The 72089-nt window shown below is 36.3% G+C and overlaps 1 protein-coding gene across 1 annotated transcript; it reads left to right on the top strand.

Moving 5' to 3' along the window:
- Positions 1 to 37217: 37217 nt before the first annotated feature.
- On the top strand, positions 37218 to 69200 carry LOC129262119 (uncharacterized). Its single transcript, XM_064101988.1, has 3 exons — positions 37218 to 39775; positions 40342 to 42208; positions 65109 to 69200. The coding sequence occupies exons 1-3, from the start codon at positions 39723 to 39725 to the stop codon at positions 65232 to 65234; spliced, it is 2046 nt and encodes a 681-aa protein (XP_063958058.1). The 5' UTR covers positions 37218 to 39722; the 3' UTR covers positions 65235 to 69200.
- Positions 69201 to 72089: the final 2889 nt, after the last annotated feature.

Genomic DNA, 72089 nt, shown 5'->3' with positions numbered 1-72089 from the left:
TGTCACTTGCGTATGCATGACACATTCCACTTGTTGTGCCTCTCAAAAGGGTTGGCACAGGCCGGACGTTGCTGCTAAAAATAATATCAAAAGTAGTGCCATCAGCAATGTTGAACTGCAAGGACTTTTCTTTAAAAGTATTTTATTTCATCAAAGAATAAAAAATTTGTGCATATATATAATGAATTTCAGCTAGAAGTAAAAAAAAAAAAAATGCAGATGGGCTGAATTAAGATTGTGAATTTAATTAGCAACACCACATTAAACCCTGAAAGAGATTCTGAGCTGATTGACATGCTTATGGTAAGTGATCTATACCAAAAAATTCAGGTTAGAATAATTCAAAATAAATTGATTTTTTTTTTTTAATACCATTAACATTATTGCATCATACTTCATAAATTACATCAATAGTCTGCAAACATTACTTCTGTATCAATGTATTGCCAACTGAACTATTTGAAAATCACAAGACACAGGGTGTGCAAGGCCGGTAACCTAGACCAATATCTTCATTCAGTCTCTGTTCAAACCCAGAAATCTGATTTTAAAAAGGCTTTCAGGGGGGGGGGGGGGAGCCGGCCCATGCCCCCCCCCTTTCAAGAGGCACAATCAAAATTTGTAATGTAAAAAATGCCATTAAAATGGAAATGTGCCCCCCCCCCTTTTGAAAGTGAAGACCCTTTTTTTTGCTTGTCAAATTTTTCCTCGGAAGACGGAAAATGTGCCCCCCCCTTTGGAAAATCCTGGATCCGCCCCTGACATCCACATTAATTATAAACTCAGCATCTTCACTTCAGACATATATAAGACCAAGGAGGTTTCAAATGAGATGGAGTAACAGCAAATAAAATCCCTTTGAACAAGGTTAAAAACTGCCAGCATAAAGTATGTCAGGCATGCACTTTGCTCAACATATCTTGCAATTGTGTAGACAAATGATTTCCACATGACTCTGCAGCTATAGGTCATATATAAAGAGAAATATGCTATTGTGATGATAATTACTTTTTCACTGCATCTTGGTCTGGTTATATGTGTAGTACATGTACGTAATTCTGAGGCATGCGAAAATAAACTCTGCAATATGTCCTGAAATATGAATCAAATTTACTGGACTGGGCATGTACGGGCACTCATCTGGCATATACAATAATGAATAACAATATTCCACCGACCACATTTGACATTTTCATTCGCCGCAAACGTTCAGAAAAGTGTTAAGATCTCGTTTTACTTTTAGTAAAGCCAAGGTCAATTCATAGTACTTTTTTTCACTAATTAAACTAGGGTTAATTGATATAATCTGGGCAAATATCTCGGCGTAATAGTGCTCGGTTATTGATGTCTTGTAATGCGTTCAAATTTCAGTTTATTAATATGAAAGATGGAAAATTGATACAAATGGATATTCGTAAAATTTCACTCCTCTGATTTCTTCGCTGAAACTGGCGGCGCGGCTTCAATCAAAGGCAGACTTTCAAAAAAGTCCTGGCTTACTGCCGTTCTTTCTTTTGTGCTTCTTTAGAAATGAACAGCTGCTTGAATAAATTTGTTGCCTGTTGGAACTCCAGTCATACAATCTTCTTGATCAGACCATGTCTGACTTGAGCTTGGCAGGCAGCAGCCGGTACGCAGGCCCAGCCCAGGCCAGATAGCGATGCAGACCGTGGACGTAGGTCCTAGCAGCTAGCTCCATGGCCATGGCCATGCCCTACCGTAGACAACCACCGCCGCCGCCGGTACAGCAGTCAGCAGATCCGTTCACAAGCATTACTTACATCATTTGAACAATTTTATCAATACCGCATGATAATAAAATATATCAACATGAAATAATATATACGCATATCAAAATCATACACCTACCGATGCAATACAAGCTCGTTTTCACCTCCATTTTAAAATTTCCGTCAATTTTGACCCATCAACTGTAGAGTGTAGCGTTATTCACCTGCAACTGCTTATTTACTTTTTTTACAGAAGGATCGATTGGAAAATAGGTGCATTATGTTTTGTTTTGCATATATTTATCACAAAGAATATGTTGAGAATTTTTTAACAAGAGTAACCTTTAAGATGTATTTATATTTGTATGACGTATTCTTCTCTGCATACGCTATATAAAGAACCTTGGAATAAAAATTAAGCATTGCGGAGAAGTGAATACCCCCATTACATATTGGACTCTGCTGTCCCGGGGATGACCCCGAAGTTTTGCGCCTGCGCACTTCATGCCATGCATGTGCGATGTTGATATGTCACAAAATGGTAGCAAGAACACGGAAGGGAGACTTTTCGATGGTATTTTATTTTGAACAGGATTTCCAGGATATTCCCAATACACTGTGTTATCTTTTGGCTTGTTTTGAAGTCTACTCGGACAAATATCTGGAGTTAAACCCAGGGTTCCTGGCTCACATAGCTACTCAATCTCATTCCAAATAAAGGCATATTAATAGGTAAGAAGCAAAGCGCAAAATCACAATAATTGCACACTAGCGCTACAGCTGAATGGCAAGCGAGTGCAGAGGCAGGTACACACACACACACCCCCACATGAGTCGAAGCCATTCATTTGGTGGTGGTGGTGGTGGCTTCAGAATTAGATTGCGATGATGAATGACTTTGCCTTGGCCTTGCCATTGCCATTCATTGGAAGCGAAGTTGGCATAAAAGAATAAATCTAGACCTATGTTGCATGGAATGATAAATGATGGTGTGTAACATTAAAAAGAAAAATGATTATTACTGGGTCTACATTGTATTGTATTTTTAAATTGTAGATTTGTAATGTAAAATCAATCACTCAGACTCGGTGACAGTGTCGGTGGAATGCCACGGCCACTTGACGATTTTTTTACTTCAGCAGTGTGGTGAATACAGTAACAAGGTGAGATAATGTTTAGCATTTGGAGCCTTGGAGGCATGATACATGTAGAGTCTACTCAACTCTGTTACTGAGAATGTCCAGCTCTGGATATATGATGTGGTGACCATAACTTATGCACATAGTTCACAAAAAAATAAACCAAATTCATAAATATAAAATGGACGGCAAGTTCCCAGCTAGAGTTCGTCAATGTTGCTCGACAGAATTATTAAGTAGGTCAAAGGATTTTGAAGGTGTCGCTATATCAAAATTCTAGGCAGACCAAAAGGGTCATAAAGTGTGACCTTATTTCATGCAAGATAGTTTTGAAAAGTTTTTGAAAATAAGTTGAGCAGATGAAGGTAGGATATCAGGTGGGTGTGTCCTAAAGCAGTTTGTAAGTTAAGAGCGAGTTAAAAGGCCAAGTCCATCCCAACAAAAAGTTTATTTGAATAGAAAGAGGAAAATCTAGCAAGTATGACAGTGAAAATTACATTAAAATCGGACCTAAAATAAGAAAGTTATGACATTTCATAGTTTCGTTTAATTTCACCAAATAGTTATTTGCACATCCTGATTGGTATGCAAATGAGGGGACTTATGATGTCCTCCACTCACTATTTCTTTGGTGTTTCATTTATACGAAATATTGCAATTTTCTCATCATTGTCAAGTGAAACAACGATTACTTCTTCCCTGAATATGTGTAATTAGCATTGTTTAATACTATTAATACTATATCAAGTTCTTATTGTCATATCTGTAAAAAATGAACTATCGTATAATTCAAACAATAAAAACCAAAAGAAATAGTGAGTGAAGGACATCGATTGTCTCATGTGCATGTCACTGAGTTGAGCGTATCACTGTTTTGTGAAAAGTAAGCGAAACTTGAAAATGTCATAACTTTGACATTTTCAGCATTATGCTAGTTTGATTTTTCTTTATTTATCCAATTCAACATTTTTTGGGGTGGACTTGACCTTTAAGAACGACTGATGAACCTTTATTACGCTCTCACCAATGAACATTTAATGGTCAACCATCAATATTTACCACAAGTAAGGATCACTAGTCGTACTTAAAGTCACTCTTAACTTACGATCAGCTTCATGAAATGGCCCCAGATGAAGATTAACATGTCATAATCATTTTGCATCACATTTTACCTACAAGTTTGAAGACATCTGCTTGAAAAAAAGGGCTATTTCTTGAGGCTTGTAGAGAACAGATGCAAATGTTGACAAAATTTGCTGATGTCAAATGAATGGATGAATCTTTATTTTGTTTCAATTCCAACAACAATTACTGCAACAGTAAATCATTGTATTACAAGTTAAGGGCAAAGAACATAAGTAAATAATTACAGAATAATATATATAGAGTTACTACATGTAGGCCTATTATGGAACGTTGCAACATGCCATGGATGAGATAAGATGGAAATTAAATGCAGTGACCCACTATTAGAAGCTTAGCTTGTGGGCCATAGGCCACCAGAATGTTATAAACTTTATTAATCACTTAAAACCTATAGAGAATATTTTCACAAATGCACTTCTGGGTAATTTATGCCAATTTTTCTGTGCTTGATATCAGTTTTTCAAGATATATTGATTAAATACATGCAACCCTGCACAAAATATGTTCATGCACAAATTTAATATGGTCATATAATTGAATTCAATGACAATAATGATTCTTTTTAATTAATACTGCATAAAAAGGAAATACATGTATATGAGAAATGGATCATGTAGATTTACATAACTACATTTATGACTTATGTATTGTCTATTTTTTAATGAGGTCAACATAATATTTTTCAAATCATAGAATGTTGTGAAAAGTTTACATGACCTAACAAAAACATTAGTCTTCTTTCAAGTGTATTGATGTCATTCATGAATGTTATAAAAGCACCCAATACAGGAATGTACTTTATAGAAATGAGATGTCCAGGTTACTTTTTGTGAGCAAATGGTAGGAAAATGTTTTTGGAAAGTATATTACTAGTAAATTGTGCACTTTCATCTTCACCATCATCATCGTCCGTGAAAGTACAGTCCACCAGGTTGGTTGTCCTTTTGTTGTCCATTCCCTGACCTTTGACATTGAAAAAAGTCTAAGATTACTACTTGTATACTTGAGTAATGCTGTCTTCGGTATATTACGGTTGCAAAGTTGAATTGGGAATAACCTAGAAAATTCAGGGAATAATTTTCCTGGTCTTGCATCGCAATTTGCTCCACATTTTTGAAAGACATTTTTTTTTAAGTTGAATTTTTTTTTGAAAGACATTTTTTTTAAAGTTGAATAGGGAATAACCTACATACTTGTAGAAAATTCATGGAATAATTTTCCTGGTATTGCATCGCAATTTGCTCCACATTTTTGAAAGACTGCATAGTTGAGAGCTTTTCTCTTTATGACCGAAAATGCTATTCGAACTTATAATGCAAAATTATTCCCTGAAATTTGTGAAATACATTGTAACTTCCCAGTCCATACTGAGGAACTTTAAAAAGAAATCAATGAGCATAATTTATGTGTTCATGCATAATAAGGTAGGACCTATGGGTAGGTCTGAATGATTTGAAAAGTGTATGTAAAGTTGATATGAATAGTGAATACTAACAGCAGGGGATGATGGGAATATTTTATAAAATGGCAGGAGAGGAAAATTTTGACGTAGTTCATGTTGTATGCATGTGTGTAAGAAAGGGAACGATGTTGTGTACTGCCAAGCTTCCATGCCTGCCTCCATGTATGTCATGTTCATGTTTTGTTTTCATCCTCCTGGGAGACTCTGTACAAACAATGCAACAGACGCCATCTATCAGCACGTGGAATTGGCAACGCTTGTATTACACCCCTCTTTTCTTGCCTCTTCTCTTCAACATCCTTTCACAAGTGAAACACTGTATATATGTAGAGTATATGACACCGTTTCAACTTATTCACCAATTAAAAATATTCTTAATACCTAGCTGCAAATGTTGTCAAAAATTTAGTTGAGTTGTGAAATGAAAGAATAGAAAAATACAAATAAATTGTAATGAATTAATTGGTACAGTTATGGGAGATGATTAAGTCAGCGTTCCAAAGAAGTGTGGTTTAAAATTCCAGTTTAGTCTCTGGTTAAACCTACATTAGGTTTAACTAGTATCAGAATACTACTCAACCAGTTTTCCCCCTCGCCAAGCCAAGCATACGTAAAAGGAACCCATTGAAAAGGAATAATGAACTCGTGTTAAGTGCCACACATTTGGCAAATACAGCTTCTTCAAATTGACTGCTTTTTATGGTCCATGAATTTTTATTTTATTCACCTCCTTCATTTGAGTCTGTCTATTCTTGTCTCTTTGTCTTGGTTCATGTTTCCTTTATTATTATTATTATCATATTGTATTCACTGCCCTATTGTGTTCATTGAACTTTAATCATCATTTAGTTTCAATTCACATGATATCATTGTTCAGAGATTAAAATATCAAAATTTAAATATATAATTCAGAGTTTCCAAGGAACCTCCTTGGAGGAAATAAATGTGGTGAATGGCGGCGGTTTGTAGGGAGACATGCAGGATCTCCACCAGGAACTCGACATGAAATTAATCTAATTATCGTCTGCTACTAATAGCCCCATGAATAACTCACACTTGGAAGAGTAAAGGGCTCACACATTGACATTGATGATGAGTAATTAGAAAGGAAGTCATCCAGTGACACCTGATTCTTTTACTGTTCACAGTTACATGTATGTTGATTCTACAATAATCATAGATCCCCTGTCGGTAGTACATTGCCAATTCGTCCACTGCCAACTCGTCCACTCACCACATGGTCTGCATGTACCTTCATTTAGTCTAATGCCATTCCGTCCATCAACATTTGTCTAAAAACCATTTGGTCCATTAACCATTGGTCCAATCATCACTTCGTCCAATCACCGGTTCGTCTATTACCATTTCGTCTAATAACCAGTCGGTCTAATACCCATTTTCTTTTCACTCATTTTGCACAATTAACACTTTTGTTTAATTAGACTCCTTCATACTGATTGCTTCCTCAATGTTTGTTTATCAATTTTCATTTCAAATTTTTATTTCACTCATATGAGATAATTGTTATCATTTTCGAATTTATTCCTGATCACAAATTTGAGGTTAATTGAAATAATCTTCATATCGAGTATTTTTACTGCCCTGATTGACATACTTAAGGCATAGCAACCAAGCTTACATGTAGATAGCAAGACTGAACTGTAGGCCTACGTAATCGCTAAACATTGTTGAGCGGAGCCATAATAAATGTAGTCTGAATAAGCTTTTACATGAATGTGCAAAGCTTTAAAGGGGGGGGGGTAACCTTAAGGTGAATGTAAAAGCTGTGATAGGACACAATTTTGGAAATCACCATTCTTTTCCATGTTTAATCAGTTTCCAAATATCTCATCTGTGTTAATGTATTGTAACATCAACATTCACATGAATTCCATTGTCTGCACAAGCAAATACATATTAAACAAACAGCATGGTTTTTAATTTTATAAATCACGACTCATTACCGTTTACGTTAACCACCAAATGCTCGATTGTGAAACCAGACTTCTATTGAATAAATGACATTCATGGCTGACCGGTTGATAACAAAAGACTCAATACAACTGTATTGACTCTCTATGACCATATAGGTTTGTGTTGCAGAGCTTCATCCAACACTTCTGAATATTTCCTTGATGGCTTGCTCATATTTAAAAGGGAATTGAATAATCTAGTGAATGATATCAAGTATGCATTGGTCAATATTGAGAGAGAGAAAGAGAGAGGGGGGGGGGGTGGAGATTATCAGCCGAACTAAGCTTTCCAAACTTTTTGTTTGAGAAGTTTATCTTTTCCAAACCATGGTTTATAAAAATCATGTACTGTCAGAGCGGCGGCGACTCTTCCGTCATTAGAACCTTTCTTCTATCAAGAATATTTTTAAATTCTTCATCAATGAAGTTATTCCTACGAATATCCATGTTCCAACTGAGGTTTAAGATTAGAGAGCTATAAGGTTAGGAATATTTCCTGGGTGTGGTGAATGCCCTCACCAAATGCTCCAACAAATTTGGCCCACTTTTTGGCAAATGGCTAAAAATAGGTCAGCTTTTCCAAGGTGTGTTCTAGCCTGTAATATCAATTTGGCAACAGACAGTACACTGTACACTTGCCAGGGACAAAGCACCAATTTCCTGGCTTAAATTTTACCAATTCAGTGTTTTTGCTTGTTGAATTATGATAGTGCAGGTCATTATTTGTTAAATCATAAATTTCTGTATGTAGACTCAAAATTACCAGAATTACCAGAATAGTTTCTGTTAAAGGTTAACTGGTTAAGTCAATTATTATAAAGTTTTAATTATTAGGCCTAAAGTTAAACAAATTCCTGGTTATTATGAGGCTTGCCTTCACTAGACTGTTCCTCTTACTGTATCCTACAACAATAAAGAAAACAAAATACAAGTCTTGTGAGAAAAGCTTGATTTATTAGTATAATTTCGGAAAAAAAACTTTTAAGTTTCCAACACATACTTTTTTCACTTTGAAATGAGATCCATACATTAGGCATTTTTTCTAGCTCTACAATACATTTAGTTTCATTCTGTTATGGAAGTACAATTAGCATAACAATAAAGATAGGAATGCATAGCCTTTATAGCCACAATCTTTTAAGCCTTGAGCGTTGTAGGCTCCTACATGTACATGTGTATTGGATAACAATGGTACATTGGTTAAATGAACACCACCTTCAGTAATTAAGTTTGGGGAAGGTATTCATATTTATTCTACATATATTCGTTATTTGTGGTGACGATGATGATGATGATGATGCTTGAAAAATGTAATGTACGTTTGTAATTTGCTCCAAGAGCGTATGGGGGGATTTGTGGAATTCTGATTTTCATACGTATTGTACTGAGTGTTTAGGAGGATAAAAATGAAAATGTTATTCTTACAAAAGAAATGGAATTGTTTACGAGCTCTTGTTGAAGTGCTCACTGCTCAGTGAATAAAGGGTAAAGCCTACTTCACTGTGTGTAGGCAATCCAAAATCTGATGACCTGGGCCCGTCTTACAAAAATTGATCCAATCAATCGCAACAATGGAAAGCCAGCAAATTCAACATACAAAATGCATGTTGTTGTTTTTTTATCTAAATATGAATGTATATCCATAAATTCATTGATTTCTTGACAATTTGGTGTGATCTCCTTTGTTTACAAAGGACATTTTGCAAATTTCCAAAATTATGACACTGATGGATTTCCATAGAGTTACGATTGATTGGATCAATCATAACTCTTTGTAAGATGGGGCCCAGGCCTACATAAGGTTTAAATCATCTTCTGGGGGCCTGTTGCATAAACTTTTGCCTTAAAAAACTGGCAAATTTTTTGCCAGAGTTTTTTATGTGTGATTTTCAATGGCATAATTTTGTTTGCCAGAGTTTTTTTATGGCAAAACTTTTATGATGTTGATGCTGTGCATTAAGTATTACACTGAACATGGACCTATTACGAATGGACATTCAACGAGAGCATTTTATGACCACCACCTGTTTCCAGCTGTCAAAATTGCTGTCTAACCCTTAACTTTCTCTTTACGCGGTTTTTACGACGACCGCCCGGGGCGATTGTTTACACAAGCTCCTTTCGGCCGATGATCGTCACCGATTGATCACTGGCCCTCTTTCGACCAAAGACGGTCATGTTGTAGCCCCGATTGCCAATAGGGAAAGTCCCTACATTACCTAGAATGCAATGCGCAATTCATATCCGGTTTTTCAGTACATTATTTTAGGCTGTCTATAATGTGCGATTGTCGTCTGTCCATCAAAAAAAATCCCGTTAAATTTCATCAATCCTGTGGAATTTTATGCCCAAATGAAAATCAACTTCTGACCGAAGGTAAGCGCTACTATCGACATCAATACTGTCCGAAAAAGATGAAATTTTAACGTTTTTCCGCAGATTTTTTCGTCAAATTTCAACTGCTTTTTTGCCGTAGATATACGGATCTGCAAGGTGATGTCAATGCATTTCATTTCCGGTTGTTAGCGATGTACGTAAAAAATACGTTTATGCACGCCTGTTTTCTTGTTTCTGCTATCATTTTCATAGCGCTAACGTTCGCTGCTGTGCGTTGCTTTTGATAAAGTGAACGAACAACATCGCAATGGGTAGAAGCAGCGTACAATTGATTTCCGCTGTCCATCAGTGAGAGCGAGTTTTACGACCGGCTTGATGGGTGTCAGCTGCCAGCGCTCTGTTTATAAAAGGATTAGCGGCGACGGTCTTTGGGTCAAAGGAGGGGATTCGTTGAATGTCCATTCGTAATAGGTCCATGCACTGAACAATATAAAACTTAAAGTGGAATGTTTAATACCAGAGTTGATAAGTCGAGATAGAAATAAGGTAATTTCTCAATATTGAGATTAAAGCTGTCATGTACATCAATCGTATGCGTCCACATACATACATGTATGCTTTTCTTTGGTTTTTTTCAAATTGAAAATTTGTGTTTAATATATTGAATAAAATAATCATCTTTAAGCAACAAATATAAATAATATGAAATTTATTAGAATAAAACTAAAAACATACAAAATTAGGAATGATCTGATTATGTACTGTTCTATGGCTACGTGTAGGATAGACTTCCATGATGATAATAATACAGTGATGTAGACATACGCCGCCGAGGACCAATGGAGTCAGAAATAATTTCCCCCATAATGGAAATGACTCCAGCATCTGGTCCTACACTCTTGTAATCCATTTAGGAATACTTCAGTCACTTAGGATAATTTCTTTAAAGGCTAAAGTGTATAAGAAGACTGTAAGACGCGGTCATTTTGTATTAGATTATGTCATGTTCTTGTTAATATGCATCGTAATCTATATGTATCATGTCTGGTTCAACTTGAGATACATGTATGTTTTGACATGTATTTATTAAACAATCGAAAATGGGTTAAATTGATTTTTTTCTCTGCTGTTTAAGTTGTGATTAAATATAACATTACTTTATACTTTCTGTGAAAATTTGAACATTTCAAAATGTATAAATTTTCTAATCCGGATCCTGATTAGAAATTCTCATGAAAAAATTAAACAAATTATGATTTATGGGAATGGATGAAGAACTAGAACTAAGAAGTAACTAATAGCCCTATATGCCTTCATGTACCAGCTGTACAAGTTTGGTGACCCTTTTCAAAATAGAAGTTAAAATACTTTTTGTGTTTATGGTTGCATGTACATGTATGTTTACATCATTACATGTATGTACCATAAAATTGAAATTATGTGTTCCCTAACTGCCAGTTGAAGCTCATTTCCTTTCAATAAAATTGAACCAAAAAGGTCTTGTGTACAGCGAAAGTGTTGTTTATTCCATATGAGTTCTGTTGACATTTTAAGAGAGATGGAATGTACACATTCTCGTCACAGTTTGGCCTCGATTATTACCATAGCAACGGCAGCTAGTCACAAGTTGATTTCCTCTTTGTTGGATAAATGTTTGTAGGTACTTGACGCCTTTAACTGCATAGTCTCCATGGCGTGAACTGGAAATGGGTGATTAAATGTGATTAAGAGAATGAATTATGACCTTGTTATTTTTATAACAATAATTAAATCACAGCCAGGCCACACTTTTTCACATAATGTAGTTCTACATGTACATGTATGTGGTTTGCTATTGGATTGCAATGTAATTCATACAGTTTGATTTCCAGTTTATAGTTTTCATACAGTACGTCCCCCACCCCAGCAACAACTTGATTTTGCTTGTCATTCTAGTAAGACTTTTGCGCACCCCAGTAGAAAAATCCTACACTATTTGCCTTTTGTACAACTAGACAGTTTGTTGTATTTTCATAGACTATTTCAATGGGTTTATCACAATTTTTTTGTAAAGGTCAAGTCCAACCCAGAAAATTGTTGATTTGAATCGATAGAGAAAAATCAAACAAACATAACACTGCAAATTTCATCGAAATCGGATGTAAAATAAGAAAGTTATGACTTTTTCAAGTTTCTCTTATTTTTCACAAAATAGTTGAATGCACAACTCAGCGATATGCAAATGAGAGAGTCGATGATGTCCATCACTATTTCTTTTGTTTTTTATTTGAATAATACAATATTTAAATTTTTACAGATTTGACAATAAGGATCAAATTAACTTAACCATAAACTGTTAAAATAATGGTAATTCCACATGTTCAGGGAGAAATAAAACTTTTTTCACTTGACAAGGAGGAGAAAATTAAAATATTTTATATTTCATGTAATAAAATACAAAAGAAATAGTGAGTGAGTGACGTCATCAGTTTGCCAATTTGCATACCGGCCAGGAGTTGCACTACAGTTTTAATCTGTTAGTATTTTTTTTTTCTCTCTTAATGATTTTTGTCACACCTTGTGTTATTACGCCCATTGAATTTGTTTTTCCCATGTAAAAGCAGGCAACACACACAAACCGTGCCTGCTGGGAAAAGTTCTTTACAATATGATGTAAGTACATGTACATACAGTGTACATCTTGTGGAATAAGTGATCACTCGACTTTAGCTCTGGCCATTTCTGTATACATGTACTTAAACCTGTTTAAAAAATTAAGAATAATTTTTTCTTAAATTTATTTGGCAAGTGATTTTGATTTTGAATCCATGACGAAGAACTTCGAAAGATGATGATGAGAATGCTAGCAAAGCGATCTTCTAAACTGATTTCTTATTATTAAAAACTGGTTTATGTGAAAGCAGTTTAAGAGAGTAGATGTATCTGCCTATAGTTAGACACCGTGTGCATGCACTACCTTCCTAAGACTAGTTTACTGAAAACTAGAAACTAGTTTTAACGTGTAGTGAGAACGGTCGAAGCGATCTTCCAAACTGGTTTCCTGAATCGGTTTCCAGTAAACTAGTATAAGAAAGCGTAATGAGAACGGCCTCTTAGTGTTCAGGCTTACAGTGAATCTCCCTTCCATTCCCCTCCCCTTTTATATGACATCATGCATTATGTAGGTTTTCAAAGAGTTTTCCTTTGAACTGTGTGTTCATAAAATACAGGGGGGAAAAAGTAAGAAATTTGTGAAGGACCACATTCCCCTTCACTGCATGATGGAAGGTGTAACTTCCTCTATCTATACCTGTGGGGCTGGTCTGAAAGTGATTCTCGCAAAAGAATGAGAACTGCGGCCAGAAATATGCTGTTCACTTCCTTTTTGAAACTAGAACAAAACTCTGAAGTGGTTGTTGAAAGGGATACTAAGTACTATAAAGAAATATTAAAGGCAGGAATTTTTAGATCGAAGAGATGAGAACTTTTAACTGAAACTATCGCACATCTAAAGAGATACAATGTACATAGGCCTACACACCTTGTGCAGAATTGTCCCCCAGAACAGTGGATCCTGAATTAAAGGAGAATGAAACCCTTGAAACCTGCTGAATCCATATCAAAGAGAAAAATCAAAGAAACATATTGTTGAAAGTTTGAGGAAGATTGAATGAATAATAAGAAAGTTATGAGCATTTGAATATTGAGATCACTAATGCCATGTAGATCCTCCCATTGGCAATGCGACCAAGATCTGTGATGTCACACACGTACAACTCCCTCATTACTTTAGTACTTATTTCACTTATATTCTCACTTTTATAGAGTCTATCACAAGGTGAGGTGTTCTCTTTATGAGAGGACAAGTACAGAGGTTTCACAACATTATATCATTGATGAATCGTTTGTCATATGATTAGAATGAGCAAAAAGAGATGTTTTGGGGTATATTTTCAGTGTCCAAAAGGGGAGAGTTGTTCATCTGTGACATCATAGATCTTGGTCGCATTGCCAAAGGGAGGATCTCCATAGCATTAGTGATCTCTACATTCAAATGCTCATAACTCTTCTATTGCTAGTCCTATTTTACTCAAACTTTTGTTGATCTTATCCTCGATACGGCTATAAGTCTAGTGTACCAAAAATTATTGATGATCTCAACTTGTTCTGATCTTCGGCCAATTTGGTAAAATTGTAAAAATTCTCAAACATGTGCCAAATATTTTCTGTTACTTTTGTGGATATTGAATTATTACATTATGGATTTTAGCACCTCATTCTCTTGAGCACCTGTTCATGTGTAAGAGAAAAACGCGTTTGAGGGAGGCCCATGTATTTTTCATCTATTTTAATATTTTTTATGACCTGCAGTATGTTTGCTTGTCTACTCTTAACTCTACATTATTATTTAATAACTGAAGATATAACTTTTAGAAAATTCTATTGAACTGAGAATGAGTCAATTTAGAATGGAATCACCCTTTCTGCATTTTTTAAACCAACCCTTGTATAACTTGTACCTCAAGTGCCCATGTAGCTTCTGAAGGAAGTATAATATGGGTATAGGAAGACAATGGGAAATTGAACTGGAAGGGGGTACTGTTAAAACTTCCTGTATATCTAGTAAACCCCGTCAAGATAATCCTTGTTGTTCTGAATTACATTCTATTGCATGGTTATTTTCCTGCCATTAGAAGTGCATGTTTATTGTTCTGCATGTACACATAAAAGTAATTTTAACAATGGAGCCATTTCACATCTCCATTTTAAACCATACAATAGATTTGATAACAAAATGAAATTGACTAACTTCAAATCCCAAAGTAAAAGTAGAATCTACATGTTCAGCTGTATGCTTATTTTACTCAATAACTGCCTTCTTGAAAATAAAAACTACCGGGTAATCATTGCAATATTTAGACTCTTGTAACAGTAAAAGTTATATCAGCAGCTAATGAGTATGAATATGTGAGGCCCCAACTACAGCGATCATATTTTACTGGGAAGTTGAAAGGTGAATTTTGTTTATGCACATTTGACAGGTGTAAAAAGTAACAACATTCACAGAAACTTTTGTCATTTTGATTCCCTCAAGGTGTCAAACAAAAGGTGTTGGGTCAAGTCATATTACACTTCGACATTGAACTTTGAATTGCAGTTGGATGATAACTTAAGGATGACTTTATACTATCGTATTTGTCTTGACTTGTACGTTTACTGGTTTTCCTATTTTTTTGTACCGGTGTTTTTCAATAGTCTCTCTAAAGAAATGTTGGAATTTGCAGTAAATCTTTTCTTGATTAAATTAAAAGAAAGTATTTCATCATCATCTTCATACTGATGATTTTCATACAAACTTATGTGAAAAAAAATGACGGTAAGCTTTAAGAAATAAACCAACGTACATGTATGCGATGAAAACATAGACGTACAGTACATTGTACAGTAGGGGATGAAATACAAGCTTTTTATTTTTTTTCCATCTTTTTCTAGATTTATGTTCATCACATGCACACATACATTTGATTAAAGTATAATAAAGGAATGTAAAGGAATATTGATATTATAAAAAATATTTAAAATCAATCTGAGATACATTTAAGTATGTTAAAAGAATATTGGAATGCTGGCACCTAGATCCATATGACTCTTCACATATCTTTCCTCTTCGCTATTCTGTGTTCATTTGTCATGCCTTATTAAGAGTTACTGTAGTTCATGCAGGTTTTTTCTGAGAAACTTTTGAATTATCAGGGGAGTCGAACGAGACTAAATTAGCCCATTCTTCACACCATCAGCGTCTTTAATCGCTCTCATCTACATGACTGATATCCTTGCCTTCCCTCGCGCCCTCCTCTAGTCGTCACGAAGAATTTATGCTCAAAAAGTAATCTCTGATCTTGATCTGTCAGAATGGCTCCACATATTAGACGCAGGAGATTATACATATGATATAATTAAGTTTATCTGAATACTGACTGTAGATATTGTACAATAACAAAATTATAATTTATGCATTGTTTTGCCCAAGAATTCATGTGTGCCAGAACGTATAGGATCATGAAGCGATGTAACATGCAGAGTATATTTGTACAATGGTATAGTTACCCTATTAATTTGAAATAAAAAATGTAAACTTAGCTGATATTGAAATGATGGTACATGGTATGAGCATTGATTTGCACTAGAACTCGAAAAAAAAAAAAATTTATGTGCATTCATCTGGGATCCCTCAGTCATGGAAAATCCTGGAAAAAATTTTTAGGTCATGGAAAGTCAGGGAAAAGTCAGGGAATTTGGAAAATTTGTGAAAAGTCATGGAATTGTATTTGCCTCTTGGCTACGGCAGCTTTCCAGTTTGTCGTGTCTCGCAACTCTCATACTCTGCTATTATAATTGGTGTATAATGATTTCCATTTTCCCAGTTTTGTGACATCCCAAGTTCTACATAACTCCTGGGACATCGCAGGAAGTCATGGAAAGCAGCAATTTAGTCATGGAAAAGTCATGGAATTTTCAAATTTCTGTGGGAACCCTATTCATAGAACAATATAATTTGTGACTAAATATGCATATTAAACCATGATTTTGTATAATACTAATAGAAAAGTAAATGTTGCTTAACTCAGGGAGTGCAGGATTCATAAATTTAAGCTTTGCAGTATTTTGTAAATATTTTTTTGTCTTTTTTATCAATTTCAGGTTTAACATTTAGTTCCTTAGTTTCTGAACATGCTTTTCAAATAATGTTGTAAATCGGATCAAAAATCAGATCGAAAATCGGATCGGCAGTTGAGCTTCTAAAATCGAAATCGAATCGAAAATCGAATCGGCGATGTTTAAAAACAAAGGAATACATCAAAATGTGTTTCGCGGTCGCGCGCATCTTCCTGACAAAGTCACAAAGACGAATGCATTGGAATGGAAGTCGCCAACATGCGCGATCGTTTGGAACATGTTTTAAAGCCAGGGGTTTTGAGGTGTTATTGCTTTAAAATAAACCGAGTGATTGTTATTAGAAAGATAAACGAAAGACGCATCTTCCGAGCAAAGGCGCAAAGGAAAATAAAATGAAAATATTTCTCATAGATCACAGGTTAATGAACGATCGGCGGGACATCTTTTAGAAGTATTTTTAGGTGCTAGCGATTTAGAATTATTGGAATGATCTCTTACGACGCATCATCTTAAAGTCGCAAGTGCAATTAAAATGAAGTAAAAGACGCAAGCACGCACGATGATTTGAAATATGTTATTAAAATGTTTTGGGTAGCTAGCGTTTTCAAATCAATTTGAAGTTCACGGCGGGGTCCGCTATCACCACGAGGTTGAAGAGAAGATGTCTATCATCATAAAGGGGGTAAGAGAGTAGCGCAGTGAGCTCCGTCGGTAATACGACCTTTCAAAGTTCACGGCGGCATCCGCTATCACCACGAGATTGAAAATAAAATGTATATCATCATAAACGATGTAAGAGAGTAACGCAATAAGCTCCGTCAATAGTACAGTCTTTAAAAGTTTATGGCGGGGTCCGCTATCACCACGAGGTTGAAGAGAAGATTTATATCATTATAAGGGAGGTAAGAGAGTAGCGCAGTGAGCTCCGTCGGTAATACGACCTTTCAAAGTTCACGGCGGCATCCGCTATCACCACGAGGTTGAAAATAAAATGAATATCATCATAAACGATGTAAGAGAGCAACGCAATAAGCTCCGTCAATAGTACAGTCTTTAAAAGTTTATGGCGGGGTCCGCTATCACCACGAGGTTGAAGAGAAGATTTATATCATTATAAACGATGTAAGAGAGTAACGCAATGAGCTCCGTCAGTAGCACGATCTTTAAAAGTTTACGGCGGGGTCCGCTATCACCACGAGGTTGAAAATAAAATGTATATCATCATAAACGATGTAAGAGAGTAACTCAATAAGCTCCGTCAATAGTACAGTCTTTAAAAGTTTATGGCGGGGTCCGCTATCACCACGAGGTTGAAGAGAATATTTATATCATTATAAAGGGGGTAAGAGAGTAGCGCAGTGAGCTCCGTCGGTAATACGACCTTACAAAGTTCACGGCGGCTTCCGCTATCACCACGAGGTTGAAAATAAAATTAATATCATCATAAACGATGTAAGAGAGTAACGCAATAAGCTCCGTCAATAGTACAGTCTTTAAAAGTTTATGGCGGGGTCCGCTATCACCACGAGGTTGAAGAGAAGATTTATATCATTATAAACGGGGTTAGAGAGTAGCGCAGTGAGCTCCGTCGGTAATACGACCTTTCAAAGTTCACGGCGGCTTCCGCTATCACCACGAGGTTGAAAATAAAATGAATATCATCATAAACGATGTAAGAGAGCAACGCAATAAGCTCCGTCAATAGTACAGTCTTTAAAAGTTTATGGCGGGGTCCGCTATCACCACGAGGTTGAAGAGAAGATTTATATCATTATAAACGATGTAAGAGAGTAACGCAATGAGCTCCGTCAGTAGCACGATCTTTAAAAGTTCACGGCGGGGTCCGCTATCACCACGAGGTTGAAAATAAAATGTATATCATCATAAACGATGTAAGAGAGCAACGCAATAAGCTCCGTCAATAGTACAGTCTTTAAAAGTTTATGGCGGGGTCCGCTATCACCACGAGGTTGAAGAGAAGATTTATATCATTATAAACGGGGTTAGAGAGTAGCGCAGTGAGCTCCGTCGGTAATACGACCTTTCAAAGTTCACGGCGGCTTCCGCAATCACCACGAGGTTGAAAATAAAATGAATATCATCATAAACGATGTAAGAGAGCAACGCAATAAGCTCCGTCAATAGTACAGTCTTTAAAAGTTTATGGCGGGGTCCGCTATCACCACGAGGTTGAAGAGAAGATTTATATCATTATAAACGGGGTTAGAGAGTAGCGCAGTGAGCTCCGTCGGTAATACGACCTTTCAAAGTTCACGGCGGCTTCCGCAATCACCACGAGGTTGAAAATAAAATGAATATCATCATAAACGATGTAAGAGAGCAACGCAATAAGCTCCGTCAATAGTACAGTCTTTAAAAGTTTATGGCGGGGTCCGCTATCACCACGAGGTTGAAAATAAAATGAATATCATCATAAACGATGTAAGAGAGTAACGCAATAAGCTCCGTCAATAGTACACTCTTTAAGAGTTTACGGCGGGGTCCGCTATCACCACGAGGTTGAAGAGAAGATTTATATCATTATAAACGGGGTTAGAGAGTAGCGCAGTGAGCTCCGTCGGTAATACGACCATTCAAAGTTCACGGCGGCTTCCGCTATCACCACGAGGTTGAAAATAAAATGAATATCATCATAAACGATGTAAGAGAGCAACGCAATAAGCTCCGTCAATAGTACAGTCTTTAAAAGTTTATGGCGGGGTCCGCTATCACCACGAGGTTGAAAATAAAATGAATATCATCATAAACGATGTAAGAGAGTAACGCAATAAGCTCCGTCAATAGTACACTCTTTAAAAGTTTACGGCGGGGTCCGCTATCACCACGAGGTTGAAGAGAAGATTTATATCATTATAAACGGGGTTAGAGAGTAGCGCATTGAGCTCCGTCGGTAATACGACCTTTCAAAGTTCACGGCGGCATCCGCTATCACCACGAGGTTGAAAATAAAATGTATATAATCATAAACGATGTAAGAGAGTAACGCAGTGAGCTCCGTCGGTAATACGACCTTTCAAAGTTCACGGCGGCATCCGCTATCACCATGAGTTGGAAGAGAAGATATCTATCCTCTTAAACATCGCCATAGATAATACCGCGTCTTTCTCCCTGAATAATGCGACCTCTAAATAGCTAGCACCTCAAAAACAATCTTGAAATATGTTCTGAGCGATCACGCACTGTAACCAGATCTACGCCGATTTTTTATTTTCGATTTTTTCCTTCAAGGGGCATGATCGAAGATCGGCAAGTGATTGATGATTGTGGTGAAATCGAATGGAATCGGTTGCCGATTGCAAAATCGGTTACAAGCTTATTTTCAAACATGCCTCAAACCTCACAGGGTTGTAGATTGTAGTGGTGCTATGTAGGGCATGTACATGTAGCGCAATAGACACACTGTGTTTATGAAATCATGGTTTGCAGTAGGAGCTGTCATATCTTTTTGTGTCCGTTGAAAATTTTCTTGCAGTGTTTCACTTTTTTGCTGAAAGCACTCCTAATAGAGTAAACTATTATTTCTATCTTTCAATCCTCGTATATTTGGACTTTGTTTAGGTCTAAGAAACACACCTCTCCATTCAATCATTTGTATTCATACATATTTGCTTCGAAATACTCTTTTCAATAAATTCTGACTACGCATAGAGTACATGTCTATGATAAATTCTCCCACTATGTGTGTGCAAATTGCAAAAATAATCTATGGATTTTTCATAGACATACTTGTATCATATGCACTTTGGACTGTCATTCACAAGGGTCTATATTTCAAGAAATTGGTGTATGTTTACTCTTTGTATTGATATAAAGATGTTAAGTAAACCTTAGTTAGCAATTTAATTTCTTTTTTTCAAGTAAACCTCTGGAACAGACTACACATGCAACTACCATGTGGCAGAAATTTGAAACTTTTCTATTGCAAGAAACATTTTCAAAAAGTTTTAAGTTTCTTTAATACTGCAAATGAAATCCTAAAAATAACATTGTGTGAATCTTTTGTTGTTGCTGAACTTTTGTTTTATGTGAGGAGACTAATTTTGCTTTAAACCACAAATCATGTGATTGGAGTTTTCTCATTTTCCTTTTCTGTTCTTTTTCTTGTCTTCTTGGAGCAATCTTGAGATTACTTTTCTCCAGCATGTCCCCATTTTCTTGCTTTCTTTTTGTGAGGTTTGTGGGGGAGCTGACGGTAGCTGTCATCTTTAAGTCAATCGTTGAACGGAAGGCTGAGAAGAGGTCCCCTACTTCCTATTGCCAATTATAACCCAACTCCGGTAGGGTACACTCTTTTGCTCGCTCTCCAGACTAGAGCAGTACTACTCAACGGCTATGTTCACACAAATCCATCCTTTTTTTTTAAACTACAGCTATGTTCACACAAGTCCATACATTGTATGTAAACATATACAACTGTGTTCATACGATCTCATCCTAGTTTTTAAAACGCTACACAGCTATGTTCATATAAATCAATCCTAGTTTTAAAACTCTGTTCATCTGTGTTCACATTAATCTGTCCTACTTTAAAACTCTATACAACTGTGTTCACATAATCCATCCTAATTTGAATTATAACTCTGTATACATGTACAGCTGTGTTCACATAAATCCTTCCTATTCTTTTTTCATGTCATTCCCTTTTTATGCACGTATGTACGACTACAAAATAACAAGACTTTGTAAGACAAGATGAGACTTCAATGGAGAGAATGTTTTAATTTAAGTACAAGCAGCAGATAGATGAGATGTTCATTGTCATTTTATTTGGAAAAAGATTTCTCTTTTAATAATGCTGAGGATATGAATTATGGTATTTGGTAAAAATCTGGTGAATTCAGAAATTTTGTTTGGGGATTTGGGAAGAATCAATACCTGTATTGACAGATCATCAAAGAGTGTATTAAAGACACATGGAATGTCCAAACTGATATACATGTATATATATGAACTTCCTTTATACCTAGATTTTCCCTATTGTGATCACCCATTTCCAATAGGAATGTGTGATGTGCAATTCCAGAGAGCAGTAGTCTGTAATGAATAGCACAATAGAAGTAGGCCGAGATGGGAGTTTCCCCCATAAACAATTTTTAATATCATTCAGGTTTAATACACCTACACTGGTTTTATTGTTTGATATATGCATATTAATTATTATTATTCTGAAAAATGTCGTGAATGTTGGTCACCAGCCAAGGAATGTCATAGATTGCCGGTACGATGATATACACTGGTGCTCAAAAGTTAGTGAACCCCACCAGAGTATGAACATATTTCAGGTGTTCAAATTCTGCCATGTTTTAGATATTTAATTGTGAAGTCGGGTAATAAAATATTTCATTAAATTAAATTTTCTTGGGGCTCTCTGAACATTGTAGTGTTGTGACAGTCTACATTCAACACTCGGCATGACGGAGTGCATTTTGTGGTGGGGTTCACTAACTTTTGAGCACAATTGTACCTGTATTTGACTTTAACTATTTGGAGCATTATAACATTGGGCAGAGGCTTACATATTTACTTACATACATGTATGTCATCGAGATTTAAAACCAAACTCAAGAATGGGCAATGGACAGTTATTCTGGAGAGAACGTCTTTAAAATCGAGGTTAAAGGTATTGTTTAACTTTGTGAGCAGCCGATTAAAAAAATTCTCAAACCAAGATGAAACATGTGTAAAAGTGTATGTATTAGAACTAATAAACCCTGAAAACAACCATTATTGAGAATGAAAAGCTAAAACTACAAGGCAAACCCCGATTTTGTAAATAGGCGTCTTATAGACGCCTAAATAGTACACATAAGTGTATGGGATGAAATTAAGATGGTGTTTTCGGTCACTTTATATTTCAATTTTTGAAGCACTAAATAATTATTTTCGAACGCAATTTTTTCTGGGCTTCATTTTTGTAACATATCACAGACACAGGTGACAAGTGTGACCTTCTAGCTCAGATTTTTTAAAAGTCAACCAATGTTAACCAATCACTTTAATTGTTATCATTACATATTCAAGTCAACATACATGCAATGTACATGTAAGTTCTGACAGTTTAAGTGACCAAACTCTGTGAAATATTGAAAACAACAAGCTTCTGTATTTGCTTTGTCTGTTGAAAGACCAGTCTTTCTTGTATCCTCGGAAAAGAAACAGCTGTGCAATCTAGACCTGTTGAAAAATTGATTTTTATTCTGCATGTAATCAGTGCTACATGTAGCGTAAAACAAGATCCAGAAATAGGGATATCGCAGGGGCAGATCCAGGATTTTCTATAAGGGGGGGGGCATGTTTTCCCTAGGAAAAATTTGACAAGCAAAAAAAAAAAAAAAAGGTCTTCATTTTCAAGGGGGGGGCACACTTGTGTTTTAACGGCATTTTTACATTACAAATTTTAATGGTGCCTCTTGAAAGGGGGGGGGGGTGGTGGGCCGGCTATGCCATGCCCCCCCCCCCCCCCCCCCCCGGATCCGCCAGTGGGATATCCAATCAGTTCTCCACTTGTTTTTTTAAGATCATATCTGAAGATCTGGTTCATGTTGGTATAAATAAAGAACATAATTTTCAGGTATTTTGAACAAATTAATTTACCAGTATATTGGTGGACTGAAAGCATCTAGTTGAGTCTATTTTCGATATCAGTAAGACTGTACAACATCACTTCATAATTTAATACATGCACCCCCAACATGATAAACAACCTTTCTATGTGTTTTGATATTTCTTATGATGTAGAACTCGTGTAAATTGAGCTTTTAAAAAAAATTTGTTGTTGTTTTGATTGTATTTTTATGTAAATGATTGTAAAGGGTTATGCAATTCCGCTTTTCAGCCGCTATAGATACCCTTGTTGAAATAAACTGTTATAAATAAATAAAAATAAAAAATTATGTATTATAGTGAGCTACCTGTACAGTTTGTAAATTTCATTAAGACTTTCTGGTAGTTAGCCAATGAAAACTGGAAGTCATATTTATCAAAGAAACAAGTACTTATATTCCAATTTCACAGGATGTCTATAATTAAAAAAAGGTCAGTTATTTTCCTTGAATATATTTTATTTTCTATTCCATCCAACTTCCCTTGTCTTTAAAATGTCAATCAGCAGGATATTGTCTTATCATTGGTTTATAACTGTAAACAGATTATTACAGTGTGATTAGAGTGATCAATCCATGTTCACACTTCATCCCCAGACATAATAAGGAGATTACAGACATGTATTACATAATTGTTGCCCCCTCCCCTCCCCTCACCTTTATACAGGGGGCCAGGGGCTGTCACGCATTGAATAGAGTGTGATTGAGGTAATGAATTCAGGCAACTATTGGTATGTAAAATACACCGTACGTAGGCATATTACACATACATTGTGTACTGTAATATACATGTACCTACAGTGTATTTTACACTCAATTTTACATTTTCATAGAATATGCAAATATGTGGGTGTAGTCTCTTCTTTTACCTCTGTGCTTAAATGTGAATGTACATTACCACATATGTCAGCTGAGTATTTTACACGTTATGTTATGATTTGGGTCTATATAGGTGTGTCAATTTTCTCCACTCAACTTCAAAAGCAGAGGTGGTGAAGTGGCACCATTATTTTGACTGCCTATAGTCCATGTATAAAGGTGGATATGGTAGATATGATAATCCTGCCTTTCTTCATTAGATGTCATAGCAAAATATAATAGGATGGTTCGATCATGGAGGTAATAAAAAGGGACTTCCATGGTTTGATTAAATCATATCCTTTGGCCTAAAAGAGACTGATTAAAATACCCTCAAGTGGAAATCACGCACTGTGCTAAAATCATATCATAAAGGTCGAAGGTTGTACTCAGAACTTCAGGAGGACATGGCCCGGGGGGGGGGGGGGGGCACTCAAATTATTTTTTGATGGGGGTGTGCCTCACGAAACGCTGAAATGGGGGTCTAAGGAACTGACTAAAAGGGTAAAGTACGGGTCTTGGGAACTAAATATACACCGCGGTGTGTGAAAAACGGACTACAGAACGGGACCGCGGCACTGTAGGTAGAGCGCTGTGCATGCGCTCGCCATTCATGGAGCGGCTACTAGTTATATGTAGGGAGTTGTAAAGCCGTACGTGCATCTCTTGCATGCGGTGCTCGTGCTTGACAATTTTGGCAGGGCTGGGGAACTGAGGTGTCTCGTAACGGGGGTCTTGCGAGCGGGGCTGGGCGGCTTCTGAACTGAAATTTTGTCATTCAGAGTATCTAGAGAAACTGGAAATTAGGCCTGAAAAAGGGGGTCATCAAAGCGGCACGTCCCCTTACCACCAGTATATGTGAGTGCCCCCCCCCCCCCCCGAGGGACATGGCAGTCATAGGAGAGTGAACACTATTTATGATATTTCTTTTAAAGGCCCAAACTTATAATAACCTCTAGTCCACTGTACACATGCATTCATTCACAAGTGATACTGCTACTGCCTACATGTACATGTACAAGTACTTCATATGTACGGACATCCAATAATCATTTCTCGGTTGGGTGCCTATATTGGTGAATTGCCTGCTTATTCCTTATGGAATGAGGAACTCGGATTTAGAATTGTAATTTGTATGGTACAGGTACCTTGTACATTGCACAGGGTTTGAATTGTACGCTTATAAAGGTGTAGGCTTCTATGATTCTATCATCTAGGCTAGAAAACATGCTAGTGCTAAATAAACATTCTAATGAGATTGTAGCAAAAATAAACAGTAGAGAGACAACAGGCTACCATTAATGAGGCCATCTAAAGTTCAGTACATATATTATATGTAATGCACGATCAGTGTTTTCAATGTTTTAGATATTGTATAAATCATCACAATGCCTGGTATAGAATTCTGGTAAAGCCTTAACTAAGGTTTAAGAAAAATTATGTCTAATCTTTGTTCACTGGTGTAGTGATTGTTACATTGATATGATTTTTCATGAAAATTTGAATTTGGCTATTAGGCCCTTGTTAGATTTACTTCTCTCAGGAACCAAGGAAGACATCTTAATGTCAACGGTTAACCTATTGATTAAATTTCTGTCTATGAGAAATTTTGTCCCATTCTATGCTCTCGAAGTCTTTTTATATCAAATTGTTGGAGACCTATACATTGTAGAGGCTGTAGATATTTTTATTGTAAGTTTTAGTAATTAAAAAAAAAGTTGTATCTTTATATGACATATGTTTTATATCTGACAATTAATTCCAACTTTGAAATCGCTTAATATTCAAATTCTAAATTTCATGGATTTAAAATGAATTTGTGTTAGGGTCAGTGACTACATGAAGCTGAATATCGGATAAAATTCTATTTACATACTGTAAACCTTAAATATTTGAATCTGAATCTCTGAAACATTGAGTGCAGTTGTACATACCAAAATCAAATACAGACTGCATAACCTGGGGCCCGTTGCAGAAAGAGTTGCAGTCAATCGCAACTCAAAAAATCATGCGCAACTTGATTTTCAACCAATCAACAGCGCGCATTTTTGACTTGCGATTGATTTTTTGACTTGCGTTTAAACGCAACTCTTTCTGCAACGGGCCCCTGATAGCCATTGGATATCTGAAGATTCTCATGCAATAGACCGATCTACATGAGCTGCCAGCGCATCTTTTAATAATCACATTCCATGAAAAGAATCCTTTTCATGATTTGATTTGATTTGATTTGAAAATAGGATTAAAGAGGAAGAGATAGTATCTATCACCTCGAGGGAAGGATGATTCAGAGTCTTTGCATTTTATTCATTGATATGTTCACTTTAATACTCAAAGTGAATCAAGTCAACGGTGCAATATAATGAACTTGACAAGTGCTGTCTCCCAAAATGTTAGATGTTTGATGCACAAGTATCATTGATATAGAATAAAACATTAGTAGGATAATGGAATCCTGTCATTTTATATAATCGGGATTATCGAAAAAAAATTAACTGAATTTACTCAATTTAGTAGTCCCAAATTGATTTTAGTACATGTATGTATGTGTAATGTTATTATAAAACATTTTATTTCCTGTTTTTAGATGGAGTTTAAAACATTTCAAATGAATTCTGTTCAACATTTCAGCCTCAAACCACAGACAGTCGTATGAAAAACTCTTTGGGTTCACAAAATCTGAAAATGGCGCTGAATAAAGAAATGCTCAAATTTGTTGATTTGTACATACATGTACATTTAATGTATCAAGGGAAATTCTGAGAATGATAAAAAAAGCAGAGTGTAAGATGAGAAATTTCACACGTATGTCTTTATGTTAGGAAGATAAACAGATCATGTGACATCAACTGCACTTAAAATTGGATTCTGAAGCAGTAGAGGATGTAAACGTGTAACTCATTTGCCTACTCCCCCCCCCCCCCCAAAAAAAAAAAAAAATTATATGCTTCTGAGCGAGTGGTTTGTGATACAGATTACCGGTATTTTATGCAAAGCATGAATTGAAATAAATGTAAAGTCATATCATCTTGAAAATTATTTTCCCACAAATATCCTATGTATTGTGCCAGAAGATCCTTATGGGCGTATTCAATTAATTCTTTCGCTTTAGAATTCCTACATGTACAGTGCATTTTACTTGAATAGAATAAAAATACAATTGAAATATTTTCCTTTTCATCTACATACTGTATCTGGGTTCAAAGTCCCCATTCAGTCTCTATATAATCTCAATAAACCAACAATGAACAGTGTATGCAATGTTTACTCCATTTCATAATAAACTTTATACATTAAAAGATCTTAACGTGAAAAAATATGGAAACAAAATGTTGTCCCAATGCATGATAGTAGGCCCGTTTGACCATTAACCAAGTTAGCTTTTCGGACACTGTTTTAGGATTTTTGCATAGCCATTTTCATTTGTACATGTAGGTCTATGCCTTATCTCACTGCTGCCATTAATATCAAACACACTCTTGGGTATGTGAGGGCAGCATTTTTTTGTGGCAAGATAAAATTACATTTCGTTGAAGATGTACATTGTAATGGAAGAACAGAAAAGAGAATGGCATTGCCATCTACTTTTCTTATTGGATAGCGATGCTGGCTGTTAGAGGAAACGTTGTTGACAAATAGGCCTACATAGCAAATTATTTAAGAAAGAATGATAAAATAATGTGCGAGATTGAATAAAAACTATTGTTTGCTACCATAGATACATGTAGATACAATTTATATATTTTCTCTTAAAATTTATATTAAATTATTTTCATGATGTGTCTATCTTACCACCTATCACAATGGTTTATGATCTCTGGCAACGCCACCTTTCAGTTAATTAATTGCCTAGCTGGAAATGTGCATTTGTGGTATATATAGGCCTACCAACAAACCACAGTGAATGCCAATTCCGTAATTGCATTTGGTTGTTGAAAATAACCTGTGGTATTTAATATGGGCATGCATGGGGTATACTTTCTAATTGGGAACTTTAATAGCATTGATGTCTGTTGGTGGGAGGGTGGTGGGTAGTTCATTCATTTCTGATTTTATAATATTGAGCAGGGTGAGGAAAGATATGTAGGACTCTGTGGTGAAAGTCATCATTTTAAAGGACAAGTCTACCCCAACAAAAAGTTGATTTGAATAAAAAGAGAAAAATCCAACAAGCATAACACTGAAAATTTCATCAAAATCGGATGTAAAATAAGAAAGTTATCACATTTTAAAGTTTCGCTTAATTTCACAAAACAGTTATATGCACATCCTGGCTGGTATGCAAATAAGGAGACTATGATGTCATCCACTCACTATTTCTTTTGTATTTTATTATGTCAAATATGAAATATTCTAATTTTCTCCTCATTGGCAAGTGATACAACGATTAATTCCTCCCTGAACATGTGGCATTAGCATTGTTTAATACTATATGTTTCAGTCAAGTTGCTCCTTATTGTCAAATCTATAAAAAATGAAATATTGTATAATTCAAACAATAAAAGACAAAAGATATAGTGAGTGATGGACATCATCGACTGACCCAACTAGTTGTGCATATCACTGTTTTGTGAAAAATAAGCAAAACTTTAAAATGTCATAACTTTCTTATTTTACATCCGATTTTGATGAAATTTTCAGCACTATGCTAGTTTGATTTTTCTCTATTTATTCAAGTCAGCATTTTCCTGGGGTGGACTTGACCTTTAATATACTCATATTTGACAAAACGGTTTAATAGGAAGGATATTGTATGTTCATACTGCACTTCCCATTTTTCAGGCAAAAAGCTAGTGTTTGTTTGTACAGTTCAAAAGACAGTTGTATTTTTTTCTTTTCATTTAAATGCCAAACCTGAATGCTATAAATCCAAAAGTGCCTTATGATTGGTGTTTCTTAAAAAGGACAGTTGGTTGGGAAGCATGAATGCAACTTCAATTCTAAATTAGTAACTGACATCGTTATAAAAATGTAAATAATTTGATTGGGATCGGAACATAAAGAGTTTTAAAAAACGTGCGCTCCAATTTGACCTTCCCTTTCGGTTCAATGTAGCATGCCGTGCAGCTAGCCTAAATTCGCCTTGAAGAAAGTACAGTACTTACACCCAGTCCAAAGTTTGTACAGTAATGCGCAGTTCACATGGATGTAATGGACCTTGCTCCTTTCTGATGATATGCTCTGATAACAACATTGCGTCACAACATAACCTGTATGTTTCCTGGAGGTTAACAGAGAAAAAAAAATATCAATTACACATCCATTGTCCTTAAAAGTTAATTGTGAATTACAATAGAAGTTGTACACCTTTTTGAAATTGATGGCGAGATAGGGTGAACGAGAAATGATGAATCAGATACTTTGATGAATATCATAGTAAAGAGTCCCAAACTCCCAACGCAAAGAATTGCTTCTCATACCCCTTTCATGATCCCATCCTCCAAAGAGTAATGCGGATAATTCAATAAAAATTGCGTTCACAAACTCCGAAAATAATCCGCACTATTTTTACGAGCGCCAGTCCTGAAAAAGGCGGATAATCGTCATGACAACTGCACACGCCCCCTCCAATGCGGTTGTGTTGGAAAAGGGTGACCTTGTGACCGCACCATGGCAATTATCCGCATTATTTGGAAATGCGTTCATGAAGTCAAAATCTGGTCCCGATGCCACTATTATGCGGATAATTGCAGCATAAAAATAATGCGGATAACTCTGGTCCTCCTCCGATTTTATGACCAAATTATGCTGCTATTAGCCGCATAATTGGGTTTATGAAAGGGGTAAAAGATACCTTCACATTCAACCTGTGATCCAAACCAGGTGAAAAGTTCAGCCCAAATATTTGTGTGTTGTCCCATTCATGCAATTTCGGTGTGCAGTCGCAAATTTTGGAATGAAACTTTTAAAGCATACACTGATGCTATGGTGCTTTATAATCAACATCTTCGAGGCAATGCCTAACTTATTACCTAATAGTCGGAGCTGATTATCTTTTAACTAATGATTGTAAATAGGAAGGCCTGGGCCTATAATTGTTCAGTATCGTGATGCGAATCACTGTTTTAGGGTGTTAATTGATGTTGATACCTGTGAAGGTGTAAACTGTTAGGGTGTACAGGGGCGTATATAGATTGGTCATCATTATAGGATGACTATTTCGATAGCCGTTCCGGTACTGTGAAACTACTGCTTAGTAATGGTTGATGTACCCTTTTATTAAAAGTTATTAAGATGCATGGGTTTATTATCAATTGGTCTAATGCCAAATCGTCCAAATAGCCAACTTGTCTACTATTGACCTACCATCTGTTCGTCCACTATCCATGCGGTCTAACTGCCATTTCGTCCACTGACCATTTCGTGTAATAGCCAATTGGTCCAATAGACATTTCATTTGGTCTAACTGGACTAGGTGTTAATTGGGCGAAAATAATTTTTTTTCAAATGAAAATAAAATGGATATTAGACCAACTGGTTATGAGACAAAACGGTCAAAGACCAACTGTTGATTAGACAAAGTGATGATTGGACCAAATGGTTGTTACGCGAAATGTTGATGGATGTGAGTAGACGAGTTGGCAATAGACGAATTGGCAATTTACCGATACATGTATCTGGCTAGTTTGATGTGCCCCTTTAAGCTGTTGAGATGCACACTTTGAGGGTGTATCTAGTTCAGTGTCATCATCATCGCTAGTGCCATACCATGACCGTCACTGTTCCAGGGGACTTGGGAGTCACGGTGAACCCTGGGTATTTGATGGTCACTCGTTGACGACAGATGACCATACAGTCATACTAGCCGCCCGAGGAGTGATATTCAAAATTCAAACCCTACGTGTAAAAGGGAGGGGTGTCTTGTAGGCCTACATCTTACTGACATTCATATGCTTTGATATTTTAGATCATTGAATATCTAGTTGATATTTTTAAGAGCAAGATCTTGTTGGTATTCCATGTTTTCAATAATTTATTAACCTCTCTCTTTTGTTTTAATTTCCATAACTTCTGAAGCAGGGATTAATTGCCTTTCTAATTTGTGTGTGTTGGCGTGCTTTTGTGAGAAGTAAATACTATTTTATAATTTTTTTTCTGAAATACTGTAACAAATTGGAAGCGTCATGGTTAGACCCTCTAGACTAGTTAACAAAGGGTTGTGTGTTCGAATCCTAACACAGCCTAACGCTCTTTAGTGATGCGTCATTTCACACTTTGCCACTCTCCACCCAGGTGTCAAATGGGCACTTGGTACATCCTACACAGTATGCCTAGCAATTGAGTCTTGGAACTCTTATTGCAATGCTCCCCAGGGAGCGGATAGTGCATACATTGTGTGCGGGCAAGATCCGATGACCAGGATATATCTGTAAACTACTAAGAGACATCATTCTGATGTATTAAGCACCATATAAAAGAGGAACATTATTGTTATTATGTAGATTCTTCACCTGAAGTGAAGAAGGAACTTGTACAGGAAGTAATCCAAGATCAAGAATATTGCAATCCTGATCAGTCACCCTCTAGACGTTTTCTGATCAAAATGTTTTTGATATGAAACTGATACTGAATGTACATTGCTCTTCAGAGAATTGATTCATCTTCATAAACAAGCCATCGCCCCCCCCCCCTCAAAAAAAAAGTTCTCTGTAACAAGTATTTTCCTGTAAAATTGCTCTTACCTTGTTCCTGCTTTTGGGTTACTTTTTCATCCAAAGCTTTGTCTGTATAGGCCTAATACAAGTACAGACTAATACCCCTTTCATAAACCCAATAAAACATATCCTCCAATTAGCCGCCTAAGAGTAATGCGGATAATTCAATAAAAATTGCGTTCACAAACTCCATAAAATATTTTTACGAGCGCCCGTCCTGAAAAAGGCGGATAATCGTCATGACAACTGGACACGCCCCCTCCAATGCGGTTGTGTTGGAAAAGGGTGACCTTGTGACCGCACCATGGCAATTATCCGCATTATTTGGAAATACGTTCATAAACTCAAAATCTTGTCCCGATGCCGCTATTATGCGGATAATAGCAGCATCAGAATAATGCGGATAACTCTTGTCCTCCTCTGATTTTACGACCAAATTATGCTGCTATTAGCCGCATAATTGTGTTTTATTGGGTTTATGAAAGGGGTATTAGACACCGTTCTCATTACGCTTTCTAAAACTAGTATACTGGAAACCGATTCAGGAAACCAGTGGGGTGACACGTTTTGCGTGAAATTGGAAACCGCAGCGTAGGCATTCTACACCTGTCATGTGGAGTAGCATGCTCAAAATGTGTGGAGATCGCTTCGACTGTTCTCACTACAGGTTAAACTAGCTTCCACTAAACTAGTTTCCAGTACACTCGTTTTAGGAAGGTAGTGAGAACGGTGTCTAGGCCTACATGTAGTTGTATAACCACTTTGGAATTCATTGGAATCACTTTTTTACCCCCCCCCCTTTCTCTCTCTGACGAGTGACAATGTTTTAATTTCCAATTTACATTCAGGCTTCATATACCTTTGTGAATGCTTTCCATCAGATCTCCTCAAAGGAATTCATGTTTCCATGCAATGTATCATTTCATGACATTTCAAGAGCGAGTGTATTGAACGCACCTGAGAAAGAAAGACCCTCCTCGGTGGGTAATAATGAACACATGAATGTTACATCGTACATCTGGTTACCATAGCAACTAGCCAGAGTCATCTTATATGCAAGATAAGAGTATATGATATGAAGTAATTGAGATTTGATTGCAGCATATGGCTTGTAAACCCGACTTATTAATCAGGTCCTTCTTTTCAATCTCTGCGGATTCATCAGAAAGTCATTCAGATATGAACAAAGAGACGTGGGGGCAGTCTGTGCATCTGAATGCATGGGATCATTTCTGACTCATAATTTTTATGAAAGCATTTATCTTGGTGGATAACCAGATATATAGGCCTTCTCTTTGAGATTTCACGGTTTCAGGCAGACGTTGGGGAGCCCCAATTTTTGTCTCACCTGCATAGCAGAGTGAGACTATAGGCGCCGCTTTTCCGACGGCGGCGGCGACGGCGACGGCGACGGCGGCGGCGGCGGCGACGGCGGCGGCGGCGGCGGCGTCAACACCAAATCTTAACCTGAGGTTAAGTTTTTGAAATGACAGCATAACTTAGAAAGTATATGGACCTAGTTCATGAAACTTGGCCATAAGGTTAATCAAGTATTACTGAACATCCTGCCTGAGTTTCATGTCACATGACCAAGGTCAAAGGTCATTTAGGGTCAATGAACTTAGACCATGTTGGGGGAATCAACATCAAAATCTTAACCTAAGGTTAAGTTTTTTAAATGTCATCATAACTTAGAAAATATATGGACCTAGTTCATGAAACTTATACATAAGGTTAATCAAGTATCACTGAACATCCTGCATGAGTTTCACATCACATGACCAAGGTCAAAGGTCATTTAGGGTCAATGAACTTTGGCCGAATTGGGGGTATCTGTTGAATTACCATCATAACTTTGAAAGTTTATGGATCTGATTCATGAAACTTGGACATAATAGTAATCAAGTATTACTGAACATCCTGTGCAAGTTTCAGGTCACATGATCAAGGTCAAAGGTCATTTAGGGTCAATGAACTTTGGCCAAATTGGGGTATTTGTTGAATTACAGCCATAAATTTGAAAGTGTGTTGGTCTAGTTCATAAAACTTGGACATAATAGTAATCAAGTATCACTTAACATCCTGTGCGAGTTTCAGGTCACATGATCAAGGTCAAAGGTCTTGTAAGGTCAAAGAACTTTGGCCACGTTGGGGGTATTTGTTGAATTGCCATCATATCTCTATAAGTGTATTGGTCTAGTTCATAAAACGTGGAAATAAGAGTAACCAAGTATCACTGAACATCTTGTGCGAGTTATAGTAGTTTTCAAAATCAGCACTGCTGCTATATTGAATCGCGTGATGCAGGTGAGACGGCCAGAGGCATTCCACTTGTCTTACATATGTTCCACTTTGGGCAAATGGCCATTAGCTCTTTTCCATCATCTGGTTTGCTTATAATGGGGGGGGGGGGGGGGGGGGAGCAAATCGTTCTTTAACAATTCCTATTTTGTCAAATGGCAAAGAAATATATATCGAACTGAAATAAAGTAAAAGGATTGAACTTCATATAAAACTCTGAAATTACTAGACAACAATAGACTTCTTCTGAAGTTCAAAGAAGTGTTTACTGTTACTTGTCAAAGCAATAAATCTGTATTGTGAAAATAAATGTACTTCTAGTATAAAAACACCCTACTCAAGTCAACTTAGCTAACAATCTTCATAATTTAAGTATAAACGCACCCTATACAATTCAACCCAACCATCAATCTTCAGAATTCAAGTATGAACACATCCTATACAATTCAATCTAACAGTCATAAGAATTTAAGTATAAACACACCCAACACTAATCCAACAATCAATCTTCAGAATTCAAGTATAAACACACCGTGCACTATTCAACCCATCAATCAATCTTCAGAATTCAAGTATAAACACACCCTACACCATTCAACCTAACCAACAATCTTCAGAATTCAAGTATGAACACACCCTACACCATTCAACCTATCTAACAATCTTCAGAATTCAAGTTTGAACACACCCTACACAATTCAACCTATATAAACCATCAGTCTTCGACATGCCCATGGAATTAAGATTCGATCCTCAGCCCTGTTAACGCTTAACCATACTCAGTTTATAGCACCGTGATTCACTGGTAGGCGTCCTAAGTTCAGATAGAATCCCTGTTTCCTCTGATTTCAACCCAAATCTGGGATTTCGATATGTCGTGATTGGTTGTCAACTTGTTCCCCTGATTAGATCACGCGAGGGGGCTGGTTGGACCTTCTTGTACACCCTTTTAGAGTCTTGGAAGAGGGAATATTGGATTCATACATATAAATGAGTTAATATGCAATTCAAAATTTAAGTGCAAACATAAAATTTAATGGAGATGATTTGATCATGGTTGGTTACTGGTATATGACTTTAAAGACGAAAATGCTTTTTGAAAGTTTGTTTTGTGTGCTATGTTTATGCATGTAAAATTGCTGAACAATGTAAAAAATCTCAAAGGAATGTATGGTTGAAAATAAATGTTACTATTTTGCGGGTAATTTGGTGATTATTTGAAATCACATGGGTCATTGACCATCAAGCTGCACCAAGAGAAACACATAGTTGACCAGATTCCCTACTGACCTTGACCACTGTCATCCTTCTGAGCTTCTGTTTATTATTACTTGACCACAGACTAATTGATAATTTTGGTTGCCCTTCCCTTTAAGATCTATCTGTGGACATAATTTATGAGCAGGCATATTTGCGAGCTGCTTGTGCCGCTGAGCGGGGGTTTCCGAATATCATAATTTCAGTGACTCATATTTATGTTGAAGGGGGACTTTCGGCTGCCGACAGGGCGAAGGTTCGGTAAAGGAGCGACCAACATTTATGAAATTGTTTGGAATCATCAGCAAAAATTAAAAGGTCATGAGTTGCCTTGGAAATTAATATTAGGATGAGCCTGAGAGGGAGTGGTGGATAAGATTATCAAGGGAGGGGGGAATCACTCTAGGCCAACATGGGGAATTAAAGAACTTGACGATATTACATGTCATCTTCTTCATGCGGCTGTCTGATCTATATTCCATTTAGACTTACATGATTCAAAATTAGTTGCATCTCATAAACTTTTTTGAACCAATAGTGCATTGTTTGAAATTGAATGCATAATTACCCTGCCGAATTTGCCAAACAGCTTCATGTCTGATTCTCCAGACTACCGGGCATCACTCTGTAATATTACATTTCTCTGGACCACAATGTTTATCTGAAAATTGATATAAACGATTGGAGTTTATACTTGACCATCTGTGGTATTCTTGACAGGCAGGACTATACATACATACAAACTCAGTGTAAGGATAAGACTAGAATGATATACCTTCGCATTGCCCTATAATGCCTAACTGCAATGACTGACAGATGGAATGACTGACAGATGTGTAGTCTTTGATGAACAGTACTCTTGCAGATTTGCCTTGCGAAGAAGCATATTTTTTAACCTTGGATTTAACTTGATAGACGAATAGTACATATATTCAGAAGTTATTCAAAATTTATTGTCACGCTCATGTAAAATAAATAAACATTTGCATAAAAATTATATTCTGTATGTATGGTTATATGCATATTACGTCTGTATATTTTTATTGCTCATTTTATTCTTAGTCTGGAGCTTACAAGTGTATGTCTGTCTGCCGCGCGCCATGACATTTATATCAAGATCTCTTGGAACTGGAATCTTTACACATGTCTTATTGTAAAAGAAAATTATTTTGTACAGAGTACACAATCATATCATTTTTAATGTTCTGACTTCAGAGTAAAATCACATTTTTATCAACACACCAAGATGAAGTAAATCAGTTACCAGTGTATTTTGTAGATCTAGCTCTATCAGATGCAGTAGGGCATCACCCCCCCCCCATTCCACCCCTAACTCCAAGTCTTTTCCCCCTATCAAGTTAATTCTAAACAGTGTATTTTCCTGGATCATAAAAAAAAAAAAAGACTTTAATTTCTAAATAGCAAACCAAATTATACCATTTCAATTAGGGCCTTTTCACACATAAATCTTGAATCATCATTGTATTGATGATTGCAGTTCGTCTTTAGAATTATTGGACCTTTCACACGCTCACTCGAAAACTGTGATTTGAATTCGAATTCCCGAGCGAAGGCGGTACGTGTCCTTGGTGACTTGTCAATCAAAGCACTGCACCGATACGATGAGTGCATGAAAATTGTATTATCTATGGAAGTGCTTGAAAGGACACGTAAGCTCCGCCCTCCAAAAGATGATTTAAAGGTCAAATACGTAAAATTCGTACCGTAATTTGAGTGAAACTTAACTGGAATTCACCTCCAGAGTAGAATTTGAATTTGTGATTGTCATTAGCATTCTTGATTCTAGTTTGATTGCACATGTGCTAAAAATTTGTAATTAGCCTTCTTTTTCACTGGAATCATTCAAATTATGTTTTTTTTTACTGTGTGAAAGGGCGGTTAGTTTATATGCTTGGGTTGTCTATGAAGTCATTGGTTACAAGAATAAACCCAGGACTGTGTATTTACTGATGAGACTAGATGAGGCTTTGAGTCATCACATTTCCTTTATAGCTGGAAGAGTCTCTCGTAAACAGACGGTCTTGTCGCTCATCTTCCAAACATCACCGTTGAGTAGGCCTCCATTAAATATCAGACCTGGTTGGAGTGGACACATCAAAGGCTCTTGAAAAATTGAATTGGTTGCTTCTGCTCTTGTTTTGTAGTCGTCCCTACATTTCTTGTTCAGTGATTTTTTTTATTGATCATTTCTAAGATTATTAAAGATAAAGCTAAGTTCCGTTAAAGATGGATCATTTATTTATTATTTACCATGCGTCAGACTAATCTCAAGCTCTCCAGAGCATCCTTACCTGATCTAAATACCATTTTCGGTAGCTGTGGAACCTCTGTGTCAGCCATTTTATTTTAAATGTTCTGTGTATAACAGAACATGGTGATTTCTACTTATTTTAATTGTTAGCCATAGTGATTTCTTCGTCTGCCATAATACAGTTGATTGATCTGTGTTGAGATTGCAAGTTTCTATTCAAGCTCCTCTTCAAGTGAAGTTGATGTGAAAGTAATGATACTTGTGTATCTCATGTGGAAGGGTCCTTTGTATGATAGCAGTTGTGCCATCTATGAAAATTGACATCTTTATGCAAGACTCCATGTCTTCCGGTACATGTTGACTATGTTGAAAGGGACAACACAATTTGACACCTATTTCAAATGAGAGAAAATATGTATTTCATGAAATATTGAAGCTGATATGTGGAAGCAGATTTGAAATTGAAAATAATTTTTTTTTGCTTCATTTTAGTTGATTATGCAAAACATTTATACCTCTTTCTGGTAATTCTTCATTTTCTTGTCCGTGCCTGGTGTGCAGTAATCAAGCCTAGAAACCATGTTCCTTTGAGTATATTTGAAAGGTAGCCAACCAATTGCCAGCCTGACACTTTCAGCAATTCAAAATTTTTACGACTAAGCGTAGACCAGGCGTGGACCAGCGATTTACTGAAAGGACTTAGCGCTGGCCTGGTGCGGTCCAGCCATTTACTTGGAGGACTTGATTAGTGCGGACCTGGTGTGAACCAGCAAATAACTGGTTCACACTTAGTGCGGACCTGGTGCAGAAGGGCTTGATTAGCGCAGAACTGGTGCGGACAACATATTTTACTGAAAGGGGTATTACATTGATTTGGGTCGGAAGGATTGAAAATTTGGAGGAAACTCCCATAACACCCGGATCTGAGAAAAAAGAGATTGGACATTATAATAATTTCAAGAATTTTTTTTTTCTGATATCAATATAGGCCTATGAGTATCTTCAAACATCCATTTTAATAGGTATTTTAATAGTATAGGCCTATTAATGAGTATCATTGGATTATTTTGCTCATCCCTCTTATGTAATCATTGGATTATTATTCTAGGCCAGTCGAGGTATGACACATTGACAACGATAAGTCTGTCCTTTATCTCGGCTTTTCTTTTTTATTTTGTTCCGACCTTGCCTCCAACTTCCTGCATTCATTCTCTACAATAGGGCCCCTAATCGGTGAACCAATGCCATATACATGTAAATAACACACACCCTAGCAAATCTTCATTTTGGATCATAAACTTTGGACGTAATCGTATCATTCCAATTCACTGTATACAGGAGTTCCGCTTTGGGCATGTTCTCAAGTGAGCTCAGAGACTGTATTTCTTACTGTTAGAGTGTGTACCTTGCTTCATTTTATTCTAGATACTATTTTCAAGGGGCAATCTGTTGAGAGATATTCACTTTCACAATAGGCCTATAGTTTTGTGTGACCTGAGATTCATAAAAGGAAATAAAATGTGTTTTCATAATGGATGCTTCATTGTTCTTGGATATTTAGTACACAGGATATCACTCTCAACATAAACCTAAGTGTTTTCCGATTAATTAAAGGAGCACATAATTTCTGAGAATCATCAAATAGTTTAAACCTTTGGTAATTGTGGTTTCGACATCATTCAATTTGAGAGCTGTTCATTTTACAAATAAATGAATAGTATTATATTCCTGTGTTTTCAGGATTTTTTTCATTATCATCAAGATAACTGAAGGATATGTGCGGAACAACATTTTCTGCTCATGTAAACAAGTGATATCGAATGACACTCATCGATTTCAGCCGTGATGTTTGGCGTTTTGGAAACGTACACTTCTGCAAATGCAATTCCTTTAATTGCACCGAAGGAAATAACCATAGACCTGTATGTCAACCCTACTGCATGTTTAATTCATGTGTGCATGAGAGTGTAGTCACATACTGCCGATGACGTTGTTGATCGTCCATGTGTAGACCGAGCCATGTATGTTGATCTGTCAGCCACATCAGTCGAGGCTCTCTCGTATCCCAGCTGTCAGTGGCACTCACATACCCCATGTGAAAGTCTGGATGGATGCTCTATGCCTATCTTCTCCTGATACTGCCGATAGTCACTCTGGATTACGTGGGCTCTGATTGGAATACATGCGATCCTATAAATACTTTTGGAATAGAACTCCCTCCGTGTGCCGTGTGTGTAGAGTTGTTGACTTGTGTTGTTGTTGGTCGATGAGGAGCTATTTGATTATTTCTTTACTGTTTGGATGTGATTTTAATGGGAAACATGTCATCGTCGGATGAAGAAATGAGTGATTATGATCTGGAGGGGTAAGTTATAAATGTTTTGCGCTGCTAAGTTCGGCTAGAGGTTACCACATTGTTACACTATCTTGAATGATCATGCAGTGGTATCCTTTCCTTCATGCATGTAACTGTATGTAACTGTGAATTGTGATTTTCTCAATTCACCATTTATGGTATAATGTGAAAAATATTGATTTTAGGCCTATCATTTTAATGTTATATGTTCATCAAGAATAAACAAAATAATATTTGTGTTTTAAAATACAGTGTTTCTATTAATGTTTTTGCCCACATGGATTAAATGTAAACACCCTTGTCAGATGTGTTTGCCTTTATTTCATTCAGTTTATGCTTCATTATATTTGTTTACAATGTAATTGCAAATAGAAGTCTGGATATTCCAGAAGACAAAACCATTACTTATTTAGATTTACATTGCAATGTAAATTTACTAACAGATTTCCATGACTTTAATATAATGTCCATAGCTCTTGGGCAATTCACCACTGAAGGCTATTGCCTTATTCTGCATAATATAATGGATTCTGAAAAGCGTCTGATAATATGGGTTTTTTTGCTTGTTGTTACAGGTGCTGGGACCTGGCTGATATCAACATGTCCACTGCAGTAACAGCCAGTCGTAACCCAAGCGGCAGTGGCGAGAAATCCTCCTTAAGCTCCAATGTCCGCAAGCTACGGCATCTCTTTGAGGAGCAGGCACACCCAACCGGCAAGCCTCCCCATGCTCCTAGACAAATACAGACAACCAACAACATCAATGCCAACACCACCACCACCACCACAAGCTCCAGTAGTGCCAAGTCTTCACTGTCCGGGGTTGTTCTCCGGCACAAGGAATCAAAGTCGGTTCACGGTCGCCCAAGGCCGGCAAGCAATGAATACAATGTGAACGTTCAACAGCGGCTCAGCGGGGATTTTACAGGTGTGACGGTGAAAGCGGGAGAGGGTAACGGAGATGACCCCAGGAAAAGATTCACAAATGTCCTCAAGAAGTTTGAGGCTGCAAGTAGCCCCCCTATCCAGCGGAGGGCAACGGGTCCCAGAAGGACCAGTAGCAGCCCGCCGACCAGTCCACCAGTCTTCAAGAAACGAATCCATGAAAATGTGGACAGATCAGGAGAGCCGTTTGAAGTTGGTATCCGGAGGGACTCTGAATCAGAGGTATTCCAAATTGATGTATCACATTCCACTTCAAATGGTGATGAACCATTAAACTCAAAGCATATACCGTCAGTGGAAAGTATACCTCATGAAAATAAAATAGAGGATTCTATTCCTAGAGCAAATGGGGAGGTCAAGAGGGATGTAGATGCTGAAACCATACCGATGGACACTAGCAATAAGGAGAATGTGGTTGCAGAAGATTCTCAGGTTGTCATGAGGAGAAATCGCCCAAGGCAATCAGAGGATTCTACTGCTGCCACAAGGAGATGGAGTTTTGGCCAATCGGCCAGACCATTCTCTCGGGAATACTCCGAAGCAGAATTTCACCATGTAGATCCACCAAAGAAAAAAGAAATGCCTGCCTCAGAAATTATTGCAATTAATCGTCCTGATATTGATTACGCCGAAAAGTTGAATGTGGACGTTGAGAACAGTCGTCGAAAAGATGCAACAGAGCGACTGTCCTCTAGGTCAAATCATACCCCCACTCAGGACAGTAATGTAGACATTAAAAAGCCACTTGTACAATCCGTTGATGATGAGTATTCAGTTGATGACATTCATGAAGCGTTGGGCCAATCACCATATTCCACAAGGAGCATTCCTAGTAAAACCGAAGATGTCCCGTTTCCGGAAGTTAAACCGCAGAGTCACGAACCCATCAGAGCTAGCGTAACTGGCAGAGTTGAATCTTCAGGACTTGTCGCTGAGCTGAGTTCTGGATCTAAGGAGGAGAGACCTGATATTGTATCTGATCTTCCTTCTGAAGGATCGTGCTCATTCCTTTCCCCCACACCCTCGATGGAAGATGATATCTCCAAGAACCGCATCAACCTAACAGCGGAAGCCATCACATCGGATATATCCCCTAGGAGTCGTGATGGTGATGCTAGTACGGACATCCTTGCCATGGCCATGTCCTTACCAGAATCGACCATTGACACTGATGAAGACGAAGGTGAAGAAGAGAGACGCTCTCACGAGGATGAACCCCCGCACTTTGAAGCAGATGACTCGGACATCACGGATGATTCCGAGGATGCTGTCGGTGGTTATGACTTGGTGAAGGACGATGATGATGAGGACATTCGTCACGAGCCTGACAGTGCTCGTGGAACTCTGGAAGAGCTTGAGGACTCTGTAGAGGACCAGGGTTATGACATTTCCTTCAACATTGGAGGGTTCATGCCTGGCGAAACAAGATCTGACAGTGATGATGATTCAACGGAGCAGTCGTCATCTTCAGGAGAGGAACATGCTGCTGATGATACAGTAAGTGAACAATACTCTTTTTTATTTCCCTTTAAATCATGTACTGGTGAGCCTTTCATGAAGCAAGTAACAAGTGAATGTCACTGATATCTGTTGAAAACTGAAATTCTCATGTCATAGTGAAAATCACAGGTTAGTTGCTTCATGACTCTCCTTGGGTGAATCAGAAACTTTCTTCATGAAACTTTGATGGAATGTGACAGAATTCATTATTTGCAAATTATAGAAAGTCTCTATGTACATATATATGAATTAGGTAGTGAGAAAATTTAATGGATCTTATCTACACACATTTTATATGCTCAAGTACATGTATGAGATGGAGAGCAAGTCCTAAAGCCTGTTTCATAAACATTTATTATGCCAACTACCAGGGTAACATGGCTCAGCAGCCAATCACAATCAAAGTTTCCATGGTAGATATGATTATGGCAAAGTTACCATAGTTATAATGAAATCTGCCCCTGCACAAGGTATATGTGAGAAGATCAGATATAATAAAAAATGTTAGGAGAAAAAATACTGAAAGGTATTCTGGTGAGTCGACCATCTTTACTGGCCCAGACTCTAAACCAAACGTCGTTGCCCTTTCCCTTCACCAAATTCAAAGGATGTAGTTTAGAAGATCAAGGATACATAAACTATCCCGTTTCAATACATGTCTGATTAGAGGAGGCGATAAATGGGTTTCACTCAAGTTATGATAGGATCTCGGGGGAGCTCAAGGAAAAATAAAGGGATGTGCTATCTATCCTGCAGAGGGCAGGCTCTGCTTGCGTTTAAGCGACGACGGTCTCCCGCCCCATCCCTGGAATCATGGTTTGAAAAAAGTCAAGTTAAGAAAGTGACAGCACCCAAAAATTCTTACAAAGGTTATAATAGTGGTGTTAACCTATAGGACCATCTTCGTCGGTTTTAACTTAATCTGTAGTCATAATCTTTATTAAAACTATATTAAAGATATGTAGCCAAAATATGACACAACTTTAAAAGTAGATTCTCAATATATATTAACACACTTGACCCTAATATTATTTCAGAACCTGCCTGGTAACGATAATTATGGAAGGTTTTTTTTCATTAAATCGTGAAAAAAGAGCGAAGTGATCATTATATAACATACACAAAGTTTTTGAATTTCGGGCTTCCCATAATTCTAGAACAGATTTTGACTACAGCCTAAATTTCAAGAGTTTGGTTTATGGGTCATCGATTCAGTCGGATTCACACACTCTTCATTGGTGTTCATGATGGTAGCCTAGTATTACAGTTCTCATATCGTGATTGAAAATATAACTGCTAACAAAGGTATGTTTCGAATCATGATAGCTTGATTCACAAATGCAACAAAAATAAAATCCTTAATTGTGTTTGTAATAACATCACTCTGCCTCATGGGGAGGGGGACAGGCTTTTATTAGAATATTTCCGATGTACTTGACCTACATAGTGTGTATTTGTGTGGTCAAACTGAACCTTTTGGGTGAGAATTGCTAATTGAATAAATGCTAATTCATAGAAATACTGTGGCAAATTGCCAATATAGGTCATAATTTTTGTTTGATTTAATCTAAAGATATATATGCATGAACACAGCCAAACTTTCTTCAAACCAATGCTGGTTCACAATCTTGTAACCTTATGAAAAGTATTTTTTATAATGCCATACACCTACTTACTGGCTTGGTTGCCACACAGCTTAATGGACACTTCCATGTTGCACATGGAATATTATGGCTAATGCTGTACTGGAACCATATAAATGATATCATTAAAAGAGACAAACATGTATGTATTCTATACCTTAATCAAGGCTCGACATTAGCGGTGGCCCGGTGGCCCGGGGCCACCAGAAATTCACCTCGGGCAACCATTAATGAAAAAATATTAAGTTTTGGTGGCCCGAATCGGGCAACCAATAATTTTCAGAATAGCGCAATTTTTCTCCCCATTTTGCACGCATTTATCAACTTTCTACAATTCAAATTGCAAGCCAGTTCGTCATGCGCCCTTTTTGTTGATCTACACACAAAGTTGGCCTACCGCTATAGCATTAAGTAGCTTTTATCCAGCCGGCTGGCGTGAGCTTTGCATGCTTGAAGCAGCTGTGCGTTAGCAGCCTACTCAGACTCAGGGAGCTGCGATACGAAATGTTGCTGCTAAGAAATCTTCCACAGAACTATGAAAATCCAAGTCAAAGTCACATTTTACACCAATGAAATGCCCTTCTACAGACCTTTTTGCTAAAATCTGGTGTATCCTGATTATTTGCAAGCATTAAAAAGAGGAATCATGACCTCTCTTTTGACTCAAAAAGACCGATTTCCAAATGAAAATGATATACATAAAAACACATAGGTGAGTACATCACAGTCCCACATGTGCATTTGTATGTATGTTTTTACTTGGTTTCTTTCGAAGCTGTGTCTTTTCCGGTCTTTTCTAGCCAAAAATAAACAGACAGTTACTTTCTTTCTTGTTTATAAATGATTTCTTAAACAACTCTTGAGAAAGTAAATACTTTGGGAAGGCATTTCATTAATATGAAATGTGAATTTTTCTAACATTTTGGCAAATTTAGGGAAGGAATTTTCTCACACTTTTTTTGCCGTTTTATTATTTTCTTTCATTTTTTTTTTACAGTGGTTAAACCATTTATACCTATTTATTCATTTTTAATGTTTTTCTTTATATTTTTCGGGCCACCAAACTTTAATATCGGGCCACCAAAAAAAATTATTCAAAGATTTTGGTGGCCCGAATGGGCCACCACCAAAAAAAGTTAATGTGGAGCCTTGCCTTAATTTTATAATACAAGTATGGTATGAAATACCTGATATAAATGTAGTGTGATGAAAAAGGTACCTAGCCGAAGTACAGATCAAATTAGGTTGTATCATTTCATTTCATATATTTCATTTTCAATAACTAGGTGATTCTTATTAAACCGCGACATAACATTAAGCAAGCAAAGTGTTCCCTTGTACAAAGAGTTACGATTGATCCGATCAATCGTAACTCTATGGAAATCCATCAGTGTCATAATTTTTTCTACAGGAAATTTGCAAAATGTCCTTTGTAATCAAAGGAGAACACCCCAAATTGTCAAGAAATCAATGAATATATATGGATATGCATTCATATCTACAATTTTTTTGAACAAACATGCATTTCGTATGTTGACTTTGCTGGCTTGCCATAGTTACGATTGATCGGATCAATCGTAACTCTTTGTACAACGGGGCCATTGAGCAACATAAATATTTCATTTTCTTTTCTGATGTTTATTTCTCATACAGACTAGCCATGATTAGTCTAGATTAAAATTGTACATTCATAACCATCTGCAGCAGTAGAAGGCAGATCTCCTCTCCTTCTCATTTATAGTGTAGTCCCACGCATTGAAAATTATAATTCCTTTTCCCCTTGTGCCTGCGAGTGAGACCGATACCGACTTGATCCCTTTAGGCTAGACTAGTTTCCTCCCATTCTCCCCTACTGCATGGCATCAATACTTCATCAATGGAATGAACCATCCATAATCGGGCCTTTTCAAGAAGTCATAAGATTTCATCAAATTGGCAATCAATGGAGCAGCAATCATTTCCGCTAAGAATTTTTTCGGTCAATATTTAATGACCAACATGGTTCGTTCATGATCATCCGAGTCATAACCAGGTTGCCTTCCATTCCACCCCTAAATGATGGAGAGAAAAAAAAATATATATATATAATACCTTGACATAAAATGCAAACATTGAACTGAATTATTAAATGAAAACTATAATATGAAGGAATGATAAACAGGTAAGTAAATGAAACAAATTGATTAAAGACATATAATATAAATTTGACAAAAGTTATGACCATAAGTCCTCTATGAAACAGGATCCCTGTCTCCCTAGACATACTTTATATTTTCATCATCATCATCATCATTTCAAAGCTATCATAAGTACATTTTATCAGCTCTATTTCATTTTGTTCACAACTTCATGAATGTGATTCATTACACTGTGAAATTTATTGTTTCAGTTCTTAAAATGGAGAAGAGAAAAACCGAAGGTAATCATTTTTTTTTTCAATCACAAATCAATTCAAAGTTTGTCTGGGTACTGCTAACTTACTAATTGGTATATCTTCATTTTCATTTTAAAATCATCATTTTCATGCACAGGGTGTATATATATACTCACTACATCTGGGCTCTAATCTTAAATTTGCTTGCTGTATTATAATATCAGGAAGGTGAAATTTATAGAAGTAGGTCAAATACTATACGAGCATTACTTATTAAAGGTCAAGTCCACCCCAGGAAAATGCTGACTTGAATAAATAGAGAAATTCAATCTCGCATAGTGCTGAAAATTTCATCAAAATCGGATGTAAAATAAGAAAGTTGACATTTTAAAGTTTTGCTTATTTTTCATGAAACAGTGATATGCACAACTAGGTGACTCAGACGATGATGTCCATCACTCACTGTTTCTTTTGTTTTTTAGGACCAACTTGACTTAACCATATAGTATTAAACAATGCTAATTCCACATGTTCAGGGAGGAATTAATAGTTGTATCACTTGACAATGAAGAGAAAGTTAGATATCATATAATAAAATACAACAGAAATAGTGAGTGGATGACATCATAGTCTCCTCATTTGCATCCCAGCCAGGATACTGTGATGTGAAATTAAGCGAAAATTTAAAATGTCATAACTTTCATATTTTACATCCGGTTTTGATGACATTTTCAGTGTTATGCTTGTTGGATTTTTCTATTTTTATTCAAATCAACCTTTTGTTGGGGTGGACTTGTCCTTTAATAATTGTCTTGTATCGGCATTGCTGTCTATATATGTCTATTCATGTTGATAGGATCTGAGTTATTCACAAGCAACTTTGTGCTTGGGTCCACATTTCAAGTGGGAATTAACCTTCAGTGGAGGATGAGGACTTTGTCTTCAAACATAGCAAATATGTTAATTACTGATTATGACACTGATAACACATACCTGGATTTCATAGTCTATTATACAAGATTGCAATGCAAAGGTGACAGTTTTAAGAGATTATTAAAGACAAAAATGAAATATAGAAAAATAAAAATGGAATGAAATGAAATGAAAAAAAGGTATAGAGATATCTAGGTAGATGCACTGATAAAAAAACATCAGCAAATAAATGATTGTGAACAAATGAATAAGTAAATAAATGAATATATTAATGAATCAATGGATTAATTATTTGATAAATAACTAGGCCTATATACAAATATGAGTGGTTCCAAATACTATCAAGCTATTCAACGCTTTCTGAATCTCATGCACATTCTAATTTACCTATTCATCATATCACCTTGGGCTATAAATATATGTAGGTTTAACCTTCAAGTCCCCAGTTTTCTGTTTCTAACAATGCAAATACTAAATTGTAGTATGTTTTTAGATTGTATTTGTATCAGATTTTGTTATTATATATCTGTACACTGTATATATATTGGTAAAATTTTATTTCGGCCCCTTAATCATGTTTTCCTGCAAACTCAGTGAATTCTATGTTCTCAACTTTTGTGGTTGTTTTCTGTATTAAAACCATATCCTGGAAAACTGGGAAATATGGTGCAGTCAATATTTTCTTATATTTCCCAACATCGGTCACTAATAATCATGCCTACTAACACATAAAATAAGGACATTTGTACATGTATGCATATTTGTGTTTGTATTGGGTGTTGTTGGGTTGTTATATGATCACTTATTTGATTGAAAGAGGATATTATCTACATCTCACAACACCACTGCACTTTGTTTAAAAGGTACATGGTATCAATTTCTTTATGGCCCCTAATACTCCAAAGAATTTGGCTGGTATTCACACAAAAAAAGACATTTAAAACCATGTTGCTGGTTTTACCCCTACTTTGGATTGTTTAGAAAATTGTGCACGCATTGACTCCGATCAAGATTTAACGTAAAAATTATGATCAATTGTATATAAGTCTATGGTATGGCAAATTGTGTCCAAAAACTTAATAGATTGTAGCATCTCTCTACGTTACACCTCCCATTACTTTAATATGTTTATATGAGATATGTTAGTGAGCTAAAAGAAAACTGGGGAGTATTTATGCTCCTTCCTATTAAATTTAAACTACTTTCGTAAAACCGGGTCTTATGCTTTTCCCCAGGTTATTGATATGTCAGGTGTCTTTTTAGTAGCATTCCAACCATGTGGAAATACACAGCAGAATCCTTCTTGTTTGGAACACAATCATGGACTTTATTAGATGGGAACGCCCAGAAAGACGTCAGTATTTCACAATAAAATATTAGCCAAGAGAAGCTGTACAAAAGAGAGATTGTGTGCATTAATGCTCATAAAGAATGGTCAAATATCAGCCCATTCGTTTGAGGGTGAGAAAGAGACAGAGAAAGAGAGATAGAAAGATAGAGATAGAAGGGACTTTCCCCTTGTCATACAATTGGGCTAAGTACACAAAATCAGATGGAAGGGCTTTATTCTATTTTGAAATAAAATCTTACAAAATCTTACACACGGTTATTTCATGGATTTCACTAAAAAAAAAATGAAATAGTTGAAATATACTTGCCCAAAAATCTATTTCACTTGCCCCCCAAAATCCTAGAAAAAATAGTTTTACCTGTTCAAAAGAAAGTTTTGCAGTTTTATAAACCATTGACATTTTCTCTCTTTTGACATGAACTGATCTACTTTGTTATTGCATTTCTTTTTCCAAAGTGATTTTATCTTGCCTGCCATGACCAAAATTAGGGTCAATATCATATCATCGACCCTAATTTTGGTCATTCTACTGCTTGCCCAATTCAGGCAAATAGTTTTGGTCTTTACTTCAAAACACTTGCCCGATCGGGCAAGTGCTTATGTAGCACCCTGAAACTATTATCTGTATGAAGTGAAAATGAGGATGAAGAGGGGGGGGGGGGGTCACAGAATATAATGAGAAGGAGATATTGATGAAATACATCCTGTATGCTGTCAAAACATGAGATGCAACCATGATCAGTGATGATTGAAGTAACATTTGCTCTTTATGTGTTAAAGACCTGTAGTTTGATAAATTGATTGAACAATAAGCATTCATTCGTGTTACTCTTGATATTCACTATCTCCTATGTACTAGGACACATTCAAAATACACATTATATTTCATGTTAACACAAGCACAAGATCATGATTTTAATGCCTTAAGCAGATTGAACTAAGGTCATCGCAAGCTCTTATATTTTCATAAATGAGAAAAACAGGAAAAAGAAGTCACTTTTTACAAGAATTGAATTATCACCTTACAATCTGCACGACTTTTTTTGTGTTTTCCCCCGATGAAAATTTGCTATGTCACTGTGTGAGCAAACATGAATGTTTGAGCTTATTTCCTTGAGCGTGCTTCGTACGGTAGTAGGGAAAACCACAAGTGCGAAGAAAAATTGTACTAATTTATTTTATGATATTAAACCGCAATGATTATGTTACCTGTCAAGCTACTTATAAGTAAACAAATATTAAGCACTTAGGAAATGACCATGCAATAGATGGAGAAAGTTGATTATTATTTAAAATGAAGGACAAGTAGAAGTTCTATTTTCTTGTTCACTTGAGTCATAAAACCTACTGTTGCCAATGTAATTAGGTGATAACTTAACAGGTTTTATGAAAAAATAAAAGTACTTTTCTTCAAATTGTATTATGTGACCTTTGGAGACAGTTGAAAATACTTTTTTTTTACTCTCAAAATCCTTCTTTGCTCCCTCAAATTACTTCAATTCTTTGACTGGATTGGCATCACTAAGGATCGCTTCGACACAAGATTCTGTATGATACTTGGAAGCCCTCTATCTGACTCACATAGCACCAAATTACTGCTAATTAATAACCTAGAATGAATGATTGAAAGAGACATTGCATTCTAGCAGTGGCCATCAGCAGACGTTCAATTAATCATTTCATTAAGCGAGAGAGATTTCGTACCATATGGTGTCAAGGCGATGATGCAGTCAGACAAACTAAGGTTTGAGGCGCGTTTAAAGGAATGCTCGGCTCCCGAGGATGAAGTATCCATCAATTAAGGTAGCCTGTCGGCTTTTCAGAAGAATGTTCTTGTTTCGGCTTTTACATTGCTCTAATTCAAATAAATACTTCATTGTTGATATTATTGATGAAAAGGGACCAACCTCCTTGTGGTGAGCAAAATTGTCAAAGATTTTGTAAAAATATTTTGATTTTAATTTGAAGGCAGAGTCCCTCTCCAAAGGAATTACATAACGCATTTTACATGTAAAAATGCATGAATAAAACACAAAGAAATGAAAAACAGCAAAAAATTTGGGATTTGGAATATTTTTGTCAAGATGGTATTAGGTATTCAATCACAGTCTGCTTTGTAGAGTATGGATCTATTAAAGGGATGGTCTGGGCTGAAAGTATTTATAGCTTAATAAATAGAGTAGAATTCACTGAGCAATATGCCGAAAATTTCATCAAAATCGGATAACAAATAACAAAGTTATTGAATTTCAAAGTTTAGCAGTATTTTGTGAAAACAGTCATCATGAATATTCATTAGGTGGGCTGATGGATGATGTCACATCTCCACTTTCCGTTTTCTTATGTTATTATGTAAAATCATAATTTTTTCATTATTTCAAACTTGTGTGAATAATATGTCTTCCTCATAATGAAATAAGTTGCAGCAATAAATATCTAATGCACTAAATCAGCTGTCAATCCAATTGTTCTAGTTCTTGGAGGAAAAAAATTGAATAAACCTAATTTCCTATAATAAAATACAAAAGAACAAGTGGAGATGTGACATCATCAGTCCACCTAATAAATATTCATGACGACTGTTTTCACAAAATATTGCTAAACTTTAAAATTCAATAACTTTGTTGTTTGTTATCCGATTTTGATGAAATTTTCGGCATTGTACTCAGTGAATACTACTCTATTTATTAAGCTATGAATATTTTCAGCCCGGACCATCCCTTTAAGATTCATGGATAGAGGGATCCATGACACTTGCTCCTGTGACTGTTGCTCTTATGGTTATGTTTTGCCAAACATATAACCTCAAACTATCCTAAACTGAATCTACATTCTTAATCCAGTTGTTGTTATAAACAAGTGCTTAAAATCTTAACCCACAAAGTTTAGAATTTAATTTCAATTCTCAATGAATTAGCATAGTTGTTTAAACTATTAAAAACTGTTGTTCCAATAAACAGCATTGTATAATAATTTTATACAGCATAGGCTTATATATCTTTAGAAGTGGTCCTGTTTACCTGCCTTTGAAAGGAAAGGCCTAGACCCGGTGAAACCTGATAATGATTGCTAACCTTGGCTGGAAGAAGATTATCTCAAAATGATGGATGAATGATGATTGGTAACTGAATAAAGGAAAGGATTTTAATCTTCTAGAGCAAGGTAATGATCATTGCCATTATGCTCCCAGCATTGGGATATATGGCCATACACAACTGGGGGAGGGGGGGGGCAAATTCCCACCAGAAATTTCTAAAACTTTTTTTTTTACTCAATAAAGTCCTGTGTTAAAATCTGATATACACAACAGACTTTTTGTGTAGCAGTCTTAACAAAAAATTGGAGCAAATTGTGATGCGATACCAGGAACTTTCCGGTGTATCCCTAGCAGATTGCTTTTTAGGTCTTGACCAAAACTGAGGAGAGTTTCATGAAGCTTGTCAGCACTGACACATTTTTATTTTCTGACAGTTACCATGGTAACATTCAGAGACCAGTGACTCTCAGCCAACCTAAACCAAGGATTTCACTAATACTGTCAGAGCTGATGATTTAGTTGGTGCTGACAGCTTTCATGAAGCATACCCTGGACTTGAGACACATACTTAATTTGTGAGGAAGTCTACTTTTAATAATAATTATGATAATCCGCTTTTATATAGCGCTTAATACATTGGAGCAACGTGTCTCGGCGCTCTACATAATATTATTACCCCAGTCATCGGATTCAATCAGTCATTCCGGTGCACAATGTATGCACATCCTCCACTCCCCGGGGAGTATTCCAGTTGCCAATGAGGCGCACTCAGTACTGGGCAATCTACAATGACTTTCACATCCTACCAGGTACCCATTTAGCACCTGGGTAGAGAGTGGCAGTGTGGATTAACGCCTTGCCAAAGGACGCCAGACCGCGGTGGGATTCGAATACATGACCCTCTGTTTACAAGGCGAGAGTCAGAACCACTGCACCATGATATAAGATAAGGAGAATCAATTAGTGTTTGACTGAAGTAACTCAGTATTCCATGTAAATCAGAAAACTGTTATCTTGGTGATCAATTTTAGATCTCAACTAGCAGGCCCTTAAGAAAATCCACAAACCTAACCCCACAGGGGTTAGGTTTGTGTTCAATTATAATTTGTAATTTGCAGATATAAAAAGAAAATTGAAGGAGTTGCTAAGAAGCAATGTGAAAAAAGGCTGTGAAAGAGAAAAATTTTGAAGGTTATAGAATGAGAAAGTGGGAGAGAAAGGACAGGCACTCTAGTCTAAAAATGAAATGTTAAATCAACAGTTGAAAGGTTGGGGGAGAGATAACCTTTTCAAAATGTTGCATTTACCACTTTAAATGATTCAACCCAACAAAATGTTGGATTCAGCTTTATGCAAGGTTGGATCAATAACATTTGGAAAAGGTTGCTACTCTGCCAGCCTTTCAATTGTAGATTTCAATTTCACTATTTAGAGGGAGGCATAATAGGGATTGTTGGACTGGGGGGGGGGGGGGGGGGACAAGAGCCAAAAATTTCCTGGTTATATGATGTGAACAGGATTTTTTTAATGATTGTGTGCCAGAGTTAAATAGCACAAAGCTTTATGAGGTAGTAGCATGATGAGTAAAAAAAAATTGTCTTGAATCCTATTAATCAATTATAGATCTCAGCATTTTGCCTTGAGTTATTAAAAGCTACATTGATTTATAGTATTCTCATTTATCATCCCTTTTCCCATGATAATACTGATATTTCTGCTGTTATAACCTGATGAATTGGGGCATACATTCACCCACTACCTGTTCTTTTCCTATTCCACCTGAACCCATCAGTATGTTATCGACTCCACGAAAGATTGCATGTAAACATTTCATGACTTGAAATGTGATTCCATCGTGAGTCAGACATAACATCGTTAACAGACGCTTGTACTTTGAAATTGCGTCAAGTGCGTTGTCCATGAATAGAAATGGTGGTGTATGGATCGAACATCTGAACTTTGGATCGAAAAAACAAATTACCCGTCAGATGCAATCCTGTGGGAAATACATCAGGAGAATACAAATGGTTAATCCAACTTCAGAGTTGCTCACAACTCAACGAAACTCCATGTTTATGATGAGGTTTTATCAAAGCCAAATATCATCACGTCTGTATCTGTGTGATCACAGAAATGGTTGCTTTGTTACAGATTCTTAAAAACATTTTTTATTTGAGTTTTCCTTGAATAAGAATTGTTCAATTATTTCTTAAATGGCTAGGGCATTTGCTTCTCCTACAGTGCTGAGTGCTAGCTTTTTAGTTAGTAAGAGAAAAGTACATGAATGTTCTCAGTCCATACAGAAAAAAGGGAGAGAAAGAGGAGGGAATGAAAGAGAATAATAGTGGGAGAAGGAAATATATATTTTTTCTTCAGAATTTTACAAACATTTGCTTAGGGCCTATGTGTTCACTCTGTGTGTGTATGCATTGCCTGTATAATTGGATACATACATGTACATGTAATCAAATATCAGTAAATTATTTTGGGATCCTTGGTGCAATCTTAATCATTCATGGGTTGCTCTTCACTTCATTACAAATTCAAAGTCTGTTTGAGGATGCCAGTCTCGACGCATTCCGTTTCACACCAACCCCACTATATTTCTATCCTTGATCCATCCAAATCCTCTTTTCACTCAATTATTCATGTACCCAGACATCATCCCCAGATACATGGGGGATGAGTAGCGCCCCCCCCCCTCGCATCCATTACATTAGAAATTAAATAACAAACAATTGGAAGGCTCTTCCCGCCTCTGTTTGCATGCATGTCCCCCAAGGCCCAATGCTTTTTCGCACCTCCCGAGACTGCATAATTCAATTTTCGTCTCGCGGCAGTGTCTCTCTGGTGAGAGAAAGGACTTTTCTTTAGCTGGTATAATCCCACTGATGACCTGCCAGAGGCCAATACTTTTATCACCCTCATTTTAGAGCACCAGGTATGGGGAGTAGATCTATCTACATTTGATTGTATGCTAAACTGGTTGGATCTTGGAGGTTTTCTTGTTAGTGCAGCTTTTCATTCATAAAAGTATGTAGCTACGAGTACGATGGTGATTTGATATGGTCTTCAAGTTCAAGTTTATTTATTTAAAACCAAAAATATCACATCATAATCAAAATAGATATACATACAACGTGAATTGAGTACATTTATAAACACACATCAATTAGATTAGAGCATAGACAAATTGGTTTTAGGACCCCTTTAAAAGCAAAGCTTATGAGTGGGGCCCTGGAATACTTATGATTATTAACATAGAATATAGGATATATACTAATCTACAAAATACAAAAAGAGAGAAAAATATATATAAGAAGGTTAAGATGCTAAAAGAGACTGGAAAACTATATATATATAAAACATATATACACCTACCCACACCCACATCCACCCACACATATGCACATACTAAACATAAATGAATAGGTCATCAACTTAAATGCAAATACATCAACTTGAATTTTTGTATTCATATTTACAGCAAGTATTTTTCGCATTAGACATGACTTGTAGTACCTGCATACAGGTTAACATTGATGTGTGAAAGTTGAAGTAAAGATTTGTTTTTAAACTAAAAATATTTGAAAATCCCAGGAATACATAACATTGTGTGATTAAAGGAGGTTTTTACATACATGTAGGTGTATAAATCAAATATGATTATTTATGTCTGGGACCAAAGTTTAACGTCGCCATCCAAAGATATGACCGTGGTTCAAACCTATTAGGTCAATGTGAATACATCGTTGCCACAATAGCACTAGTGGGTTGATTTGAATACATTACATGTAGGTATTGATACAATAGCAATCATGTCTGCTGACAATTGTTGTTATAGTAACAATCTTAGGCTGATATGAATACATTCATTGTCTGTGCAATGACATTTTTTGCTTAATATGAATACATTGTTGCTACAATAGAAATATGGATTGATATAAATACATTAATTATTGCCACAAAAACAGTTTTGGGTTGAATGTTAGTTTTGCCTAAAAAATATCCTGTGTTGAATCTACAGTAATTGTTGACTCAAAATCAATCTTAGGTTGATATCAAATAAAATAAAAATCTTTGGTTTATATGAATACACAAATTGTTGCTACAAATAAACAATAACAATATTAGGTTGATATGCATAGATTAAATGTTGCTACAATAACAATCTTTGGTTGATATGAATACATTGAATGTTGCTACAATAACAAGCTTTGGCTGACATGAATACACTAATTTTTACTACAATAACAATCTTAGGTTGATATGAATACATTAAATTTTGCTACAATAACAATCCTAGGATGATATGAATACATTAATTGATGCTGCAATAACAATCTTAGGATGATATGAATACATTAAATGATGCTGCGATAACAATCTTAGGATGATATGAATACATTAAATGATGCTGCAATAACAATCTTAGGTTGATATGAATACATTAAATGATGCTGCAATAACAATCTTAGGTTGATATGAATATAATGAAATCTTTGGCTGATATGAATACACTAATTGTTGCCTCAATTACAATCTTAGATTGATATGAATACATTAAATGTTGCGATAATGAAAATCTACATGTAGCATAGGATTGATGTGAATTCATTAATTGTTTTGTTGAAGCAAATATGGTAATAGTAATAATAATAATAATAACGGTATATTTACCCAGGGTAGCCACTTCAGTTCCGAAAACTGTTCTCCCAGCGGGCCCTGCTATTATTATTACCTGGCTAAGCTAGGCTACCGATTCAGGTACACACAGCTTTTTGAGGAATTATTTCCTGCTGGTACCCATTTTACCTCTCCTGGGTTGAGTACAGCATAGTGTGGATAAATTTCTTTCTGAAAGAAAAATAGTTGCATCAATAGCAATATTTGGATGATTTGATTGCATTAATTTCTGCTCCAATAACAAATCCTGTGCATAGAATACATTGTTGTTGTAATAGTCTTGTTGCCATTGCTGTAATACTCTTGGGTTGATGTCATTATATGATTGCTTCAACGATGAGCACATTCATGATTGCCAAAGTAGCAATCATGCAAAGTAGCAATCATAGTATGATTTGAGTGCAATGATCATGGTGTGATGTGATGTCCACTGCTTTTCTGTTGTGATGAGAAAATGTTCACATTCAATGGCAGCTGTGAACTTGCTGAGTCATGCCTATGGGGTCACATGTGTTGAAATGTACACTCTTGTCTTTTGACTGGTGACTAATGACTAGGGATTACATCTGGATTAAATGTCTCTCTACTCCAAATACCCTGCAGGTCAAACTCCGCCAGCTTCCAGCTTTGATTAGCTTCGAGTGATTCCCTCTTTTCATTCAAATGAATATGTTTGAAATGTGATTGACCCATAACATTTCCAGATTCCATGCGAATTCAATTTCATTGATTATAGATTACATCAGCTAAATTTACACATATTAACCCCTCCCACAAAGAATACCAGTTCTGAATAAGAAATGTTGAAGATTTGTATGAAAGTGATATGAAGTTGAAGTTGAAACTTTATTACCAAAAAAGCAGAATCTATTATATTGGTAATAGTGTATATCAGTGGAATAGTTTAATTAAGTAGTCAATCGTCTTTTCACAGTGGAAATATCATGTTAAAGTTTTCCTCAAGTGATTGAGTGCAAATCAAGAAAAGTGTGTAGCTGACCTATTAAAAGAAACTTCTCAAACCCTAAACAGAGGAGACAGGTCTACAGTCAGATATCGAGCACCCCGGAACAGACCCTTTTTGCGGTAACACCCAAAATAGCCCTATAATAGACTACTCTGCCTGGTCCTGCCAATTCATATTTCTCTTGGAAGTTTTTCATTTTCCAGCAAGACCCAAAAGGACCATCTGTTTTTAGCCATCTTAGCCATCTTTTTACCTTAGTGAATGTCAAACATGATTCAGCAAAGTGACAGTATACCTGTCTCGTCACCAAGCCACAGCGGCAATCGTTGCCGTGCATTCTATGTCCTTTTCACTCAAATTTCTGATCTCATTTTATTCAATATATAAAGTACTTGGTGAGCTTGCAGAGTTTTGACTAATGGGGGGTATAATAAGGGAAACAAACTATAAAAGAGACTTATGTTGCAGTTCCTCAAGTCAAATATTTGTCATGTGCAAAATATGGTTTGGTAACTTTGGCAACCTGACAGTGTATACAAATACTCAAACCCTCACAAGGGTGACAAGATAATGTATCCCGCTAAGCGGCTTACACCATTCATTTTTACAAATTATTTCAAAGTAATCGATCACAAAAGTATTTTTATACAATCAATCACTAAGTTTTGTGTTATGATGCCCATACTTTTGACAAGGAGAACACTAATTCTCATGAAAAACAAATTTGAAACTGAGAAGCCTAGCATATGTCGTAACAGGCGTATTCAGACTGCCTCGATCACCGGAGTGCCCATTGAATTACAAGAACCTGTTCAGCCCCCAAAATACCTTACAGTGGTGCTAGAAATGTGCTAGAAATGCACTCCTTCATGCTGAGTGTTGAATGTAGACAACAATACGACAATGTCGGGCGAGCCCAGAGAAACAAACTTAATTGAATGTAACATCTTATCACCTGACTTCACAATTAAATATCTATAAAATAGCGGAACGTGAACACTTAAAACTTTTTCATTTTCTGGTTGGGTTCACTAAGTTTTTAGCACCACTATTTTCGCATCTATACCAATCCAAAGCAGACCCTTTTAGGGTTCTTGAAGTTATGAGAATGCGCGGTATGGTCTGAATAGGGGGCAAGGTTAAGTCCCTAGCTCAACGCCAAACTACTCACTGCTTTTGGAAAGTTCCTGTTTGCTTTCACACTGCCAAAATACTTGCAACCCTGGAAAAAAGCCTTGCAAAAGTTCTTGTAATTTCAACAAGTACCCATTATTTGGCAGGTATTATCTTTTAGAGATATTACAAGTAATTTGCTTTCACACTGCCAAAATTACCCGGTATTTTCTGACAGGGGTAGATCAGGGCAAATTTCTTGTTCGATAAACACCTGGAAATAACAAACTTCGAGGCAGTCTGAATACGCCTAGAGAAAACAGTGCTTCATGAAATACAAATTTGAACATGAGCCCCTTATCATATCATACTGAGTCTGATATGATTGGGGGCTCGTCCGTGCATGATATTCTCATGAATGATTAAGGGATCACTTACCAGTCGAGAATGAGTCAGGTTTGGTTTCTCACTTAAGGTCTGTTTAACCTGCTAGAATTAGCATCAATGGACATCCATGCATGAAGAGGGGATATATGTTGTGACCCAATGTACTTGCTATGGGCACCAATTTAAAGGTACTGGTACTCATTGCAATATATTTTATTTTTCGTTGAATAAAAAAGATTTTTGTAGAAATTATATTTTTCTCAATTTATCAATATTCTATAGCTAGCTTTGTTTACCTTGTCCTTAATATGTTAAAAAATAGTATTGTGTTGTCTTGATCATACATTTAAAGAAGTAAAGATAGAAAGGGTCAAATCACCTTTTAAAAGTGCCATGGAGTGACAGAATTTTGGTAATGTGTTATGGAGGAAAATGCCGTCCCTCTTAGCCCCTTTTCCATCCTTTAAGCCTGTTTTGATTTAGGGTGTACCATGAATCGTGTAACATGCCTAATCATACTAATTACAATATGTAGGCTTAGGGCTTTAGCTGACATCTGTATAGATCCAGTGCCCTTTTAGATTATCGTGGAATAATTGGTTCCATAATAATTTGTTCATTTCATGATCACAAGATATGAGAGCATTATATTACCTATATCTAGTAGGAATTGGATGAATAGAATAGTTAAATATCTACACTTCGTCAGCTCCACTTAAATCACCTTCTAATAAATAATGGACCATGTAAATATTTACCCACTCCATATCTTTACAGTCTAGTCATGGGTAAATTCCATTTCTTGAACCCCGATGCAGTAATTCAATATTTCATCTTTATTTGCCCCCCCTTAGAACACACATTCATCCCACGGTATTCTAATGAGATTTATTTTTAATCCTGGTTCAAGTGAGGCATGACGCGGTGTGCTTGCACAGTCGTAAAATAACGTTTCGCTCGAAGAACCTCCGAGCTGACTCATACTCCACCTAGTCTGAGTTATATGCTTCTGTATTACAAGATTAAGAAAGAACATATATATAGACACACCATGCCAAGTAGACTTGTGCCATTTTCTATCCTTCATATGTTTGTTTATTAATGTTTATATAAGATGAAAAGCTTTCTTGTAATTGAAATGATGCATGGGATACACCAAAATTCATGTCACCGCATTTTCTTTGAAGAATTATAATTTTTGAAAAGACTTTTTTAAAGAGATATACAGGTTGCAACTTCCCATCATAAATTATGTTGATCCCCCTTCTTTCTTTCTTAAAATAGTTTTGTAATAACCATATAAAAAAGCTCTAATTTAATTCAATTAAGAGAGTGCCTGTCTTTCACATCACTCTCTTTCCTGCAAAAGGTCAATCAATCCATTTCAAATAAAAAGTTAACTCCTTACTAGGTCTTTATTCAAAATCATATTTAAAAATCATAAAAAATAAACTAGTGTTCAAAGTCATTGACCCTACTTACCCAGGCTTTAACATATTATATCAATGGAACATTATTTTTTCAATTCAGAAATTGACACTGAAGATAGACAAACATGTACACTGTAATTTATCCTATCTGTTGTAATACAGTATATCTCCATATAGATGGTATAAAGAGGTTTTGATTTATATGGCCACGAATGATGATTTCATTATTGACTCATTGATTATACTTAATGAGTGTTAAGGACTATTTATCATGAATAATGGTCTATACCCAAGTGGCTATAAATCATTATATTCTAAGTAGGGTCACATCTTAAGAATAAATCACTTTTGAGAAGAATAACTGATTATCATTCTGACTTGAGTGTATAATATGCCTGTATGTGACTTATACACAGCAAAAACTGTGATGTTAACTGGTGTACATAGAGGACCACACCAGTTATTTTACACCGGTGTTGATTTGGTGGTGTTAGTTTTACACCTATAGGTGTTATTACAACACCTTTGGTTGTTACATTTACACTCTTTGGTGTTATGTTCAATCTATAGGGTGTAATTTTAACGTCTCAGGGTGTGGTCCTCTATTAACACCAACTGGTGTCAGTTTTAACACTGCAGTTTTTACAGTGTAGTTTACCCTCCCCCTTTATGAATTTAAAGAACATTTTTGTTGAAATGCTTTAAAGGGGGAGTGACCTGTGTGTGGTCTCTCATTGACTGTGTGTTATCAATACATAGTCTTAAAATATATGTTTTCAGATATCTACTAATTCTACAGAGAATATAAAATGACCTATATAATTGTATTTATAGAGAGAAACTAAAATGTTTTGAGAGGAAAAGTGATTGATTTACTACTTGGTAACATAATTATTGCGGTATTAATGTATTGAGTAGTTAATTAGCATGTTATCGTTCAAGTGGGTCTACATTACTAGACTACACTAGCATTATGGGTCAGGGAACCGGCCAGGTATGAGTAGCTGAGGACTCAAGATGGCGCTATTGGTTCATATCTGCTTTAAGAGATATCAACCACCCCCTTGTGATTTTCTTCTTTTGCCTCCTGCTTCCCAAACAGGAAAAAAGGTCAAAATACAAAATAAAACAAAATAAGAAAACAATATTTGAATTCCATTTTTGCTTTGAGTTTATTAAAGGGGAATCCAACCCAAATGAAAACTTGTTTTTACAAGGAAAAGAAAAATCAGTCAAGTTGATTGGTGAAAGTTTGAACAATATTGGACAAACAACAAGAAAGTCATGAATTTTTAAAAGTATTAAATATTGGTAATCACTATACCCATGGAGACTTCAAATTGGCCGCATATGGGATGTCATGGTGATGTAAGGCAAGGACTACTCTTCCATGTACTCCAATACATTATTATGGCTAAAATGTCATTTTCTCAAAAAGTTTTATTTTAAATCATATTTTTCTTTCATGAGGACATAAAACAATATACTACCTGGGTTATATTTAGATTACTGCCCCAGGGGAATGGGTACTAAGGAGAAAACCACAAATCCCTGATAATAAAGTACATAGCCTATGGGAAAGTTGTCCTTGCCCCTTGTCATAATTTACTTACTCAGTTGCCAATTTGAAATCTACATAGTATTAGTGATCTCAATTTTAAAGCAGCTATAACATTCTTATTGCTTGTCCTATTTCTATCAAACTTTCACCATTCTGTTTAATTTATTTTTCTCTTTCCCAACACAACATTTTATGGCCAAGGCTGGATTTCCCTTTAAACAGGGTGATCTTCCTTTTCAAAACTGAACCAAACTACCATCACCTGTTTTTTAAATGATAAATGTTGAATAAAACATAAATGAATAATAATAAATAAATAAAGCATTTATCTTTATTAATAGGAGAGGAAAGTTATAGAATTACAAGATCATTTTGTGTATCACTCTTCTCTTTGTTTTCTTTTACTTGTCTTGAATTAACCATAACTTTTCTGGTGAACTAGAATGTTGAAAATCATTCATCACCGAAAACTGTATAATATTTACCTTCCTATTTTGTTTTAGGTTGAAGATCATCCACTCCCTGACCGATTACCAGTGATGATGAATCAGGGGGGGGGGGGGTGTTTCATGAAAAATCTTTTGAGAGATTTTCACAGACAGCTGTCATAAGCTACCAAAACCCTTGCATCTGATTGGCTTAGAGCAAATTTGTCTGTGGAAACCAATGACAAAACACTAAGTGGAATGCTCCCCATCGTTGATTTTGAAGTCATGTGACATTGTCTTTCCTTTCAACATTAGTTCATTTTATAAATCTGTTTCATGAATGTACTCCCACTCAGAAAACAAACGCTATACACTTAAGACTGATTGATAAGTTGCATTGTAAGGTTCAATACAAACAAAGTAATTAATCAAATGTTAGAGTATTGAATGACATGTGCTCAAGAAACCTATTTGATTTCTTGTATTCAGAGAAAGACAATCTGAATCTAGTGACTAATTTTTAGGTTTTAACCAAATTATGGAGTTTGAAGCTTTTATAGGTTCCCTGCAAGAAGGCATTAGTTCTTCTGGGGCCCAGTGAAGAAAAAATTACTTTTAAGAGCATTAAAAAAAAATCAAGCGCGATACCCTTATATGAACACTTCATTGGTCGAAAGTCAGATTGCGTTATAATTTTTTGAATTGGAATTGATTGCAAATCTTTTGGAACAGGCCCCATGGGAGTCAGGGAATGGAGAGGAGAATGGTGGGGGGTGAGTAGAGGATGGGGAGAGGGGAGGGGAATGAAGAACTATGTGTGGAGATGGAGAGAGGGAGAGGGGAAGAAAGAGATGGGGAGGGGGTCAGAGGAATTTGAAATTAATGAAATGTAGGAGGCGAGAGTTAATGATTTAAGAAATAGCGCAGGAAAAAAATTCAATAACTTTTGAGAACTCAATATGAAATTAAATGGAAGAAAGGGATAATGGGATGGAATTTTTTATTTTAGTGATAATGAGATAAGAAAATAGAGAATTAAGAATCATTTGTATTATTCTGTGCCCATTTAGGGATTGTATATTTATGGTCTATTTGTGTTTACCGCAAGTTTTCTGTACTTCAGGCTATATAAAGTCTGTGAATTACTATAAGAAGACAATATATTAGTTTGATAGTACTGTTAAAAGAAGCAATTATGAAACTAATGTTTCATTTTCTATTGGACTTTACTGGTAGTTATTACAATCTTTGTATTAAAAATATCTTGAGTTCTGATGGCACTGCAAACTTCTTCTGATTGTTGACAGTGATAAATGCCATGAATAGACATAGTTTGATACACCCATGTCTGTTAATAACTATACAAATAATCTATTAATATTTTATGGTCTATTTGTGTTTACCGCAAGTTTTCTATACTTCAGGCTATATAAAGTGTGTGAATGACTATACAAGACAATATATTTGTTTGATAGTTCTATTAAAAGAAGCAACTATGGAAAACTTTCATTTTCTATTAGACTTTCCTAGAAGTACTTACAATCTTTGTAATGAAAATCTTTTGAGTTCTGATGGCACTGCAAACATCTGATTATTGACAGAGATAAATGTTATGAACAGACATAGTTTGATACACCCATGTCTGTCTATTAATAAGTCTACAAATAATCTATTAATATTTTTGAAATATAACTCCTCTTCCCTGTCAAATAAATATGTTTACACTTTCCAATTGACAATTAGATGTTTATAAATGAAATTGATTTTTGTTTCAAATATCTTTGTTTTTTTAACTTGCACTTAAATCAGGAAATGATTTTTTTTCCATAAATCATTCAAAAATTCCTCTTAACTCTCAACCCAACGAGGTTCTTTTGAATTACTATTTGGCAGCTGTATTTATTGAGTTTACAAATTGAATTTCATCACTTATATCGTGCTGGGGTACCACAAAGCCTGACTCAACAATCGACAAAAGATGGCAGCAAACAAAGTTAAAGTTATTTCATCTTGGTTTCATGGACTTTGCATGGGATTTTTTTCCTCTTTTTTTTTTGCAGGAATTTTACAGAATTTAGATATGGATTTTGGGTCTGATACAGGACTAGTTGGGATAATGGAAGAAAGAGGTCATGATACAAATAGATATTCATATCATAATTCACTATTCCTTAACTTTGATTTTTTGGGGGAAAATGGTGATGGGCTATTGACAAAATTCTGATGGGATATGTATGATGTCATGATAACTGTGGACTTAACTCATATTTTTCATTCAATATAGGAAAGCTACACCTTTCTAAGTATTCTGGGGCCTTAAAGTATTTAATGACTTTGTGTGACTAATAATTTTGATCATGAATAATGTATGGGACGCATATTGAAATATATGTGACTGTATAAAGCATCACTCCTTCTGTAACTGAAAAAAAAATAGTTATATACTGATCTGATGGCTTGCAGACTGAAAACAAAAATGTTCTTTTATTGTAAAAATACAGACAATGAATAACATAATTTACATGAAGCTCTGCCTGAAGCCTATACCTCTTCATCTTTTTCTTATTATTTCCTCAATGTTTTTTCAAATTTTTGTCATTGATAATTTTTCATTTTCACTTGTCATTTGCATGATAAAGTGATATATTATTAAGCCCCTACAAGCTTTTTTGTGGCAAGGTTCACATTGTCAAAAAAATGTAGTTCTTGTGAAAATGGTCGATCATGGAGATCATGGAGTTTATGTAACTCTACAAAATCTAGATGTAGGACGACATGATGACAATTAACCTTGGTTTTACAGGATTTCTCATGGAATCAGTGTTTCCTGCAACAACTATCATTTATCTTTAAAGGTCGTGTTGAGGAATTCCTCTATTTTTGCCATTTTGATTCCTTTTTTTTGGTTACCCAGATTTGGCAGCTCCATGTGATATGATATAGCTCAACCGACTGATTGTTTTCTTTGTCTGTTATTTTGTCAACAGTCATACCAAATCCAGATCCAAGGTTTATCAGATACAGAGGAGGTGGAAGCAAGGCCGAAGGCCAAAGCGGACAGACGGGTAACATTCAACAGACAACCCCCACAGGTAAGGTTTTATTTCCTCTAATCATAATCTGAGTCCGACACATCGGCCCGAATCCACACAGGTGGTTTTGAAGACCGTCGTTTGAACCCATGGTTAATGCAGATTTCATGTTTAGATTACGCTTAATTTACCAGGTATATTAAAAAAGTCCAATGCGAATATGCTAAATTGATGGTTGTTGCCATGGTAGAGCATGTTATTTTATTCATGAGTCCACTGTTTTGAACAAACAGTATTTGTGCAGTGGATGGGTCTCATTCCAGTAGATAGTGCACAAACACAGAAGTGAATATACGACCCCTAACGTCCGTTCATTCCCTACACACCATGCCATTCTATCTGGAACAGCACCGGAAAGGGGGAATGTGATCTCTGAAAAGGTTCTGGGTTTTTAATTTCTTGATCATTTGAATTTGAAGGGGGGTTGAAAGTGTGCCATTCCCAATGCTGAATGCTGCCCTCTGTTGGTGAAATCTGTTATGGCATTATCGAGAGTTCAGTCTACTTGTATGTCTGATGACTTATGAAGGTGGTTCACCTCTCCTGACAACCGTGTCACAAGTAGACCAACCTGTGATCTTAACGTATCAGTATGCTGCCCTCTGTTCACTGGTTGAGTACTATATAGTCTTCATTTTAGAAACTTTACAAACGTTACAAACCCTAGCATGTATATTGCGGTCACGCGAGGATTTGGAGGGGCTGTAGTGATAACAAATCCACTGAAATTACAACGCAAGTTATCATATTACGTAACATAACTGGCTCTCAGTGTTCACAACGTGTACACGACCGAAAAACACGCCGTGTACATGACCGAAAAACACGCCGTGTACATGTGCATCAAAAATGGACTTTCAAAACGGGCCTAATATTGATACCCTCCATGAATGATGAACCAAAAAGTTATCCATGACACAGTGTAAATCAATATTTATTAGGCTCTAAAGTAGATTTTTTTTTAAATGTCCATCAATGACAAACTGATCACTCTCAAATATGTTCCATGACATTTGCTCTGGCGACAGTTGCTGCGATGGAAAATCTGCACGTTAAGCCAAACATAAAACCTAATCTCCAAGACTAAATAAATCCCAATCCTTATCTTTACATTATTCTTAACCAAAAACTCTTTTACAATCCTAACTCTAACCCTATGCCCTCTGAGATATTAAGACTGGAGCACACATCGCAGGAGCAAATGTCGTTACACCTCAGATATACTTGTTCAGTAAATCGATTCCAGTGAATATCGCTCTATGTGTGAGCTCAGTGGGAAAATGATAGAGTTATCAAGGCATGTCGTTAACCTAATTTTGAGAGCAGGTCAAGTATCGATAATGATTGGCAGGAGGAGATTTAGAACTCATTTTGTAAGACCATGCTTCCTCCTACAGCTGATGATTATTGATTTTTCCGACTCTTGCTTGAAAAATGTGATTAGACATTGAATGTTGACGTGTTGGAATCCAACATTCAGGAATTCGTTCTACGGCTTTGATCCACATTTACGTACCCTCACACATACACACCCACCTCCTCCCCCCACACATGCATGTAAATGCTGCCAAACGGGGATGGTAAACCCTACCTAGTCTGCTGTGTTTTATTATTATTATTATTATTAATTGTTTGGCATCACCTGTGTCTTGGAGACAAAAAGCGAACTGAGAGGCAGTTCTCACTACGTTCCTAAAACTAGTTTACTGGAAACTAGTTTAGTGGAAACTAGTTTAACGCGTAGTGAGAGCGGTCGAAGCGGTCTTGGAAGCGATCTTCCAAACCAGTTTGGAAAACCACCTCGCGATGTAGTTTTCAAGATCGCTTTGCCTCGTTAAACTGGTTTTAGCGTAAGTGAGGACACAACCGTTCTTCGGGAAGCGATCTTCGCACATTTTGAGCGCGCTACTCCACACGACAGGTGTAGAATGCCTATGCTGCAGTTTCGAATTTCGCGCGAAACGTGTCACCCCACTGAGAGCGTTTCCATAGCAACAAGAGCGCTTTACGTGAAGTGATTTTGAAAACCACTTTCGCGTGATCAAGTGGGAACGCTAGCAAAGCGATCTTCCAAAGTGGTTTCCTGAATCGGTTTCCAGTAAACTAGTTTTAGAAAGCGTAATGAGAACGGCCTCTTTATCACTATGACCCGCAGGTCTCTCCTCCCGATTTAACTGATTGGGGGGAGTGCAGTTGGACCTCTACACCGGGGTTTCCCCCTACTCTTATACGAATAGTGCAGTGGGTTCTTAACGTGCGAGGGACAGAGTGTTTTCCATTGTAACATAGCCTGCATCTATGAAACATGGGAGAGACGTTTACACACAACGCACTGGCTTCAGTTATCTGCCCGGGGTGGACTCAAACCCACAATCTTTGGTTCGACGGGCAGACGCGGTACAGACTGAGCCAACAACGCTCTCCAATTGTAAACCCTTCACTCGAGTTAAGGGCTTGAATGTGCAACCTATGATGCCTTGTGTACTGAAGGCCCTCTCGCTCAGAATTGAAACGGCAAGTTTTGTATGTGCTTGTCTTTGCGTTGATACCCACTTGTTGATCAAAGTTTCAATCAGGGTCTGCTCCTGCAGACTAACCCCCAACCCCAACAAACAATCTGTATAACTGCATGCAAGTATTTCTTTTGATGTTACTTTTCTTAAAGGACTATTTGAATTTCAATAAAGTTCAAGATTTGAAAGATAAATATGCTTCATTCAATACAGCTCTAATTGAAATTCACATTGAGGAAATGCAAGATTAGGGTCAACCTTAGCGTGTTAATCTATTCTAGATTCGGAGATGGGGGGATGGATGTGGGTCGAAAGATTTATGAGAGAAGAAAGGGAGAAGAACAAAAACAAAAACATTGGGAAAGCATTTAGTGGAGGCAGCACTGAATTTGAAATTCATCATTCCAACGTGACGTGCCGGGAAGCAGCAGAGAGCATGAAGTTGTTTTTTTTACGTCACTCCTCCATCGTCTAAATATAAACCATGCTTTTGTATGTTTTTAACCTCTAGAATTTTTTATGAATTTAAAAGAAAATTTTGTTAGATTCTATTTATACCGATCTGGACAGCGCCTAAAGTGTAACACCATGACAGAAAATGTGGGATGCACAAAATACTTTTTGTTTATAAGGGTGCTCTGAAAAAAATAAAATGTGTTTGCTCCTTGTAACTAGAACTTGCTTTAGTTGGGTTTTAATGGCCAATAAAATATAGTTAAATTTATTTGTTTTGACTAACAATAATAGCGATAGATATTTCTTATTTTCTGTCAAAGGGCATCTATGCATGAATCTTATCTTCCTCAGTGAGAAATTTTTATATTTGAATTCAATCTCTGCTGTAACATGTCGTCATGTCATATATTTAGAAATATATCTTCATCCTAAATGATATAGATCAAAGTTTTATAATACTAAACATATCTGAAGTCTCTTGCAATCAGCTTATTGTCATATGGAATCTTTATCGTCAAAAGTGCTTTTATCTTTTAGCGCATGAACTCTTTTTTTTTTATTTGTCATTTCCATCTGATCTGTCACATTTCCTGACACTAGAGTCCTAATTCTCTTCAATTGTCTATAATTTTAGCTGGGGCAGGAAATTTGCCTATCTCTGAGATGCTAATTTACTCTATTAAGGGAAGTGTCTTGTGTGGAAACTGCTACTGGAATCAATATTTTCACCCCGATTCTCGTCTAATTTTACCTTATTCATGGTATACAGGGCGTCCCACAAAAAAGGAAACCCGTTTTCAGAGATAAATTTCAAAATTATCAAACATGTTTTTACGATGAATTTGATACTGATGGTAAGAGTGGAATCTCATCTTTAATTTGAGACCAACAGCTTAGCAGATCATTCATGTATGGCAGGTTACAAACAATGAATATTGAGGCCTATCAGAAACGATTTGTAGAAACTTGTGTAAGAATCTGAATCGACTCTCATTTCAGGGATCAGTGAGAGAAACTTAACAAAGAATACAAAAGAAATGCTAACGAGTCAATCGTCGAAGAAGCATGGTTGTCGTATCAGGAACCAATCTTGTCCAATTTTTCAGCGCAACCTGATTGTGACATTAAAATTTCAAACTCGTCTTGCTCATTAATGCGTGGAGTGTTCGTCACATATTAGGTATCAAAATGTAGAGAAATAATTGAATGGTATGCTGATGTAAATGAAAAAACATAGCTAATTTGCATTTGAAGGAAAAGATGTGGGAATCCCGGTTTCCTTTTTTCTGGGACGCACTGTATACTCTGCTATTATTACCTTCAATAAAAACATTCATTTCTGGAAGAAAAAAAAAATTATGTGTAAAAAAGCAGGTCACATTTCTGAAGGATGATGAACGTGGGAATGTGATCCAGAAATCTTGATAATCGATATAGATGTCAGAATTGACATATACAGAAATGGGTTAATTTGGACCATGATGTTGAAGAAGGAAGTCATGATGTCCATCGTGTTTATGAAGAGTAATTGAGGTTAGTTCTTGTGATGTCTTGCCGCATGTCATTATTTTGATGAAAATGATATTGATAATATACAACATTAATATAGCATGTACAAATTTATTTTGAAAAAATTCAGATTATTAGTATTACTCAGGTTTTTCGGGTGAAGCTGCCAATAAAGTGCTTTTATTATAGCATTTCAAATTGTAAATTCCTTCCATTTACCGATATGTATTTTCCTCACCTGGATAGAGTGTGGTAGATCAACGCCTTTGTAAATTTCATTAGTGTAGAGTTGGGAATCAAATCCCGGGGCCCGTTTCATAAAGAGTTACAACTGTTGTAGCTTTGCCATTATAGCAACTACCATGGTAACCTTGATTTTGATTGGCTGCTTAGCCCTTTCGCCCTAGTTGCCATAATGGCAAAGTTACAACAGTTGTAACTCTTTATGAAACGGGGCCCCTGGACCTTATGATCTGTAGTCTGGAGACATTATTCACTAGCCCACATTTTACCATCTCCAGGTTGATTAAGCTATTAGGTGCTATAGGCGATCTGGGACTCAGACCATTCGCTAGGACAGGGAATGATTTTACTGCACACATTGAGTAGCGTTTCTGGTGGTAAGGGAAAAGCTTTCAACTGTGTTCTGTACAGTCCAATGTAAAAAAAATTGCTATCGGTACACAAAGGAAATTTTGTGCAGCAGTCATAAAAAAATGTGGATCCTTTCTTGTGGTGATTACTTAGTGCGTAAGAAAGGTTCACACGTCGTTCTTAAAGTCGCTCTTATCTTACAACCAGCGTTATGAAACGGCCCCCAGATGATATTTTATTTATAAACAAACTGGAGAGTAAACAGTGTTGACCAACAATGCGATTGATCCGACACCAAGGAACATCTGTAAAGATCAGCTTACCCTGATGAATAAACCATGAACTTTTTTTACCTGGTTAGCCTACTTCCAAAAATACAAGAAATAACAAATTCTTGAGTGTAAGAGATACATGTGTTTGGTAAACTCCATGAGATGACCAGGGTCCCGTAACACAAAGGTTAGCGACTATTCGCATCGCTAAATGAAACGGCCTATCATGATCATCACTGCATGCGCATTTCGCCCAGTAGGCTAACGAGGAACCAGTCAGGGCCCCGTCTTACAAAGAGTTGCGATTGATCCAATCAACCACAACTATGGCCAATTTCTTCTATAACATGAGAAACCGTGTCATATTGAGCGAACTTGTTGCTACTTGATGTGTGAACTGGAAATGTAAATTTGTTGGCCTGCAATCTTGTCCTTCATATTAATGAATGCAAATTTAGGACAAATCAACATTTTTCTGGGGTGGACTTGACCTTTAACTAATGTTTTGACTGGGTGGGGACAGGAGGCCCCCACATAGTTGTCAGTTAAATTATCTTTAAATCTTTCTTTAATAAGTAGTAAAATTCAGGTAGAATTGTGAAGTGGTGAAAACAAGGACTGTAAGAGAAAGGGATAGGCAGAATAGACGGACAGGAGGGGAAGAATCAAATCATACAAAGAAGATAGAGAGAGAGAGGGGCAGAAAGAGAGAGAGAGAGCGAGAAATAAAGAAATATAAAGAACAAGGGAAAGAAGATAGATCGATAGAAAGATTTAGAGGGGGAGAAAGAGAACAGGAAATAAAATAGAATAAAATAAGCTTTGGATGGGAGGTCTACTTTAATGAGTCTTGGACTCCGTTCTCATCTACTTTGTTAAATTAGTTTAGTGGAAACCAGTTAAACGTGCAATGGGAACGCTTGATGTGGTCTTGGGTGCAATCTTAATTAGTCTTACAAATGTCGCAATGTGGTTTTCAAGACCGCTTTGGCCTTGTTAAAGGACAAGTCCACCCCAACAAAAAGTTGATTTGAATAAAAAGAGAAAAATCCAACAAGCATAACGCTGAAAATTTCATCAAAATTGGATGGTAAAATAAGAAAGTTATGACATTTTTAAGTCTCCCTTAATTTCTCAAAACAGTAATATGCACATCCTGGTCGGTATGCAAATGAGGAGACTGATGACGTCAACCACTTTATTTCTTTTGTATGTTATTATATGAAATATGAAATATTCTAATTTTCTCCTCATTGTCAAGTGAACATGTGGAATTGGCATTGTTTAATACTACATGGTTCGGTCAACTTGGTCCTTATTGTCAAATCTGTAAAAAACGAAATATTGTATAATTCAAACAATAAAAAACAAAAGAAATAGTGAGTGATGGACATCATCGACTGACTCATTCGCATGACACTGAGTTGTGCATAATCACTGTTTTGTGAAAAATAAGTGAAACTTTAAAATGCCATAACTTTCTTATTCTACATCCGATTTTGATGAAATTTTCAGCGTTATGCTGGTTCAAC

Source organism: Lytechinus pictus, chromosome 1 (assembly GCF_037042905.1).
Source record: "Lytechinus pictus isolate F3 Inbred chromosome 1, Lp3.0, whole genome shotgun sequence".
Lineage (NCBI taxonomy): Eukaryota > Metazoa > Echinodermata > Echinoidea > Temnopleuroida > Toxopneustidae > Lytechinus > Lytechinus pictus.
The sequence above is the reverse complement of the archived record's forward strand: the minus strand, read 5'-3'. Positions and strand labels throughout refer to the sequence as shown.

Coding starts and splice junctions, on each gene's coding strand:
- LOC129262119 (XM_064101988.1), top strand. CDS start 39,723: ATGGGAAACATGTCATCGTCGGATGAAGAAATGAGTGATTATGATCTG. Junction 39,776..40,341: donor AGTGATTATGATCTGGAGGG/GTAAGTTATAAA, acceptor TTGTTGTTACAG/GTGCTGGGACCTGGCTGATA. Junction 42,209..65,108: donor AACATGCTGCTGATGATACA/GTAAGTGAACAA, acceptor TTTTGTCAACAG/TCATACCAAATCCAGATCCA.